Here is a 58407-nt window from a genome sequence, read left to right as displayed (position 1 = left end):
ATAAATGAGACCGCGGCGGCGGCGGCGGCGTTCGGGGAGCCCCGCGGGCCTCGAAGGGTTAACCCCCAACTTTTCCCAACTTTTTTTCCGCGCCGGCCTCGGATTGGCGGAAAGTTCGAGGAGGGGGCGTGGCCGGCGGGGCGCTTCTCCTTTCCCCCCTCGGCGGGTCCCCCCGGCCGGCCCGCTTTGGCCAGCGGCTGGGTGGACCGAGCCAGTCCCCCGACGGGGCTCCGGGGGCGCGGGGGGGAGGACAGCCAGCGGCGCGATGGGGCCGGCCGGGGCGCTCCTCGGGGGGCTGCTCCTGCTCTGGGGGGCCCTCCCCTGGAGGCAGGTGCGTGGCCTCCGCCACAGCGTCTACTGGAACGCCAGCAACGCCAGGTAAAGAAGTGGGGAGGGGGCGCCTAGATCCGGGGGAGGGGAGAAAAGAAAAGAGAGATCCGGGCAGATCTCCTCGGGATCCCTCGCCTCGGCCCCAGATCCCGCGCGCCTCGCCTCCCTCCGGAAAGCCAGCCGTCCCTTTCCACCTCCAGGCCCCTGCGCTCCTGGGGGGCCTCCCCCCCTCCTTTCTCCCTCCCCCCTCCTTTCTCCCTCCCCCCACTGGATCCCCCCCATGGATCTTGGCGCGCGGATTGTTGGACGGCCTCGCCTGGCCTCTTTGTTTAAGTGGCGAGAAGAGGCTGGACCCGAGGGGGCGGCCCCTCTGGATACCTTTTGCCCCCCCCCATAGGACCCCCGCCCCCAAATCTGACGCTTTGTGCCCTTCATGCACCCCTGGGGCTGCTTCGAAGGACGGCCCCGGCGAAGATCTGGTTAAGGCAGCCGGGGAGGGAAAGGGGGGGTGCCTCTTCCCCTCTCTTCCTCCCTCCTTCTTCCCAGCCCGGCTCCATGTTGCGCGCTCTCGGCATCTCCTTTGTTTGGAGGCCTTCCCAGGTTGCCCGCCCCCCTCTTTCCACCATGCAAACCCACCCTTTGTACCTTTCTGGCCCGGGAGGGGGGAGTTTGGAGAGAGAGGTCCTCTGAGCCCCCACCCCCCAAGTCAGCTACTAAGGGAAGGCCTTCTTCACCTTGGCTACCTGACACAACCCCGGCCCTGTTTCGATTCCGCAAGATTTCGCCGCCCGCTCTTTTTGGTTTGCACCCCAGTGGTGGCAGCTTTGGTTTGCACTCCAGTGGTGGCAGCTTTGGTTTGCACTCCAGTGGTGGCAGCTTTGGTTTTCACCGCAGTGGTGGCAGCTTTGGTTTGCACCCCAGTGGTGGCAGCTTTGGTTTGCACCCCAGTGGTGGCAGCTTAGGTTGGCATCGATTCTTACCTCCCCACCCCCCCCATGCCCACACAAGCCCAGTTTCCTTGGCCTTCCTGTCCACAAACACTCCAAAGAGCCATGCCCTGTCTTGTGCCCGCATCCCTGGCAGGCTTGGGTTGCGTGCCGCCGCTTGTTTTCCACACCTCCCTTTGTGCCTGCAGATGTGGGTCACGGTCATACCCCATGGAAGTCTGAGGAACTGCCAGGTACCCTTTTCTCAAGTAGGATTCTGCGCTGGAAGGGCAGCTTTTAAGGGAGATCTTGGGTCAAGGTTTCCCAGTTGTGCCAGGCTGCCTTGGCGTTTCCTTGGCATGGGTCTCGATTAGGCGGGGGAGTACACTCTACCAAGACACAATTGGGGTATGTGAACACCCACAAAGTTGGCCAAATTAAACCAAAAGAGTTTCCATCTAGACAGTAGGAAGAACTTTCACACAGTTAGAGCGGTTACTCAGTGGAGCAGGCTTCCTAGGGAGGCGGTGAGCTCTCCTTCCCTGGAGGTTTCTAAAAAGAGGTTAGATGGCCATCTGTCAGCAATGCTGGTTCTATGACCTTAGGCAGATGATGAGAGGGAGGGCATCTTGGCCATCTTCTGGGCATGGAGTAGGGGTCACTGGGGGTGTGTGTGGGGGAGGAAGTTGTGAATTTCCTGCACTGTGCAGGGGGTTGGACTAGATGACCCTGGTGGTCCCTTCCGGCTTTATGATTCTATGATCCTAACTCCTGAGCCATCTCCTGGGCAGTACCACCACAAGAGATGTGTCTGTCTGTCTGTCTGTCTGTCTGTCTCTCTCTCTCTCTCTCTCTCTCTCTCTCTCTCTCTCTCTCTCTCTCTCTCTCCCTCTCCCTCTCCCTCTCCCTCTCCCTCTCCCTCTCTCTCTCCCTCTCCCTCTCCCTCTCCCTCTCCCTCTCCCTCTCCCTCTCCCTCTCTCCCTCTCCCTCTCTCCCCCCCCCCTCCCCCCCCCACACAGATTTAAAACCCAGTGAGAAACATTGCAATCCTGTGCATGGTTTCTCAAGTCTATGCCTGTTGAAATGAGGCATTAGCTGGAGTAACTGCGCTGAAAATCTCATTTTCCCCATATATGCAGACATTTGTGAGGGTTTTTAAAAAGAAAACAAAACATACACATTCGTCACACGAAGGAGGTGAGCGTCCGGTAGGGGAGGGTCTGTGGCTCAGTGGTAGAGCATCTGCTTGGCATGCAGAAGGTCCCAGGTTCAATCCCCGGCATCTCCAGTTAAAGGGACTAGTCAAGTAAGTGATGTGAAAGACCTCATCCTGAGACTCCGGAGAGCCGCTGCTGGTCTGAGTAGACAATACTGACTTTGATGGACCAAGGGTCTGGTTCAGTATGAGGCAGCTTCATGTGTTCATGTGTGTTCATGTGTACAGCGTTTGGAGAGAGGAGGAACCATTACGCGAGGGGACATCTTCCTAAATAAACATTGAATTTTGCTCCTCAATTGTCCGTTTTTGGAAAACGAGAGCTGTGTGGCACCTTAAATACGGGCAGATAAATGGAAACAAAAGCTCGTTGGAGGCATAAAATGGATCCTCAGGGCGGCAGGGGAAGAGATCTGGGTAGAAGGAAAGGGGTTTGTGAGCGCGCACAAAGCAGATGTGACGCTTCTATGCCAGAAAAGAGTAACATAGTATACAATAGACCATTGCTCCAGCTGTTGTTGGTGATAACAACTTAATTCAGCAATTTAATTTCACACATGTAGTGGCCGAGGGTTTTAAGGTTAGGATCGAAAGTTGATTTCCTATATAGATTATATCGGTTTCCCGGAGCGCTACATTTTTTTGGCTGCAAGTTGGGGAAAAGCGATAATCTTACCGGCCGAACTGAATTCTTTCTGGGGATAGATCATGTTTCGAAGGGATGAATTTGCGTTTCCCAGAGCCCAGCAAAGAAGCTTAGCCGCTGCTACTGGTTTGGCTGTAAACGTGGTTGGGCTCATGCGAGTTTCGGAGGAAATCCTTTGGGAGCGCTGTGCTTAATTCCTCTCCGAAGGGTCGCTGGGGCCTACATCCGTCTGGAGAACTTGCTGTGCGAGGTTATAAGAATGCTTAGCGTTTGGGTAGTGCTTTCAGCGTTCAAAGCACACAAATAATCTTGTTATCCGCACAACAGTCCTTTAAGGTAAAGCCCTTCACAGCCTACGGCCTTCACACTTTTCGAACTGCATCTCCCAGTTGAATTATGCTCAGCAATTGTCCTTCTTTGAAAAACGAGAGCCGTGTAGGTTTCACCGACTTATGGTTAGGCGTAAGAACATAAGAAGAACCCTGCTGGATCAGACCAGTGGCCCATCTAGCCCAGGGTCCCGCACAGCAGCCAGCCAGTTGCCCTGGAGGGCCAACGAACCGGGCATAAAGGTTGAGGCCTTCCCCTGATGCTGCCTCCCAGCACTGACCTACAGAGGTTGACTGCCTCTGGCAATGGAGGTTCCCTTCAGTCACCATGGCTAGTAGCCGCTGATAGACCTGTCCTCCATGAATCCTGTCTTTGAAAGCCATCCACGTTTGTGATATCGACGAGGGGAGCTTTGACTCTCAGAAGCTCATACCCCCCCTGAAATCTTGTTACTCTCTAAGGCGCTACTGGGTTCGAATCTAGCTCTTGTACGCTTGTGGTTGACACTGCATCCTCTGGCAGTGAATCCCACAAATTAATAACTCTTTGCATCAAGTCCGCCTCCTACTTAATGTGTTCTCCTTTTGGATTGTCTGGACAGCCGCAGTGAGATTCTGGGTCTTGTTTTGGGCCCGATCCTTTGAGTGGCCTGCTTGGGGATGAGGAGGACACGATCCAGGGCTCCATTTAGGAAGGCACATAAGCCCATAGAATCATAGAGTTGGAAGGGATCACCAGGGTCATCTAGCCCAACCCCCTGCACAATGCCATGTGAGAGCCAGCGTGATGTAGTGGTTAGGAGTGGCGGACTCTAATCTGGAGGCCTGGGTTGGTTTCCCCACTCCTCCACACAAAGCCTGCTGGGTGACCCTGGGCTAGTCACAGTTCTCTCTGAACTCTCTCAGCCCCACCTGCCTCACAAGGTGCCTGTTGTGGGGAGAGGAAGGGAAAGAGATCGTAAGCCGGTTGGATTCTCCATAAAAAGGTAGACAAGCCCAGCATATAAAAACCATCTCTTCTTCCCGAGGGCAATGGGTGGAGGGTGAATCATTTCGCGGGGTTTGCCTGTGAGTTGGCTGATCCCGCATGCTCAAGCGCTCTTTTGTGTTTTGGTCTCGCGCTCTTTTAAATTGGTTAAATTGCGTGCCTTTAATCGGTTTTAATGTTGTTAGCCGGATTAATATTTACGGTCTCGCAGTTCAGCTGCTGCGTTGTTTCCGGCCTTGACTCCAAGGAGATAAGGCACGTTTTTCAATCCGAGAATAAGGTCGGCCGGCCTTATTCTTGAGTTTAGGGCAGCAGCGAGGCACGAACCGGAGAATTTGATCCCATAGCCATTGGGTGACCCACCCCCCCAGCCGACCTGCGAGAGCATTCCTCTACTCTCTGGCGCATAACTAATCAGGAGTCCAGTGGCATTTGAAAGACTAACACGGTTTATTCCGGCGGCAGCGTTTGTGAGTCAGGGCCTCGGATTCCTACACGCCAAAGCATCTGATGCATCCCGTTCTGACGCACCAAAACTTATGATGGAATAGATGTTGTTAGTCTTTGAAATGCCACTGGACTCCTGTCGCGTTCTGTAAGAGGATAACGTGGCGACCCCTCCAGAATTGTTATCGCTGATGTGCAAGGTGCTTGCACATAAATAAATTTTATTTATTTGTAACAATTTACAAATGCTCTCTGCGCTTGCACAGGGGCGCTTCTGTTCTCATTTCAGAGGCTCCTGAGTTCGGCGTTGGTATTGGAAACCGGAGCTAGGTATAGCGCCAGGCTAGGATCTGAGAGAAGAGATGGAACCTACCCAGAAATGTTGAAGTTGTGGGGGGGAAGCCTGTTTTCCTCGGGGCACGTGTCTATCCCCACCTACCTCGCAGGGTGTCCGTTGTGGGGAGGGGAAGGGAAGGTGATTGTTGGCCGGTTTGATTCTTCCATAAGTGGTAGAGAAAGTCGGCATATAAAAACCAATCTCCTCCTCTTCTTGTTGTTCTTCTTCTTGTTCTTCTTGTTCTTCTTCTTCTGCTACTACTACCGGGGAGACCCAAGTTCAAATCGCTGCTCGGTCATGACACTCTCTAGGGCACTGGTTCCCAACCAGGGGTCCATGGACCCCCAGGGGTCCGCGAGAACTAAATTAAGGTCCGCGAAACAAAGTTATAAACCCATAATAAATTAATATTTTCAATTAAAAGTTCTCTATTATAAAAATATATATTCAAATATAATTCTAAGTTTAATGTTTAACTAACAGTTATGATTAAAGTTTATTTTCAAATTCCCTGAATTTTTATTTTGAACCTTGGGGTCCCTGTACCGAACAAAAAAGTCCTAGTGGTCCCTGGTCAAAAAAAGGTTGGGAACCACTGCTCTAGGGGGATCTTGGGATAGGCCTGTCCCACCTCGCAGGATTGTTGTGAGGGGAGAAAATCAGGAGGAGAAGCACATAACTCACTCTGAGCTCACTGGAAGGAGAGTGTTGATCCGGTACGTTTCCGGCCCTCAATTGGCCCGGTTACAACTTCCGTCATTTTGTTCAAAGATGGTGGCTGTAACTGGGCAAATTCAGGGCCAAAAATGTCCCGGATTAACAGAGTGGCTTAAAAACATACTAGGCTGCAGGGGAGGGGCTGTGGCTCAGGGGTAGAGCCTCTGTTTGGCATGCAGAAGGTCCCCGGTTCAATCCCCGGCATCTCCATTTAAAGGGTTCAGGCAAGTAGGTAGGGTTGCCAGGTCTCTCTTTGCCACCGGCGGGAGGTTTTTGGGGCGGAGCCTGATTAGGTCAGGGTTTGGGGAGGGGAGGGACTTCAACGCCATAGAGTCCAATGGCCAAAGCGGCCATTTTCACCAGGGGAACTGATCTCTATCGGCTGGAGATCAGTTGTAATCGCGGGAGATTTCCACCTATTACTTGGAAGTTGGCAACCCTACAAGCAGGTGATGGGAAAGACCTCTGCTTGAGACCTTGGAGAGCCGCTGCCAGTCTGAGTAGACAATGCTGACTTTGATGGACCAAGGATCTGATTCAGTATAAGGCAGCTTCGTGTGTCCATAGGCCGTTTACTGAGTTGTTTTATTCGCTCAGGGGTATTTCTTGTCAGAGCCCTGTTAGAGTCCGCCGCTCCGTTCGGAGGAGGCCCCCTGCACAAATTACAATCCCGCGCGGGTACCCGCCAGCCGGTTGGCACGACCCTCTCCGCTCACTTGCGGCACGGCCTCGAGAGACGTGCCCAGGGGCGTGCGCTCTGTGCGTGTCGGAGGGGGGAGAGAATCTGGAATTCAGATTAATCTGCCGTCTTTGTTTCTGTAATCTTAGCCTCCTTTCCTCCCCGGCCGGGCCCACCCGGGCAGAAGGGGGGCGGCGAGTCGGGGCGAGTCGGCGAGGGGAGGATGAAGGGAAACGGGGAACATTCCAGCCTGGGTTTTTTTTTTGCTGCGCTCAGCGTGGGAGCCGTTGGGTCTGCTGGCGCTCGGGGCTCGGGGCCCAGCCAAAGCGGCGTACAGGGAGTGCCATGGAGGGAGCTGGCGCGAGGCCCGCGGAGCGCAATAAATCCCAGGGAAGGATGGCAGCGTACGTAGGAAGGCCTGGCTCGAGTGGGCGAGGGAGGTTCTCCCTGTGCCAGGCCGCTCTGCCTGCAGAAACCGGATCGCCCGCAGAAACCGGATCGGCTCCCTTTCCTCGGGCGCCCTTGGGGCCTCGCTTTCGCTGGGCAGCTTCAGGCGGCGGGTTGCTGTGGTTCGAGGCCTCGCCCCCAATAAAAACGATCCCTGCATGTAGAGAGCTAGCGTTTCAAGGGAAAGCGTCCCCGCCTCGCCTTCTCCCTGACATGCTACAGGGAAGCCGACCTCCAGGTGGGACCTGGAGATCTCCTGGAATGACAGCTGATCTGCAGACTATAGGTAGGGTTGCCAACCTCCAGGTAGTTGGCTAATCTCCTATTAAGGAAAAATATCCCAACACGCAGCCATATTTTTCCTTAATAGGAGATTAGCCAGCCTCTATATACAACAACCTCCAGGTAGTAGCGGGAGATCTCCTGGTATTACAACGTATCTCCAGCTGATAGAGATCAGTTCGCCTGGAGAAAATGGCCGTTTTGGCCATTGGACTCTATGGCATTGAAGTCCCTCCCCAAACCCCGCCCTCCTCAGGCTCCACCCCAAAATCTCCTGCCAGTGGTGACGAGGGACCTGGCAACCCTAACTATAGGGATCGGTTCCCCTGGGGGGAAAAAGACTGCTTTGGAGGTCATTAGATAATGCTGAAGTCCCTCCCCTCCCCAAATTCCACTCTCTCTAGATATTAACATGTCCAGATATTAACCCGGAGTTGGCAACCATATGTTTGGAGGGCATTTAAATGTATGGAAGAGTAATCAGCTGTGGGAGGGGCCGTGGCTCAGTGGTAGAGCATCTGCTTGGCATGCAGAAGGTCCCAGGTTCAATTCCCGGCATCTCCAGTTAAAGGGATTTGGCAAGTAGGTGATGTGAAAGACCCCTGCCTGAGACCCTGGAGAGCCACTGCCGGTTTGAATAGACAATATTGACTTTGATGGACCAAGGGTCTGATTCAGTATAAGGCAAGATTCATGTGTTCATGTACTCTGCCTCAGCCGAGATACACATTTCCCACCTGTGTGAGAATTTGGCTTAACAGAAGCCATTGACTGATCAAACTGTCAGTTTCATTGGGGCAGCTGTTAACCCGGGTAGCTAAATGGAGCCTCCATGTTCCGAGGCAGTATACCTTTGGATACCAGCTTCTGGAGACTACTCATAAGGGAGGGCTGTTTCCTTCAGGAACATTTGGTTTCAGATTTCTATAGCCCAAACCCTACTGCACTGTTTATGGAATGTCCCATGCTGTTGCTTGTATTTTACTTAAAGTGTTACCCGTGTTGCGTCTCGGTGAGACAAGGAGGACTATAAATAACATGAATAAATTTTTTAAAAATAAAATCTGGTTGCAAACAGGATGCAGGATCCTTGGGATGGATCCAGCAGGACCCCCCTTATGCTGTTATGAATCCAGAAATCTTTACAGATGCTAGAACAAGGAAAGAAAACCGATTTCCCACACACACCCCACATTAATTCAGTAAGCTCACTTGCCCAAATTCCACTCTTCGTTTTTACTTTGCCTTTGTGTGGAAGCAATCCTACTTAAGGAGTTTTACTTTGCCTTTGTGGGGATGCTTACTTAGGAGTAAGCCCCTTTGCATACAGCGGCGCTTATTTCTGCGTGGGATTAGAACTACGAGGCTGCAGTCCGCAACCTATTTAGTCTTACCTGCTTTCGAAGTGCTTTGGGGGTTTAACTTTAAAAACGTAAATAATTATGCAGTTTGGTTGCTCTGGAATTCGCACGGAGCGAATGAAGGACTCCAAATCCTAAATGCATAAGCCTCCATGACTGAGAATATTATTAAAATTATGTACGTAAGGAACATATCTTGTTTTGGAATTAGCACTCTGCCAGCATCTTGTTAAATATATAGAATATAAAATGGTAATTCGGAAAGCAAATTTATATTGGGAAAACTTGCTCTGAGACACTATTCCGTTCCTCCTGCCCCCAACCTCCAATTCAGTTCGAGAAAGCCCAATTTATTTTTATATCGCTGGTATATATTATACACTTAATTCCATTTATTAAAATGTTCACATCCTGTCTTTCCTTGTGGGTCAAGGCTGCTCACAAATCACAATTAAAACCCGCAGAATTTAAAACCAGCACCATGTAAAACATACACAATAAAACCCCAAAGAAAGGATGTGGGCAGAATGGAGTGGGTGCAGAGGAGAGCGACGAGGATGGTCAGGGGCCTGGAGACCGAGCCCTACCTGGAAAGGCGGAGGGACCTGGGAATGTTTAGTCTGGAGAAGAGGAGGTTGAGGGGGGACAGGATTGCTCTCTTGAAGCATTTGAAGGGCTGTCACTTGGGAGCTGTTCCTGTTGGCAGCAGAGGATAGGACTCACAATAACGGGTTTAAATTACGGGCGGAAAGGTACGGGCTGGCTATTAGGAAAACATTTTTTACAGTAAGAGTTGTTCAGCAGTGGAATCGGCTACCTGGGGAGGTGGTGAGCTCCCCCTCACTGGCAGTCTTCAAGCAGAGGCTGGACAAGCACTTGTCAGGGATGCTCGAGGCTGATCTAGACGGGAGTTGGACTAGATGGCTTGTATGGCCTCTTCCAATTCTGTGATTCTACGAATCTATAACCCCCTCCCATTGAGGCATGCTGTCTATACTCCCTTAAAAATCTTCCTTTTGGGGTTATTTGCTTAGCCCCTTCTGTTCAAACTGAGCTTTGGCTTTATCCCTGTGCTAAAAAAGACGAGCTGGGGCTATGTTAAGGTCCCTTGGGCTCATTCCATAATGGAGGATGCTACCTAAGAAAATATCACGCTGGGTAGCCGTGTTAGTCTGTCTGCAGCAGTAGAAAAGAGCAAGAGACCAGTGGCACCTTAAAGACTCAGGCAATTTCTGGCAGGGTATGAACTTTCGTGAGTCACAGCTCATATGAACACATGAAGCTGCCTTATGGTGAATCAGACCCTTGGTCCATCAAAGTCAGTATTGTCTACTCAGACCGGCAGCGGCTCTCCAGGGTCTTAGGTAGAGGCCTTTCCCATCACCTACTTGCCTAGTCCCTTTAACAGGAGATGCCAGGGACTGAACTTGGGACCTTCTGCATGCCAAGCAGATGCTCTACCACTGAGACACAGCCCCTCCCCACTTCTTCAGAAGTGACTCACGAAAGCCCATAACCTGCCAGTCTTTAAGGTGCTACTAGACTCTTGCTTTTTTCTACTACCTAAGAAAAGCTCACTCTGGCCCACTCTTTCTGCTCTGGAGGACTGAAAGTAGTTCCAATCGATTCCTGACCTGTTCCTGCTGTTTTGTTTTTAAGGCACACAGGACACCATGCACAGATGTGCGCATGTACGCTAGGTCGATCCCAGAGTCCCATCAAAATATAAGGTTGGATCGGGCATAACTTTGTCCTGCCTCCCCTCTCCCTGCAGTAGGGTTGCCAACCTCCAGGTAGCACCTGGAGATCTCTCACCATTACAGTTGATCTCCAAATCATAGAATGATAGAGTTGGAAGGGCCACCAGGGTCATCTAGTCCAACCCCCTGCACAACGCAGGAAATTCACAGCTACCTCCCCTCGCACACCCCCAGTGACCCCTACTCCATGCCCAGAAGATGGCAACAAAAACCCCTCCAGGATCCCTGGCCAATCTGTCCTGCAGGATAATTGCTTCCTGACCCTAAAGTGGCGATTGGCATTACCCTGGGCATGTAAGAAAGGGCTATGAGAGCCAAGCACTGACACCACCCTTCCTGCCCTCCCTCTCATGATATGCCTAAGATGGCCAAGATCAGTTCACCTGGCAAAAATGGCTGCTTTGGAGGGTGAACTCTATGGCATTATACACTCCTGGGGTCCCTCCCCTCCCCAAAACCCTTCCTCCCCAGGCTACACCCCTTAAATCTCCAAGTATTTCTCAACCCAGACCTGGCAACCCTGCCCTGTGGCTCACTGATCCCACAAGACACTGCTCCTAAGGGACCCTGAAGAGTGGCATGCAGGGTTGTCAACTCTGGGTTGGGACGTTCCTGGAGATTTGGGGCTGGAGTGAGGGGAGGGAGCTCATCGGGGTATAATGCTGTCGAGTCTACTTTCCAAAGCTGCCATTTGCCCTGGGGGAACTGATCTCTGTAGTCTGGAATCATCATAGAATCATAGAGTTGAAAGGGACCACCAGGGTCATCTAGTCCAACCCTCTGCCCAATGCAGGAATTTCACAACTTCCTCCCCCCCACACCCCCAGTGACCCCTGCTCCATGCCCAGAAGATGGCCAAGGTGACCTCCCTCTCATGATCTGCCTAAGGTCACAGAATCAGCATTGCTGACAGATGGCCATCTAGCCTCTTCTTAAAAACCTCCAGGGGAGCTCACCACCTCCCGAGGAAGCCCGTTCCACTGAGGAACCGCTCAGACTGTTAGAAAATTCTTCCTGATGTCTAGACAGAAACTCTTTTGATCTAATTTCAACCCGTTGGTTCTGGTCCGACCTTCTGGGGCAACAGAAAACAACTTCGCACCCTCCTCTATATGACAGCCCTTCAAGTACTTGAAGATGGTTATCATGTCCCCTCTGTCTTCAGGCTATAAGATTGGTTATAATTCCCAGGGTCCGTCTGGAACCCTAGCAACATGGGAAAAGGAAGTCGGTGGAACTTGCCGATGTAGTCTGGAACCAACCCATAGTTTGGTGCTTCGCGAACACATTTGATGTTTCCCCCTTGGCCACAGCGTGCTGGTAGCTTCTGCTTTCGCACAAACGTTTAAAGTTGGCGGTCTGAGCTCCGTGCATTTCGTCTCCCAAGCCTGGTTTGCAGATAGGGTTGCCAGGTCCCTCTTCCCCACCAGCAGGAGGCTTTGGGGGCAGAGCCTGAGGAGGGCGGCATTAGGGAAGGGGAGGGACTTCAATGCCATAGAGTCCAATAGCCACAGCAGCCATTTTCTCCAGGGGAACTGATCTCTATCGGCTGGAGATCAGCTGTGGTAGCAGGAGATCTCCAGCTAGTACCTGGAGGTTGGCAACCCTATTTGCAAACTGTGCTTTGCAATCCTGGTTTTGCAGGGGAAGCGCGAGCCACGGTTTGCTGGTTGGGGTGTGATGGCATAAACTGGGGTTTGCATGAAATCGGGAGCAACCAATCCCAGTACCGGGGAGGAGGGGGAAGGCGCAAGAGATTTGCACGGCTTGCTTGACGCGACGCCAAACCGAAGTACTCTTCTCGAGTACGCCACTGTTGTCGGGGCCGCACGCCAACACGAACCTTTATTCTGGGTGTCTGTCTTGCTGTGTGACCGTGAAACCCCCGGTCACCGGGCCGCTAGAATTTAGGCAGCTGGGCCAGAGGCAGAGGGCAGAGCTGCTTTTGCGAAAGAGGTTCTCGCAACCATTGAAACAGAGCCTTTATTTTTATCTGTCTGCTTTTGGACTTTGTACCCTCTTGCGAAATCTGCAATCTTGGCTCCTCGCTTAATCTCCGTGTTAACTGCTTCACTGTTTAGTCATTGCGGTGTTTTTCCTTAAGTCGTTGAAAACATTTCACTTTCCCAGGTCTCTTTTACTATCAGTGCTCTTTTTTAAAAAACTTTTTATTGCTTTTTATAATAAAACATACAAAATAATAATAATAATAATAATAATAATAAAATCATAATTCATACAACAACAACAAAACATAAAATACATAAAAAACATATACAGAGCACTAGTATGCTACTATCAGTGCTCTTATTCCCAGCCCAAACCCAGCCCTAGAAACTGGGCTTGGTGGCAGGGCCTCGTTGCAGAATGCAGGCTCAAGAATGTTCTCTGAGCATGTGCAGAAAGCAGCCACCACGAGCCCCCAGTTAGCTGGGACTTTGGGGTAAGAGGTTATAGGTAGAGCTCATTTCTAGGCAGTCCTGACTGCCTGCAGTGATAATGCCGCTGCCTTTCTCCTTTCTTTCAAACCCTTTCTCTAAATGTGCCTTTTCTGGGAAGCTCTTGGCCTAATCCTTCCTTAGCTTCATCTTATAGCCATGATAGCTAAATGGAAGAAGAGTTGGTTTTTATATGCCGACTTTCTCTACCACTTAAGGAAGAATCAAAGCGGCTTACAATCACCTTCCCTTCCCCTCCCTACAACAGACACCCCTTTCCCAGCCAATTAAGATTAAAAAATACTGATTTCCTCATGGGGTATTTAGTTAGTTCCTCTTTTTCTTCCTTTTTATTTTGATCGCAGCGTGACACTGTTCAGGGCCAAATTGGCCATATGAACAATCTCATTAAAGTAAGTACAGCAGACACCCAGTGAGATAGGTGGGGCTGAGAGATCTCTAAGAGAGCTGCGACTAGCCCAAGGTCACCCAGCTGGCTTCATGTGGAGGAGTGGGGAATCAAACCCGGTTCTCCAGATTAGAGTCCACTGCTCCAAACCACCTGTCTTAACTACTACGCCACGCTTAGTCTCTCTGGAACCTCTGTGTTCAAAGGCAGTGTACCTTTGAACGTCCCTTCCTCTGGGAGAACAGCAAGGGAGAGCTGTTTTCTTCACATCCTTTCCGTCGGGATTCCCGGAACATCAAGAAACAAGTTGTTAGACCAGATTTGATCTTTTGGTCTGATCCAGCTGGCTTCTTAAACGAAGCAAAGCTTGGATCAAAATATTTGTTTAAAAGATTAATACCCTGCATTTCAGCAACGGGCTTGAAGATGGCCTGAGTTCAAAAAAAGAAGAAGAAAACCATGTGAGATGCAAAAATCAATTGGATTAACTCAACAATAAAAGCGGCATCGGCATTATTAGTGAGCTTTAAAACCATGAATGGTTTCATAATTGTGTCCTTCTGGAAGCTTGAGAGACTAAGATAGCTTTTTCCCTTGGTGCCTGAAAGGCTAGAAAGCGGGCACCAGGATAGTCTTGCCAGGTACACGTGCCAAAATTGGGGTGCCACCACACAGAAGACCCTGCTCCCCAGAGCAGTCTACCTGACCTCTGAAAGGGCAGGGCCTTCTTGGGTGATTCTCGGTACAGGGGGTTGTTTTTGTGCGAACAGGTGGTCCTTCGAAGACCCTAGGCCACTGAGGATTTGTTAGGTCAAGGCCAAATTATTTTTGAGGGGGTGAAAAATGGGTTTTTCACTCTAGGGAAACTTTGCTAAATACAGCCACCCGTGTTTTGAGTTGGGTTGAAGTTTTTGAACGTTGTTCATATGTAGGGTTGCCACCCTCCAGGTTGTGGCAGGAGATCTCCTGCTATTTCAACTGATCTTCAGCCGAAAAGAGATCTGTTCCCCTGGAGAAAATGGCTGCTTTGGCCATTTGGACTCCACATGAACACATGAAGCTGCCTTATACTGAAGCAGAGAACATAAGAAAGGCCATAGCTGGATCAGACCAAGGACCAAGGTCTATCAAGTCCAGCAGTCTTTTCACACAGTGGCCAACCAGGTACTTTTAGGAAGCCCACAAACAAGATGACTGCAGCAGCATCCTCCTGCCTGTGCTCCACAGCACCTAATTGTGTGAAGAAATACTTCCTTTTATCCATTTTGAATCTTGTCACCCTCCAGCTTTGGCAGATGACCCCCTTGTTCTAGTGTTATGAGAGAGGGAGAAAAGCTTCCCCCTGTCCACTCTCTCCATACCATACACAATTTTACAAACCTGTATCATGTCTCCCCTTAACCGCCTTCTTTCCAGGCTACAGAGCCCTAAGTGTTTAATTGAAGATCCTTTAATTGAAGATGGCAGGGGTGGCACCCGGGCCCTCCTGCATGCCAAGCAGGGGCTCCGTCGCCCCTTCCCAACTCTCCTCCTGCCTCTTTTTGGCGCTGTAACCATCGGACCACAAACACGGTCGACGGAGAGGACCATAAATTTAATTCTAATGACTAGCAGTTGGCGTAAGCCTCTGGTCTACTCCCCCAGAGGAGGGATCTGTTTTTTCTTTAAGAACATAAGAGAACATTAGAAAGGCCCTGCTGGATCAGACCCAGGCCCATCAAGTCCAGCAGTCTGTTCACACAGTGGCCAACCAGGGGCCTCTAGGAAGCCCACAAACAGGACGACTGCAGCAGCACCATCCTGCCTGTGTCCCACCGCACCCCATATAATAGGCATGCTCCTCTGATACTAGAGAGAATAGGTATGCAGCATGACTAATATCCATTCTAACTAACAGCCATCAATACCCCTCTCCTCCATGAATATGTCCACTCCCCTCTTAAAGCCCTCCAAGCTGGTAATAACATAAAAAAGGCCATGCTGGATCAGACAAAGGTCCATCAAGTCCAGCAGTCTGTTCACACAGTGGCCAACCTGGTGCCTCTAGGAAGCCCACAAGCAAGGCGACTGCAGCAGCATTATCCTGCCTGTGTCCCATAGCACTAATATATTTGGCATGCTCCTCTGATCCTGGAGAGAATAGGGATGCATCATGACTAATATCCCTTTTGACTAGTAGCCATGGATACCCCTCTCCTTAATGAACATGTCAACTCCCCTCTTCAAGCCTTCCAAGCTGGCAGCCATCACCACATCCTGGGGCAGGGAGTTCCACAATTTAACTATGCGTTGTGTGAAAAAATACTTCCTTTCTTTCCGCTTCTAAGCCTTCTTCCTTCTAGCACTTGCGGAACAATTCCTTTCCCTTTTCGTCTGCAGCCTGCCCAGCTGCTGAGTGGCAACCCCAGCCCAGCCCTGAACTCACTGATAGGTCGACACTTACAAAGAATATGTTAAATAAATAAATGAACTAAAGGCCGTAATCTTTTTTTGTTTCATTTGGCATCCCTCCAAAAAGGGTTATTGGCCCTCCTCTCTGGCTCTGGCGCTGTTAACATTTATGTGTTTTTATTGAATTGTTTTATAATTTTTAATGGCGTTTTTGGTTGTTCGAACGTTTTCATGCATACCAGTTTGGTAGGGTTGCCAGGTCCCTCTTTGCCACCTGTGGGAGGGTTTTGGGGTGGAGCATGAGGAAGGCGGAGTTTGGGGAGGGGAGGGACTTCAATGCCGTAGAGTCCAATTGCCAAAGCGGCCATTTCCTCCAGCTGAACTGATCTCTATCGGCTGGAGATGAGCTGTAATAGCAGGAGATCTCCAGCTAGAACCTGGGGGTTGGCAACCCTATGTTTTGGGGACCCTGGGTGGGAATGTTTTAAATAAATAAATAATCCTGTGCCTGGTGACACAGAGTAAGCCCGCTTGAAATCACAGGGACTTGCCTCTGAGGCATCGTATTATGTTTTCATTGTGGATATCCCTGGGTTGGGTGGAGAGACGCGTTCTGAAGTTCCTGCTCTTCCCAACACAGACTCACGCAACACGGACGCTCTAGGCAATCTCCGCCGAAACTATGGTTTCCAATAAAGTTCCGGCAGAGATTGCTAGAACGTCCGTGTTATATGAGTCGTGCACGTGTTGCGTGCCCCCAGCCACACCCTCAAAAAGCTCCATAGAGTTTCCGTAGAGTTTCGAAGAAGATTGCTGGAGCGTCCGCGTTGCTTCCTGGTAAACCCGAAAGTGACGTCGTCGCGTGGGTCACGTGGCTCCCCCTCTACCTGCTCCTCTTTTGCCTGCCAACCTGCTGACGGATGGCGGGCAGCTCAATGTTTTGGCGGGCTTTTGCCTGCCCCCACCGGGCAGATGGCGAGCCTACCTGTTGGGGTCTGTACATGTACCGATGCCTTATGCATCAAATAGGGCGAATTGGGCCCCCCTTTGGGGTTCAGCTTAGGAAGATGCCACACGGCTCCCTCTCTCTGCACATCATAATCTGAATTTGCCTTGTGCGTACTTGGAGACGTGTGGAACTTCAGAAGGTTTCTCTCTACCAGTGTGATGCAGTGGTTAAAAATGGTGGTTTGGAGCAGTGGACTGTGATCCGGAGGACCGGGTTTGATTCCCCACTCCTCATGAGCGGCGGAGGCTAAGCTGGTGAACTGGATTGGTTTCCCCACTCCTCCACGTGAAGCCAGCTGGGTGGCCTTGGGCTAGTCACAGTTCTCTTAGAGCTCTCTCAGCCCCACCTACCTCCCAGGGTGTCTGTTGTGGGGAGGGGAAGGGAAGGCGATCGTAAGCTGGTTTGATTCTTCTTTAAGTGGTAGAAAAAGTAGGTGTATAAAAACCAACTCTTCTTCTTCTACCTGGCCTCTCCACCTCCCTGGAGAAATGCAACGTGTCATTAGGCCCCCAGTAAACGTGCGTCGAATCGGGCAGGGCAGCGCACTGATGTTCAGATGGCCCAAAGAAGCCGTGCTCCTGGCCCCCTGGCCTTGTTTCAAATGTCTGAGAGTGCTCTTATTTTACCTGGCTGGCTAATCTTTTCTAAACAAAGGTGTGTTGACTTTCAAATCTCACTTTGGTCTATCAATATTTGACCGTGTAAAGTTTGTCCTCTCCAGACCCGGCTTGCTTAGTTGTCTAGCTCATCTGAAGGGGACGCGGAAAATGCAGATAATGCCTCCTGAACCTTTTTGGCTCGATTCGTTTTCTAATTCAGCTGCAAGGGGCACTGAATTTGATCGGCGTCGCAGTGTTGGGGAAAAGGGGGGCATAACCTATTTCTAGGGACCACGTTCATGATCGAAATTGGCCTCTCCAGTTGCTTTTAAGAATGTAAGAAGAGCCTGGCTGGATCAGACCGGTGGTCCATCTAGTCCAGCATCCCGTCTCACACAGTGGCCAACCAGCTCCTCTGGAGGTCCAACATCAGGGCACAGAGGCCGAGGCCTTCATTGGATCATCAGAAGAGCCCTGCTGGATCAAACCAGGGGTCCACCTAGTCCAGCATCCCATCTCACACAGTGGCCAACCAATTCCTCTGGAGGTCCAAGAACAGGGCACAGAGGCCAAGGCCTTCCCCTGATGTTGCCTTTTGGCACTGGGCTTCAAAGGTTGACTGCCTCTGAACGTGGAGTTTCTTTTAATCAGCACGACTAGTAGCCACTGATAGACCCATCTTCCATGAATGTGCATCTTTTCCATCTTCCATGAATGTGCATCTTTTCCTCTATGGATGAGAAAACACAACTTGAGGGATTTTTAAAAGGTGGGCGGCATTGGGGAAGAATGGTGCAGCACCTTTCCCCCGTTTCTCTGAACCAAGTTAGATCCCTCCCCGCTTATGTTAAAGCAGAAAGAAATAATTGGGAGACACTCGCCTGAGTCTCCCACGTCACAACCAATTTGGCCCTTAATTCCTTCCTCTGCCTCAGGACAGGAAGCAATATCTAATCGGATCGATCTTCGTGACACTCTAAAATAGGTCACGGACTGCGTTCCCAGTTGGGGAGGTGTAAGCGGCAGGACTTACCTGGAAGACTTTCATCCTCTCTGCCTTGGCAATCGGCCTTTCCGCTCAATCCGGTTTTTGCACAACCAGCGTATGGCGTCTGTGGATAGATCAACGTGCCTCCTCTCTCCTAGCATCAAATTGTAAAGTTTTATATTGGCAGGGGAATACAGTTCTCCCTCCCACACGGCTGATGGCAGGGACTCTGATCAGATCCCTTGGGGGTATCCCTGTCTACTTTTAATTTTGTTTTCACTTTCCCCCTTCCTAATTTCTATCCTTGAGAAGAGCCTGAGAAGGTGCAGAAAAGAGCAACCAGAATGATCAGGGGACTGGAGCACCTGCCCCTATGAGGAATGGTTAAAATGCTTAGGGCTGTTTAGCTTGGAAAGAAGGCGGTTAAGGGGATACACGAAAGAGGTATGGAGAAGAGGGGGCAAGGAGAAGCTTTTCTCCATCTCTCATAATATTAGGGGTCATCTGCTGAAGCTGGAGGGTGAGAGATTCAAAACAGATGAAGTATTTCTTCACACAAGGCATAGTTAAATTGTGGAACTCCCTGCCCCAGGATGTGGTGATGGCTGCCAACTTGGAAGGCTTGAAGAGGGGAGTGGACATGTTCATTAAGGAGAGGGGTATCCATGGCTACTAGTCAAAAGGGATATTAGTCATGATGCGTTCCTATTCTCTCCAGGATCAGAGGAGCATGCCAAATATATTAGTGCTATGGGACACAGGCAGGATAAATGCTGCTGCAGTCGCCTTGCTTGTGGGCTTCCTAGAGGCACCAGGTTGGCCACTGTGTGAACAGACTGCTGGACTTGATGGACCTTTGTCTGATCCAGCATGGCCTTTTTTATGTTATTACCCCTTGCAAATAATTCCACCAAAGTTATTAGCCTAGGAAAAAAATTCACTTGCTTACTTGTGCATATTGACATAAGTTGGTGTGGTTTAGTTGTTAGGGGGTCAGAAAAGGATTTGGGAGACCCAGGTTCAAATATCCACTTTGCCATGGCAGCTGTTTGAGTGGCCTTGAGCCAGTCATTCACAGCCTAACCTACCTCATAGGGTTGTTGTGAGGATAAAATGGGGGGGGGAGAATTATGGTATAATAATAAACTTTGGGTTCCCAGTGGGGAAAAGAACAGGATGTAAATCATCAACAACTGGGTTATTGAGGAAAGCACCGTTTGCATCCAAAAAAGGTCTGGCATGTTGTAGTGGTTAAGAGAAGCGGCCTCTAATCTGGAGAACCAGGTTCGATTCTCCGCTCCTTGGCATGAAGCATACTGGGTAACCTTGGGCCAGTCACAGTTCTCTAAGAACTTTCAGCCCAGGCAATGGGAAACCGCCTCTGAAACCACACAGTTAAATTGTGGAACTCCCTGCCCCATGATGTGGTGATGGCTGCCAACTTGGAAGGCTTGAAGAGGGGAGTGGACTTGTTCATGGAGGAGAGTACTATCCATGGCTACTAGTCCAAATGGATACTAGCCATGATGCATACCTATTCTTTCCAGGATCAGAGGAGCATTCCTATTATCTTGGGTGCTGTGGAGCACAGGCAGGATGGTGCTGCTGCAATGGTCTTGTTTGTGGGCTTCCTAGAGGCACCTGGTTGGCCAGTGTGGGACTTGATGGACCTTGGTCTGATCCAGCATGGCCTTTCTTATGTTCTTACGTTAAGTTTTCTTGCCTTGACAATCTTACAAGGTCGCCGTCAGTCAGCTGTGACTGGCGAGCACACACACACACACACAGCCAGTAATGATTATTCACCATAGGTGAATAGGAAAATCTGCTTTTATTAATGGGGATGGCAAAGCAAAAAAAAAACCCTATCAATACTCTACTACCCAATTACTCAAGAAGACAACGCCCTTCCTGGGTTTCGACCAGTCAGTTCAAGAACTGTGGGATGATTGACAAGCCCGCACTTCTTTTTCTTCTACTGCAACGTAATCGTGTTAGACCTTCTTGTTGTTTTCCAGTTCAGATTTATCTCTTTCAGTTTCGTTTAACTGTTCCAGTTGGAGGCCATCGTACCAAAGTGCTCCTTTATGGCCGGATGTTAAAATCCAACCTGTTACGAAGCCCAAAATGGCAGTCATAAATAAAAAAAATAATAAAAGCATCCCTGTAGAAGAAAAGAAAAAAAGGGGGGGTTGGAAACCCCAACCGCAATGTCAAATGTAATAACGTTCCCAAACAGATCAATCCAAATGACAATCAATAGCGGATTTACGGCAGGCTCCGGCCTGCGCAAGAGCAAAGGTTGCTACGTTGAGTCACCCTTCGTTGGAATTTGCTAACAGAAGTTCAATTTTTTGAAGGTCAGACCAATGAACGTAACCTTTGAAGGAAAAAAAGGGAAGATGGAATTCGTCGCTCAGATAGGGGCCACCGAAAGAGATAACCCCGAATATCCTCTGTTTTCATTATTTAGGGTTTTGACGTTCCTAGGTGACTTAGGATGGCGCATGCATCCTTTCTAGGGTTGCCAGGTCCCTCTTCACCACCGGCGGGAGGTTTTTGGGGCAGAGCCTGAGGAGGGGAGGGTTTGGGGAGGGGAGGGACTTCAATGCCATACAGTCCAATTGCCAAAGCGGCCATTTTCTCCAGGTGAACTGATCTCTATCTGCTGGAGATCAGTTGTAATAGCGGGAGATCTCCAGCTAGTTCCTGGAGGTTGGCAACCCTAACTGGAGCAGAGGGAGCTTGAGAAGATCTCAGGAGGCATTACATTACGTTTGAGTCAGCCAGGGACACCCATTTGGAAATAATTGCATGTGTCATAGGATGATGCTTGGCTTGGAACCTGCCATAGAGTCCAATTGCCAAAGTTGCTATTTTCTCCAGGGGAACTGATCTCTATCAGCTGGAAATCAGTTGTAATAGCAGATCTCCAGCTGGTGCCTGGAGGTTGGCAACCCTAATCCCTTCCTTCAACTTCACCGTGGTTCAATGTCTAGTTCTCCAGGTAGGATGTGGTACAGCTCCCTCCTGGAATCTCTCTAGGGTTGCCAGCCTCCAGGTGGGCCCTGGGGATCCCCAGGAATAATAGCTCATCTCCAGACTACAGAGATTGGCTCCCCGGGAGAAAATGGATGCTTTGGAGGGTGGACTTTTCTCCTTTTCTCATCATACTAGAACGCGAGGTCATCTGCTAAAGCTGGAGGGTGAGAGATTCAAAACAGATAAACAGAAGTATTTCTTCACACAACACACAGTTGAATTGTGGAACTCCCTGCCCCAGGATGTGGTGATGGCTGCCAACTTGGAAGGCTTGAAATGGGGAGTGGACATGTTCATGGAGGATACGGCTGTTCATGGATACTAGTCAAAATGCAAACCTATTCTCTCCAGGATCAGAGGAGTATGCCTAATATATGAGGTGCAGTGGAACACAGGCAGGACAATGCTGCTGCCGTCGTCTTGCTTGTGGGCTTCCTAGAGGCCCCTGGTTGGCCACTGTGTGAACAGACTGCTGGACTCAATGAGCCTCAGTCTGATCCAGCATGGCTTTCCTTAAGTTCTTATGAGTGGACATGTTCATGGAGGAGACGGCTATCCATGGGTCCTAGGCAAAATGGATACTCATCACCATGCATACCTATCCTCTCCAGGATCAGAGGAGAGTGCCTATTACATTAGGTGCTGTGGAGCACAGGCAGGATGGTGCTGCTGCAGTCGTCTTGTTTGTGGGGTTCCTAGAGGCCCCTGGTTGGCCACTATGCGAACAGACTGCTGGACTTGATGGGCCTTGGTCTGATCCAGCAGGGCCTTTCTTATGTTCTTATGGAGGACAGGGCTATCCATGGCTACTAGTCAAAATGGATACTAGTCATGATGCATGCCTATTCTCTCCAGGATCAGAGGAGCATGCCTGTGATATTAAATGCAGTGGAACACAGGCAGGAGAATGCTTCTGCAGCCGCCTTGTTTGTGGGCTTCCTGGAGGCCCCTGGTTGGCCACCATGTGAACAGACTGCTGGACTTGATGGGCCTGGGTCTGATCCAGCAGGGCCGTTCTTATGACTGTATGGCATTGTACCCTACTGAGGTCCCTGTCCTCCCCAGGCTCCATCCCTAAATCTTCAGCAGTTTCCCAACCAGGATCTGGCCACCTTACCCCCATTCCCCGCAGGTGGCCGGGGGGACCTGGCAACCCTAAACCTCTCCCTCGCTTTGTGGACGCCAGTTCCAGACGGTGAGCGGATGTCGTGTTGCTCCGCGGCAGCCGAAGCAGCCAAGAGTCTTGCGGCACCTTCAGGGTGAACAGATTTGTTGTGGCAGAAGCCGCCATGGGCCAGGGCCCTCTTCGTCAGATGCACGAAGTGTTATCCCCAGCTGGCAGAGAGAGACCATTTAATGATCTGTTTATTGTGCGTCTCTTTTGCTGCCCGGCTCTCAGCCGACAGCTCGCTCCCCACAGCAACCTGCGCCAAATCTGATATGATGAACAAGGTGCTGTGAAAAGGAATTCCTGAAGGGAGGGCCGGGTTCAGGCATGATGGAGGTGTGCCTGGCTGCCTCTTCTTCATCCTCCAGACCTCCATGGTAGCAGTGGGGAGCTGGGCAGGTGTAAAGTTATAGGGACGGTTGAGTCAAAAAACTAAACGGAAGCAGTCAGTCTGGGTGACCACAAAGTGGTAAAAGGTAGGGGAGGGGCTGTGGCTCAGTTTGTAGAGCCTCGGCTTGGCATCAGAAGGTCCCAGGTTCAACCCCAGGCATCTCCAGTGAAAGGAGCCAGGTAAGCAGGTGATGTGAAAGACCTCTGCCTGAGACCCTGGAGAGCCGCTGCCGGTCTGAGTAGACAATACTGACTTTGATGGACCAAGGGTCTGGTTCAGTAGAAGGCAGCTTCATGCGTTCATGTGTTCAAAGGTGGTCCCCTGTGCAAGCACCGGGCGCCATTTTTTAATGTTCCTACTATCAAAAAACACCCACGCACAACAGCCCTGGCAAGTTTTTGAAAAGACCCTTGCGCATTAAAGAGACTTTTCTAGCCAGCTCTTTCCGCGCCGTGCTGTTGCTGTACTTGGAAGGAATCTTTCGCACAGAGGGGCGTTCAAGAATGTGATTTCTGCCCTGCTGTCCAACTGTGGTTTGAAATGATACTATCTGTTCTACCGCCTTGACAATCTGCCATTTCATTCTGCTTTGAACAGGGATGGGGGCGGGGAGGTGTCCGGTCTTGGAACGCTCCCCCAAAATTGTTGTTAAAAAGTAGCACATTGGGGGAAATCATGTGTGCCGAACCTGATCCCGGTTCAGCTAGTTTTCTGCTTGCAGGGAGGCTTTCCCATAGATGGAGAGCATTCGGTGATGTGAACCGGCCTTATCTCCAGTCCGATACAAATCCCTCAGGCTTCAGTTGTCATAGAGTCATAGAGTTGGAAGGTACCACCAGGGTCATCTAGTCCAACCCCCTGCACAATGCAGGAAATTCACTACTACCTCCCCCAAACCCCCAGTGACCCCTACTCCATGCCCAGAAGATGGCCAAGGTGCCCTCCCTCTCATCATCTGTCTGAGGTCATAGAATCAGCATTGCTGACAGATGGCCATCTAGCCTCTGCTTAAAAACCTCCAGGGAAGGAGAGCTCACCACCTCCCGAGGAAGCCTTTTGATTTAATTTCAACCCGTTGGTTCTGGTCCAACCTTCTGATTGGAAGCCTGAACAGAAAACGAATATCTTACTAACCAATAGCCTCTAAAAGGTGTTACAAGCTTCAACTGGTAAATCTAGAGACCTTGCGACCAAGGGAAAAGTATTTGGAGTAGACATCTTTCTCTAGAACATTGTCGAAACCACTGGGCTAGATGGCCTTTGCGTCAGATCAAGTTCCTGTTGAGTGAAGGGCGCGCAGCCAATTACCTGTTAACGCAGGTCTTGCTTCATTTATCCCCCATCTTTCTCCCCAAAAGGGACACCATTCTCTATTTTATTGTCACAACAACCCTGTGAGGCAGTTTAGGCTGAGCTTGTATGACTGGCTGAAGGTCATCCAGCAGTGGGGATTTGAACCTGTTTCTCCCAGATGCTAATCCATCACTAACCCCTACACCACACTGAGGTGTGTAGCTTCAGTTGAAACCCACTCATCAATAACCAATAACCATGCCTGACCTGACAGTTTATATAGGGGTGAGGTAGTATCACATGGCCTGCTTTGTAGTATCGCATGACCCTCATAGTTGAACTGTGGAACTCCCTGCTCCAGGATGTGGTGATGGCTGCCAACTGGGAAGGCTTTAAGAGTGGACATGTTCATGGAGGAGAGGGCTATCCGTTGCTACTAGTAATTCTAGTCATGATGCATGCCTATTCTGTCCAGTATCCGAGGAGCATGCCTATTATATGAGGTGCAGTGGAACACAGGCAGGACACTGCTGCTTCAGTCTTCTTGTTTGTGGGCTTCCTAGAAACACTTGGTTGGCCACTGTGAACATAAGAACATAAGCCATGCTGGATCAGACCAAAGCCCATCAAGTCCACATACAGGGGCCAACCGGGGCCTCTAGGAAGCCCACAGACAAGACGACTTCAGCAGCATTTATCCTGCCTGTGTTCCAAAGCACCTAATATAATAGGCATGCTCCTCTGGTCCTAGAGAGAATAGGGATGCATCACGACTAGTAGCCATTTTGACTAGTAGCCATGGATAGCTCTATCCTCCATGAACATGTCCACTCCCCTCTTAAAGCCTTCCAAGTTGTCAGCCATCACCACGTCCTGTGCGAATAGGCTGCCGGACTTGATGGGCCTCGGTTTGATCCAGCATGGCTTTTCTGACATTCTGATGTCCTCTCGGAGTTAAGCAACCTCCTTAGTGGTCATCCATCGGTTTGTATGGAGCACGGCTGCTTAGCCTCTTTCGGACCCAGGCTCCAGATCCCGCCGTGGGTTCGAATCTCGGCACTGTGGTTCCCTTGGAACTTCAAGGCGGAATTTGAGGCTCGTCGGGGAAGGAAGGTTCGAGGTCTGCGGAGCTTCCCAGGCACGGGTGCTCCCGGGCCCCCGCTCTCCAGCCGTGGTGCGCTCGCTGTGCTTCGTGCACAGATTTTGGGATGCCCCCTTGCTGGTGGCTGCATTCCCCGCCGATGCATCACACCCAGTTGGGGGGCCGGGCGGTACCTTCAGGCGCGAGGGCTTTTGTCTTTGGGCTGGGCTGGCGGCCCATAACCCCAGGGGCTCCCCTTGGCCCTTTTAGCTTCCAGCCACTTGAATTAATCGGAGCTGACGTCTGCTTGTTTAGCGGCGCTGAACAGCTGGACCTCGGCCGTGGGTGGGAAGCACCCCCCTCGCCATGTCCCCCCTTTCTCATTCAGGGGGTTCTGGAGAGAGACCTTTCCTCGTGGCGCAAAGCTCGGACTTCGGATAGTGCTGAAGAAGGAGCCGTGAGAGCCAACGCCTGCATTTAATGAGGATTGATGTTGTTTATTAACGTCTTATTTCTGGAATGTACTGGCCGTTTTTTTTTTTTTAGCGAAAAAGAACCTCAAAGCGATTTGGGATTATAAAAACATATCGGCGAGGCAAAGGAGAATATTAGAGCTTTAAATAGGATAAACCAGTAATTTCCAAGCTCTGGGCTGGGCACATTAGTGTGCTGTGAGAAAATTGGTAGTGCACCGTGAGAAAGGAGGTAATGAAATAATTAAAGGCTCTTGAGCCCGAAGGACCCACCCACATAGAGCTGCCTGTTGCATCTCTGTGTGAGTCACTGCTCTGACTGTTCCGCTTAACAGTCAGCCTTCCCTTTGGGAGGGGCTGTGGCTCAGTGGTAGAGAATCTGCTTGGCATGCAGAAGGTCCCAGGTTCAGTCCCTGGCATCTCCAGTTAAAGGGACGAGGTGATGTGAAGGGCCTCTACCTGAGACCCTGGAGAGCCACTGCCCGTCTGAGTAGACCATACTGACTTTGATAGACCAAGGGTCTGATTCAGTATAAGGCAGCTTCATGTGTCATGTGTTTAACCGCTCCCATTACTGGAATGCAGCCACCCCATAACCTTTCAGAGGAGGTGGCCTGTTAAATCTCTGTGTGAGTCTCTGCTCTGACCTTGCCTCCTTCTAATTAAGACTGTTTTTGGGTGGAAGAAGCAGCATACCGTAAATTGCAACTTGGGAAAAAGCAAGGAAGATATCAACCAACCTCTTCAAGGAGTAGGGTTGTCAGCTCTGGGTTGGGAAATACCTGGAGATTTTTGGGGTGGAGCCTGAGGAAGGCAGGGCTTGAGGAGGAGAGGGACTTCAGTGGAGGTATAATGCCATAGAGCCCACCTTCTAAAGTGGCCATTTCTCTGAGTGGATCTTGGTCGCTTGGTTGTAGTAGCAGGAGATCTCCGGCCACTACTTGGAGGCTGGCAACCCTACCAAGGAGCTATACTCTTCCCTACAACCCTGCCCTGTGACAGCTAGAAATCTTGTCTGGCAGCTTCTGAGATTTTCTTGTGTCTACATCCTTGTATTTGCAACCATGAGGAGCAGAAACTTGTTTTTAAAGAGTGAGAGAGTGCTGAGAAAACTTAATTTCTGCCCTTAAATGCCGCCACATTTAATCCAAATTATGCGTGTTGCTTCCCCGTCTTCTGTGGAAATGAAATAGGGGATGGGCTGTGGCTCAGTGGTAGAGCATCTGCTTGGCACACAGAAGGTCCCAGGTTCAATCCCTGGCATCTCCAGTTAAAGAGACTAGGCGAGTAGGTGATGTGAAAGACCTCCGCCTGAGACCCTGGAGAGCTGCTGCCGGTCTGAGTAGACAGTACTGACTCTGATGGACCAAGGGTCTGATTCAGTATAAGGCAGCTTCCTGTGTTCATGTGAAATTCGATATTGACCCATCTGGTTATTTCATCATGGCAGATTCGTCGACGAGGACTATGCCGTTCAAGTCTCCATCAACGATTACCTGGATATTTACTGCCCACACTATGAGCAACCCTTGGCTGTTGGGGCCCCCGAGACCTTCACTCTTCTCATGGTCAACGGCGAGGGTTACCACGGCTGCTACGAGACCCCCGGAGCTTTCAAGCGTTGGGAATGCAACCGCCCCTATGCCCCCTACGGACCCGTCCGGTTCTCAGAGAAGATCCAGCGGTTCACTCCCTTCTCGCTGGGTTTCGAGTTCCAGCCTGGACGTGACTACTACTATATTTGTGAGTCGAGCTTCCACCGAGAGAGGGATAGTTAGCAGGCGGACGGTTTTATCCTAAATCGAGTCCCGCCCTTCTAAACCCATTGACTTCAACGGACTGAGAGAGGCACAACTCTGTTTAGGATTTCTCTGTAGCTGTCTGCCTTTGGATGTCAATGTAATTGACATAAATATGCCGAGTGGCTGAAACTAAGTGGGGGTATCTTTTCTCGAAGATATCAGTAGTATTCATACTAAATAGATTTTGAGTCCAGTAGCACCTTAGAGACCAACGAGATTTTCAGGGTACGAGCTTTCAAGAACGAAAGCTTCCTTCACCAGACTCTCGAAAGTTCATACCCCGAAAATCTTGTCGGTTTCTAAGGTGCCGCTGGACTTGAATCCGGCTGTTCCACTGCAGACCAACATGGCTACCCTCTGAAACTATAATCACACTAAATAATATCTTAAAGAAAAGGGACCTCTATTGGGGTTCAGCTAATATATATTATTCTTTGTACAGCTACTTTATTAATTGAAATAATTTAAATGAGAATAATAATAATACATTTTTATTTATATCCCGCCCTCCCCTGGCAATGCAAGAATCAGGGCGTCTAACAACATAGTTGAAATGTGTGTGTGTGTGTGTGTGTGTGTTAAGTGCCGTCAAGTCGCTTCCGACTAATGGCGACCCTATGAATCAATGTCCTCCAAAGTGTCCTAGCCTTAACAGCCTTGCTCAGGTCTTGCAAATTGAGGGCTGTGGCTTCCTTTATAGTGTCGATCCATCTCTTGTTGGGTCTTCCTGTTTTCCTGCTGCCTTCAGCTTTTCCTAGCATGACTGTCTTTTCCAGTGACTCTTGTCTTCTCATAATGTGACCAAAGTTTGACAGCCTCAGTTTAGGCATTGTAGCTTTTAGGGTCAGTTCAGGCTTGATTTATTCTAAAACCCACTGATTTGTTTTTTTGGCGGTCCAGGGTATCCGTAACACTCTCCTCCAACACCACATTTCAAAGGAATCTACTTTCTTCCTATCAGCTTTCTTCATTGTTCAGCCTTCACTCCCAGACATAGTAATAGGGAATACGATGGCATGAATTAACCTGATCTTGGTTGCCAGTGACACATCCTTAGATATCATTAGCTAATGATAATACCAAACTTTGTGAGAGTTTTTCTTAAAGACGATGATGATGGTGATACTACTACTACTACTACTGCCACCACCACCACCACCACCACTACTGCTACTGCTACTACTAATACTACTACTAATAATAATAGCTTCAAGAAAGGTAATCCTATTGCAGGCTAATTAATAATTTATTTCGATTAATTTATGGTGATTTATGGTGATTTTATGTAGTGCATTTATGTATGTATGGGCAGCCACGAAGGAGCTAGAAAAGATTCTTAAGTGTAAGGATGTGTCACTGGCGACCAAGATCAAGTTAATTCATGCCATCGTATTCCCTATTACTGTGGACTGTTGTGAAAGCTGGACAATGAAGAAAGCACATTCCTTTGAAATGTGGTGTTGTAGGAGAGGGTTAGGATGTGTCACTGGCAACCAAGATCAGGTTAATTCATGCCATCGTATTCCCTATTACTATGTCTGGGTGTGAAGGCTGGACAATGAAGAAAGCTGATAGGAAGAAAGTAGATTCCTTTGAAATGTGGTGTTGGAGGAGAGTGTTACGGATACCCTGGACCGCCAAAAAAACAAATCAGTGGGTTTTAGCATAAATCAAGCCTGAACTGATCCTAAAAGCTACAATGCCTAAACTGAGGCTGTCATACTTTGGTCACATTATGAGAAGACAAGAGTCACTGGAAAAGACAGTCATGCTAGGAAAAGCTGAAGGCAGCAGGAAAACAGGAAGACCCAACAAGAGATGGATCGACTCTATAAAGGAAGCCACGGCCCTCAATTTGCAAGACCTGAGCAAGGCTGTTAAGGATAGGACACTTTGGAGGACATTGATTCATTGGGTCACCATGAGTCAGAAGCAGCTTCACGGCGCTTAACACACACACACACACACACACACACACACACACACACACACAATGATATCTAAAAGAAAAAAAACTTCCTTTTGACAGTTGACAAATAAGCATATTGATTTCAAGTAGCACGATTCCAGGAAATAGTAATAGTAATTTAATCATTTTTGTTTGCCGTCAAGTCGGAGCTGACGTACAGCGGCACCCCCCCTCCATGGAGTTTTCAAGGCAGGAGATGAGCAGATATGGTTTGCCATCGCCTGCCTCTGTGTAGCAACCCTGGACTTCCTTGGCGGTCTCCCATCCGAGTACTAACCAGGGCTGACCCTGCTTAGCTTCCAAAATTTGATAAGGTCAGGCTAGCCTGGGTTGTCCAGGTCGGGGCAATGTAATGCTAGCAATAATATCATTAATAAATTAATTAATTTCACTTCATTTCTACCCTGCCCTCCCCAACCGGAGGCCAGTCTCAGGGCGTCTCACAAACCCAGAATTGGTAAAATGATTTAAAAAATTATTAAAACCACAGTTAAAACAGCCCGGTACAATCTAAAAAACGAGGACAAAAATGTCCAGTGGTGCCAAAAACCCAAACATCTGGCTGTAACCGGGAGAGCAGGTGGATAGGCCCCAACGGTGGTATCGGCAAGAGGGCAGAAATAGCAGCGGGATGGTAAGAGGTCAGGGAGGCCAGTGTTTATAGGTGAAACTGTAGCTGACCTCAACCGTAAGCCTGGCGGGTCTTACAGGCCCTGCGGAATGCTTTGAGATCCCGCAGGGCCCTGATCCTATGAGGAAAGGTTGAAGGAGCTGGGTATGTTTAGTCTGAAGAGGAGAAGATGGAGAGGTGATATGATAACCATCTTCCAGTACTTGAAGGGCTGTCATAGAGAGGAGGGTGCCGAGTTGTTTTCTGTTGCCCCAGAAGGTCAGACCAGAACCAAGGGGTTGAAATTAAATAAGAGTTTCCGTCTAGACATCAGGAAGAACTTTCTAACAGAGCGGTTCCTCAGTGGAACAGGCTTCCTCGGGAGGTGGTAAGCTCTCCTTCCTTAGGCAGATGATGAGAGGGAGGGCATGGAGTAGGGCATGGAGTAGGGGGTCACTGGGGGTGTGGGGGGGAGGTTGTTGTGAAATTCCTGCATTGTGCATGGGATTGGACTAGATGACCCTGGTGGTCCCTTCCAACTCTATGATTCTATGATCTCACTAGGGAGACGATTCCACCAGATGGGGGTCAGGGCAGAGAAGGCCCTGGTCCTGGTTGAGGCCAGCCAGATACTCTTAATGGTAAAGAGATGATGGTGTGCAGTGGTTAGAACCTAATCCTCCCCCTTCCCCCCACACCAGCCGGTGACTTATACCCAGGGTGCTTCCTTATCTGCAAGTAGGGTTATCCCTAGCAAAACTTTGACGCCTTCACGAGAGGCAGAAATTCAGGAGGTGTGTCTTCCCTCAGCTTGAGGAAAGCTTCACCCTGGAACATCTGTTCCCCTGGCTGCTAATGCATGCTTTTAGTCTTCTGAATTCAAGATCCCAACCAGAGATCTTCTGGAGCACGTCTAATTTGGCCTCAAATTCTAGACTTCTGTTTTGCAATTTTATCCATCTGCCTTTCTAGGCACTTCATTGTGTGTGTGTGTGGGGGGGATTGTTTCTATTTAGAGAGACATTGTCCTGTAGTGGTTAGAGCGACGGACTCTGATTTGGAACTTAGGTTCGGATTCCCGCTCAGCCATGGAACCTCACTGGGTAATCTTGGGCCAGTCGTGTGCTCTCGGCCTCATAGTTCACCTCGAGTAGGTGAAAGGCAGGGTATAAATGAAGTTAGTAAATAAATAGATTGAGCATTCGTTCTCCATCTCACAGTCGGCTTTCTTTTCCTCCCAGCCATCCCCACTGCAGAAAGCCCGGGACGTTGCTTGAAACTACGAGTCTCCGTCTGCTGCAAAGTAACCAGTAAGTCTGTTTTCAGGACGTCTTTGCACCCCCCGAGTTGCCAACCTCCAGGTAGCACCTGGAGATCTCTTGCTATTACAATTGACCTCCAGACGACCAAAGTATCTCCCCTGGAGAAAGTAGCTGCTTTGGAGGGTGGAGTCAATAGCATTTTATCCTGCTGGGGTCCCTCCCCAAACCCCTCCCTCCCCAGGCTCCACTCCCAGAATCTCCAGGTATTTCCCAAGCCAGAGCTAGCAACTCTACCCTCCTTCTCCTGAGCCCCAATCCTCAGATTTCCCTGTTTGCAAGATTGGGTAGGGTCTGCTGCATCAGGAAAAGCCTCATCCTTTGTGCCCTGATGTTGGACCTCCAGAGGAACTGGTTGGCCGCTGTGTGAGACAGGATGCTGGACTAGATGGACCACTGGTCTGATCCAGCAGGGCTCTTCTGATGGTCTTCTGAAGCAATTTTCTTCTGGTGGTGTGGGGGTGGGATTTACACACATCCCACGCCTTCAAAGACTCTTGGATGTTCTGCTTTAAAGCAAGCCTTGCCCCAGTCTATTTCTCACCCCTGAGCTGCTGTGCCACAGGTGGTATTTTCCCAACACCTGTTGCATTCTTATTGGCTGGCGCCAGGTCTACAGACTGTACCCTATTGGCTCGCTCACTGCCTAAAAAGAACTCCCTTCTGCATGTAGAAAGCTAGTGCCTCAGGGAAAGAGGTTCTAACTCTGCTTCTGTCTGCCATTCTGGCTTTCCACTAGCTGTAAATTTCTTTTTAACATAAGGGTATATTCAAAAGTATTCTTCCCACCCGCCCACCCCCACTTTAGAATCTGAAGGAGTGCAGTCTGTTTGATCGTTAACTTGATTGATGTATTTTAAAGATTTATTCCTTGCCTTTTGATCCATCAGTCTTCAAGGCAGTTATAAAGAATAGGCTTGAGGAAGGGGGATTTGGTCAGGGGAGAAGGAAAACTAGAGAGGGACAGAGGGAAGTATACTGGGCCAAGAGATGTAAAACTGAAAACAGGAGCTATGCCATGGGGGCAGATTCATAAGAACATAGGAAAGGCCCTGTTGGATCAGACCAAGGTCCCTTAGGTCCAGCAGCCTGTTCACACAGTGGCCAACCAGGGGCCTCTTGGAAGCCCACAACACAACTGCAGCAGCATTATCCTGCCTGTGTTCCACAGCACCTAATATAACAGGCATGCTCCTCTGATCCTGCAGAGAATAGGCATGCATCATGACTCGTATCCATTTTGACTAGTAGACATGGATAGCCCCAACCTCCATGAACATGTCCACTCATAAGAACATAAGAAAAGCCCTGCTGGATCAGACCAAGGCCCATCAAGTCCAGCAGTCTGTTCACACAGTGGCCAACCAGGGGCCTCTAGGAAGCCCACAAACAAGACGATTGCAGCATTGTCCTGCCTGTGTTCCACAGAACCCAATATAATAGGCATGCTCCTCTGATCCTGCAGAGAATAGGCATGCATCATGACTAGTATACATTTTGACTGGTAGCCATGAATAGCCCTCTCCTCCGTGAACATGTCCACTCCCCTCTTCAAGCCTTTCAGGGTGGCAGCCATCACCACATCCTAGAAGTATCTCCGGAATGAACCCGGCCACGAAAAACTGATACTGGATCTCAACCTGCTGGTTTAGAGTAGGCACCACAGATAAGCCTGTTTGTGAGGCCTGCCCCCCTGGCTATAGAATCATAGAGCTGGAAGGGACCACCAAGGTCATCTAGTCCATCCCCTGCACAATGCAGGAAATTCACAACTGCCTCCCCACCACACACCCCAGTGACCCTTATTCCATGCCTTTTTAAAAAAAAAGATGGTGTACACGGAGGCAGCTGGCTTGTACCTCGATAGACCGGGTCTATGTTTTGGGAGGCAGGGTCACCTCGCAGGCAGGGCAGGTCTGGGTAATCCTATCGGCGTCTTTTGGACTGAGCTGCTTATTTTGTTTCTAGCTGTGGAACCAGTGACAGAAGGTCCCAAGTCTCAACCACGCGGGAGAGGCAGCTCGGAGGGTAAATATTGGGGGGGAGGGGGCCATGGGTCAGGCAGTACTGACTTGGATGGACCACGAGTCTGGTTCAGTATAGGGAAATTTCTCGTGTTCATCCCTGGAGCGTGAGGAGACGGCTGTTTTTTGTGCTTAAGACGTGATGGGGAGATAACCCCACTGATAAATATTGATTCTTTTTGTTTGCTTATTATGATTTAACCGACCCAAGCCCAGTAAATGTGCAGAGGAACTTAACAGAGGAAGATAAGACAAAAAGAAAAGACAAATCCCTACCCTCAAGGAGCTTACATGTTTTAGATTGAAAAATGAGAGGGGAAACAACAGGGAGTGCTGTGACCCCCTCTGACCAGCCCAAGGACTCGCACTCAGAGTCTTCAGGAGCAGAACCCCAGGGGCTGAGGCTGGTGGCCTCTTCCTCTTCTTCCCTTCAACCTGTGATTGGTGCAAGGATCTCAGTTGGTGGGGAAGATTTTTCTCTGGTCTGAGGCCTTGGACGGCCACTGCCAGCCAGAGTAGACACTAGAACCAGCGTGGTGTAGTGGTTAAGAGTGGCGGTTTGGAGCGGTGGACTCTGATCTGGAGAACCGGGTTTGATTCCCCCACTCCTCCACATGAGCGGCGGAGGCTAATCTGGTGAACTGGATTTGTTTCCCCACTCCTCCACACGAAGCCAGCTGGGTGACCTTGAGCTAGTCACAGCTCTCTTAGAGCTCTCTCAGCCCCACCTACCTCACAAGGTGTCTGTTGTGGGGAGGGGAAGGGCAGGTGATTGTAAGCCGATTTGATTCTTCCTTAAGTGGCAGAGAAAGTTGTCATTTAAAACCAACTCCTCCTCCTCTTCTTCTTCTTCCCTTCGGCCTGTGATCGGCGCCTGAACATTCACAATCGGCAGGCAACGCTTTTCAGGGCACAGAGAGAGATGGTGTCGCCTGCTAGCACCACAGGGTTGGTTAAAAAAACGCAGCCGCAGCAGTCTGAATAAAGAAGTTAGCAGCATTCGTAAACAGCTTCACAAAAAGAACAGCTTTTGAGGGGGCGAGGAGACCGAGGTGGCGTGGCATAGGAGCTCTGGGCAAGAGTGCCAGGCATTTAAGGGGCAGCGGGAGCGAAGGGGGAAAGCAGCTTGGACTTTGGCACGGTGGGGCCGGAGAAGGGAAACGGAGGGGGGGAGTTGGAGCGGAGCCACGGAGGGCTTTAAAATCTTGTTTGAGTTGGACGTGGGCGAGAGCAGGAGCCTAGAGGCTGAAGTAGAGTAGCGCGGGTGCGGGGCTGAATGTATTCCTTGACTTTTTTTTTTTAGAAAGGCCTGTTTCATATTTATTTAACCCGCTCATAAATACTGCTTTTCTTCAAGTGCGAGGGGAGCAGTTCGCAGAATGTAACTTAAACCCTGCCAAAAGCACCAGCGGGAAAGTTCAGTTAAGGGAGACCAGAGCGGGCGGTTGGGGGCACAGTATGCATTTTGTTGTCACGTATCCAGTTGGGAAGCGGCTCCCGAAAAATGCAAACTCCCGGGATTCTGGAGTGAATCCGGTTTAGGTCAGGTTTGGAGCGGTGGACTCTGATCTGGTGAACCGGGTTTGATTCCCCACTCCTCCACATGAGCGGCAGACTCTAATCTGGTGAACCGGGTTTGTTTCCCCACTCCTCCACATGAGTGGCAGACTCTAATCTGGTGAACTGGATTTGTTTCCCCACTCCTTCCCATGAGCAGTGGACACTAATCTGGTGAACCGGTTTTGATTCCTACTTCTCCAAATGAGGGGCGGACTTTAATCTGGTGAATTGGATTTTTTGCCCCACTCCTGGATTTGTTGCCCCACTCTAATCTGGAGAACTGGGTTGGAATCCCCACTCCTCCACATGAAGCCAGCTGGTTGATCTTGGGCTAGTCACCATTCTCTCCAAACTCTTTCAACCCCACCTGCCTCACAACCCCACCTGCCTCTTTCAACCCCACCTGCCTCTGTTGTGGGGAGGGGAAGGGAAGGTGATTGTAAGCTGGTTTGATTCTTCCTTAAGTGGCAGAGAAAGTCGGCATATAAAAACCAACTCTTCTTCAAATTTGGGGCATGTACCCTGCTTTTTGCGTCATCCCTGCCAACTGTCCCCTTCTAGTACCAACTGCCCCTCCTTTTCCTCTCTGCAGATGCCGTTGTAGCGCCTGGACGCAGCTCGGCTCCCTCCTGGCCCAGCCATCTCTGCCTCGGGCTCACCCTCATCCCCCTCCTGGGGCTCTGACCCCCGGGAGGGCCAGCTGGGCTCCTTCGCTGAGAGTCCAGGCCAGGCTGGGGGTATGAGATGGCTGTGCGTCCCCTCCACCCCGTCCCTCCCCCAGTCGCGAGGATGCTGGATTTCTCACTTGGCACTTTAGAAGCCAGAAGAGGCCTTCCCCGAGCTGTTCCGGAACCACTCTGCAGAGCTGATCTGTGTTCCTGACTGCCGAGGGACTGGAGCGACCCCGGGACTGGGGGAATCACCAGCCTCCATCAGCGTTTGGGACTTCGGGCAAAGAGGAAGACTTTGGCTGGCAGGTAAGTTGTGTGTGTTGCAAATGGAAGAAGGAAGGAAAGCCTTTAGGAAAAGCATATGTGGGGGAATCAAGTGGGGGAGAAGTCCTGTACTGGGGAGGGTGGAACGCTTGCTTGTATTGCATTGTATGCGGTGGTGGAACGGGCTGTTAAGTCGCAGGTGACTTATGGCAACCCCTCATGGGGTTTTCAAGAAAAGAGAGGAGCAGAGGTGATTCTATGATTTTGTCTCTATGTTTCTATCACCTACTGCCAGATCTTTTAAATGGAGATGCCGGGGATTGCACCTGGGACCTTCTGCATGCCAAGCAGATGCTCTACCACTGAGCCACAGCCCCTCCCCAAAACAGTTTCCGCCTAGACATTAGGGAGAACTTCCTGACAGCTACTGAGTAGTTCCTCAGAGGAATAGGCTTCCTTGGGAGGTGGTCAGTGCTCCTTCCCTGGTGGTTTTTAAATGGTTAGATGGCCATCTGTCAGCAATGCTGATTCTATGACCTTAGGCAGATGATGAGAGTGAGGGCATCTTGGCCATCTTCTGGGCAAGGAGTAGGGGTCAGTGGGGGTGTGGGGGGGGAGGTAGTTGTGAATTTCCTGCATTGTGCGGGGGGTTGGACTAGATGACCCTGGTTGTCCCTTCCAACTCTATGATTCTATGAACAGGCACCTTGTGAGGTTGGTGGGGCTGAGAGAGTTCAGAGAGAACTGTGACTGGCCCATGGTCATCCAGCAGGCTTGATGTGGAGGAGTGTTGAATCGAATCTGGTTCTCCACCGTTCTTAACCACTACACTGCACTGGCGGAAGCAAAGAAAGGGCTAGATCGATTGGTATTGCTAAAGAGAACATTGCTGGGGACCAGGGACCCAAAAACCAGATATCTCTGAAAATAGAGCCTCTACCTAAAGTTCTGCAATCTTGGCAAAGGCTATGGGCCTTGAATTTAAAAAGTGATAAAAGTATGTTTACAGAGGAGGAGAGATCAAGTGACTCTCGTTCAGCTGGGTAGCTAAACAGCACCCCCATGGACGGAAGCAGTATACCTGCCAGCGGCAAACGCAGGGCAAAAACCACAAAGCGATTTCCTGCCTCGCTTGTGTGTATTCCAGAATGCATTTACTTAAAATCAGACAGATCTTGGGTCTGACCCTGCTGGGCTCTGTTTGTTACTCAGTGGGGAAAGGAACTCTGAACATGCTCAGAGGTGCTTTCTGGTTTAATTGCCTGCTCTGGTTTTAGAGGTGAATGACAAGCCCTGTGTTAAGTAGTGAGCTCCAATGCTGAGTGGGGATTTGAACCTGAGTCTGCCTGGTTCCATCCAGGGGCGTTAGGCCAGTTGTCTTCTGTTGGTCAGTCCTACCTGCAGGGCTGTTATGAGGATAAAATGTAGGTAGGAGAGTCACATATGCTGCCCTGAAACTCTATGGGAGAAGGCTATGAAATGAATCTAAAAAATTTGTTTGGTGTTGGAACCCTGGCTCTGAGTATGCCCGGATTTTCCCCCAACCCCAGTCTTCCAAGGACCTAGGAACATCATAATGAAATTTATAATGAAATTTCACTGGTGTTTTTTTTAAACATGATGTACTTTATTGCTACATCTTCCAGTGTTTAAATTGTTTTCTTTCCCCCTTTTGCTTTTGGCTGTGATTTAATGACTCTTAATGCTCTTTTTAATGACCCGGCGTGCCACTTTTATGCCCGTCGATAAATAAATAAACGGGAAATGGCCTCCAACGCTTAATCGAGACTCTCCCTGTCTCTTCTTTTAGGATCCTCTCTCTGTCCAGATTCCGACGGACGCCGGGAGCCAAGATACTTATTTTCCACCCACCCACCCCGCTGTCGGCGATGGTGTCAGGATGTGGAGCCGGTTCCCGACGAATTCGCATTTGGGTTACGGGGGAGAGCGCGGTCCCCTCTGTGGCGTGGCAGGCGATCGGAGGACTGTTTGACCAAAGACGAGGACGATAGCTCCCCCTTTCGTTGCCCTGACGTTAATTCTCTGCTGCTGGCGGGGGTGGGGGGCATTTTCGTTCTGGTTACCCTTGCATTATATCCCTCTGGGGCTCGGCCTCCTCCCCCCCAAAAAAGAACTCTGGACCGTGCCAGCCCCTCCACCTCTTTCTGTTCTCGGCGAGAACGACATCTCCCCCCCACCCCCACCCCTGGCCCCGTTCACGACGCCGGCGCTTTGTCTTCCGTGAAGACGCCGTTTGGCTTTGCCGGCTCATCCCGGTTCCGACTTCTTTGTTGCGTCTCTTTTTTCGTCGTCGTTAATTGTCAGTGACTGAGCCAAACGATAAAACCATTTCAGAAATTCCGCCCCCTGCTTTCTCTCCCCCCCCCCACGCCTCCTCCCGGGTTTTTGAAAAGCAGGGCTGGGAACGGAAGCAAAAGAGCGGGGGGAGGAATTTGAGTGGGGTGGGGGGAAGGATCTATATTGCTGATGGGCGCCTTGGCAGCTGCGGAAAATTTTTATAGCAGCTGCAGGTTGGGTGGGGGGAGCTCGGAGCTGCAGCTGCAAATGCATATGGCCGAATTCTGCATTTTCGGCGTGGGGGGGGGGGGGTCCAAGATCTGCTGTTCTCGTGCCTTAATAACTGGGCACACCTGCGCAAGCAGACTGGCCGGCCTGTACTGACCGCCTCTAACTCCTACTCGTTGCTCCTGCAGCAGCTGCCGTTCAAGCCCCCCAGTGCCGATGACGGCTCCTCCTCTTCCTTACCATTATTACTGGGAGGGGCCGTGGCTCACTGACAGAGCCTCTGCTCGGCATGCAGAAGGTCCCAGGTTCAATCCCTGGCATCTCCAGTTAAAGGGACTAGGCGGGTAGGTGATGTGAAAGACCTCTGCCTGAGACCCTGGAGAAGCATGGGGAGGGGCTGTGGCTCAGTAGAAGAGCATCTGCTTGGCATGCAGAAGGTCCCAAGTTCAATCCCCAGCATCTCCAGTTTAAGGGACTAGGCAAGCAGGTGATGTGAAAGACCTCTGCCTGAGACCCTGGAGAGCTCTGCCGGTCTGAGTCGACAATTCTGACTTTGATGGACCAAGGGTCTGATTCAGTGTAAGGTAGCTTCATGTGTTCCTCTCTTAAGGGAGGGGCTGTGGCTCAGTGGTAGGGCATTAGCTTGGCATGGAGAACGTCCCAGGTTTAATCCCCAGCATCTCCAGCTAAAAGAATCTGGTCATAGGTGATGTGAAAGACCTCTGCATAAGATCTTGGAGAACAGCTGCTTGTCTGAGTAGACCATACTAATTTTGGGGAGGGGCCGTGGCTCAGACCCTGGTGGTTCCTTCCAACTTTAGGATTCTATGATTTTATAAGTGCTTGAGGATCCTGACATCAGATGCCAGGCGAGGATGAGCAGGGAGGAAAGGAGGGGGCTAGACGCTGGCTGCTCACAGCTACAGTTTCTCTCGCGCCCCCTGTCTCACCCCCACCCCTCCTCGGCAGAGCGACCTTCCAGCCGGGGAGGGTTAATTGCAACGTTTGATATTGAGATGTCAGGAAATGTCACAATGGAAGTTTTAATTACGGATCGCCCACTGGCAATTAGCGCAGACGCCGCCGTGGCAAACCAGGCCTGGTGGGAACACCGGTGCGGCGGCCTTTCCCCCACGCTGCCTTGCCTGGAGAGCGATCCTCTGGGGGGGCACTAGGAAGTTGAAGCAATAACACTGGACTGGTGGCAGAGTTGGGGGTCCCTCGATTTGCGCAGAGCAGAAGATGGACCACACATGGGAGGGTACGTGTGGAAAAATTAGCATTTGGTGTAGAAATAGGACACGTTGAGGCTCTGCAGGCTTTTATCTCCCCCCCCCCTTACTGTTGCCAAGATCTCCTGGAAGGTATGCAGGCAGTGCCTGCTGAAATCTCAAGACCCAGCAGGGGTTGCTAGATAAGCCGTGTTTCTAGTCCTCATGGCTGCATAGTGATTTCCTGCAAGGTGTGCGCAATCTCCGAAGCCTAAGGGGGAGTCGCCGGATTAAGATTTCCAGCGGCCGAGGATTATCCTCTGCGACTATCAAGCCCAGAATAAATTATGCAGAATCAGCAAACGGTTAACTCAGGTTTGCAGAGACGTACAGTTCTGCAGATTTTCCGTTTGGTGTTTTTTTTTTGGTCACACAGCCTTAGGATTGCTGAGCCCAGTGCTTTCACTCGATTTCTTTATCTTGTAGCACAGGAGTGCGCATGGATTTCAAGGCAGCACGGCACACAGCACAGCCCGTGCATGTCCCTCCGCCGTCTGCAACACAGGTGAATCCTACCGCTTCCTCAAGAAGCACTCGAAATAGAACATTGTCCAACGGCATTCTTCGTCAGGAAGCTCTCCCGAATATTTAACCGGCACCGATCGTCAATGGCTGTCTCCGCCGATTCTGGCCTGGAAACGGCTGCACCCACGCACTAGATTCGCACGCGCCGCGGTAGTGAGCCGCCAGCCGCAGTCTGCCGCGCTCGCCGCAGACAACCGCGACCCTCCCCCTCCGCCACCACACATGCACCTTCGGCGGATTTATCCCCCCAGAACTGTCGGCGCAGCCTGGTATAACTCTGGCTGACGTTAACGGCCCCTGCGCCATCGCTGCGCCTAAACGAGGCAATTAGAACCCCGGCCACAAATCAAACCTGGAGAATTAGTGCCGGCTGTAAAACGTGGCGGTCGCCTTTGGTATGAGCCGGCAGAACCCTCGCAAATCAGCTGGGGCTTTGCCGGAACCTGCCCGGCGCCTCCCTTCTGAAGTGCATATGCACGAGCGTGTGTGGAGGGGGTGAGGGAAGGGGAGCGCGGATCTGTTTTTTTACGACCCATCCCTGATTAGAGCACCAGTTCTCCATAAGCGAACTTCTCGGAAGGCGCATCAGCGGGAATGAATGGGGGAGCAGGAGCTGTCTTCCCCTCTAGTGGGCAGCACCGCCTGCCTTAAGCCGTGTGCCTCCCATTCAGTTCAATGGGACTTGCAAGGGGGGGAAACTCTTAGGGCTGTTTAGCCTGGAAAGAAGGCGGTTAAGGGGAGACATGATAGAGGTCTATAAAATTATGCATGGTGTGGAGAGAGTGGACAGGGAGGGGCTTTTCTCCCTCTCTTATAATGCTATAACGCGGGGTGATCTGCCGAATCTGGAGGGTGAGAGATTCAAGACTGATAAAAGGAAGGATTTCTTCACACAACGCAGAGTTAAATGGTGGGACTCCCTGCCCCAGGAGGTGGGGATGGCTGCCAACTTGGAAGGCTTGAAGAGGGGAGTGGACATGTTCATGGAGGAGAGGGCTATCCTTGGCTACTAGTCAAAATGGATACTAGTCATGATGCATCTCTATTCTCTCCAGGATTAGAGGAGCAGGCCCATTATATTAGGTGCTGTGGAACCCAGGCAGGATAAACGCTGCTGCAATCCTCTTGTTTGTGGGCTTCCTGGAGGCCCCTGGTTGGCCACTGTGTGAACAAACTGCTGGACTTGATGGACCTTGGTCTGATCCACCATGGTTTTTCTTATGTTCTTATGAATTTCACTTTTTTTCCAAAGAGCTGTGCTCTGGCACATCTCCCATGCACTGCAGCATGTGCCTGAATGCATCCTGCTAGATCCTATGTTGTGTTAATGGGCGTGTGTGTTTTGGTGGAGGGGGGCTTTTTTAAACAGTTGCCCCCGTGGCTGGCTCTTTTCCGATCCCAGCTCTCTCTTTGCTCCTGGTATTGTAATGGAGCCCGCCTGGGCCCAGCGATGCTTTTCCCCCCACCGATCAGTTGCGCCTGCAGCCGAGCGTGGCTGTCTAAGCGTCTAATCCCTGCTCCGGGGGCATGGGGGGGGGGAGAGAGAGGGTTATGGCAGTGTAGCGAAAGCAGCCAGGCCTGCCACGGCTTGTTGATTTCACGGCCCTTTATGTACAAAAAGCAGCTTGATTTCCTCTGATCCAGCTCCAAGCGGCAACGAGACGCTGCGGCCTTGCCGGGCCAGCGGCAACTAGCTGTCGTCCCCCCCCCCCCTCGCCTTCCCTCCTTCCCTTAGGGAAGTTGCAACAGGAGGCGGAATGCATGCCTCCGTGCCAGCAGATGTTTCCTGCGCAACAGGTAATCAAAGGGGGGATCCAAGAGCATCCCAGCTCCTTTGCATGGTTTTCCTTCCTTCCTTCCTTCCTTCCTTCCTTCCTTCCTTCCTTCCTTCCTTCCTTCCTTCCTTCCTTCCTTCCTGTCTTTGTTTCTGTCTTTCTTCCTGTCTTCCTTCCTTCCTTTCCTCCTTCCTGTCTTCCTTCCTTCCTTCCTTCCTTCCTTCCTGTCTTCCTTCCTTCCTTCCTGTCTTCCTTCCTTCCTTCCTGTCTTCCTGTTTTCCTTCCTTCCTGTTTTCCTTCCTTCCTGTCTTTCTTCCTTCCTTTCCTCCTTCCTGTCTTCCTTCCTGTCTTCCTTCCTTTCCTCCTTCCTGTCTTCCTTCCTTCCTTTCCTCCTGTCTTCCTTCCTGTCTTCCTTCCTGTCTTCCTTCCTGTCTTCCTTCCTTCCTTCCTTCCTGTCTTCCTTCCTTCCTTCCTTCCTGTCTTCCTTCCTTCCTTCCTTCCTGTCTTCCTTCCTTCCTTCCTGTCTTCCTTCCTTCCTTCCTGTCTTCCTTCCTGTCTTCCTTCCTTCCTGTCTTTCTTCCTTCCTTTCCTCCTTCCTGTCTTCCTTCCTGTCTTCCTTCCTTCTTTCCTTTCCTCCTTCCTGTCTTCCTTCCTTCCTTCCTCTCTCTCTCTCTCTTTCTCTCTTTCTTTCTTTCTCTTCTCTTCTCTCCTCTCCTCTCCTCTCCTCTCCTCTCCTCTCCTCTCCTCTCCTCTCCTCTCCTCTCCTCTCCTCTCCTCTCTTTATATCCCCCCTTTCTCCCCATTGAGGAGCCACAGCAGCATACATTGTTCTCCTCTCCTCCATTTTATCCTCACGACAGCCCTGTGAGGTAGGTTAGGCTGAGAGTGTGCAAGTGGCCCCAGGTGACTGGCCCCAGCAAGCTTCCGTGGCATAGCAGGGATTCAAACCGGGGTCTCCCAAATCCTAGTCCGTCGCTCTAACCACTACAGCAAGCTGGCTCCGGTTGTACCAGGGAGCGCATTGGGTGGGGGGTTCCCACAGTTCAGCAGGGTGTTCAGGGATCCCCAGGCGTACAATCACCTTCTGTTCCCCTTCCCCACAACAGACACCCTATGAGGTAGGTGGGGCTGAGAGAACTCTAAAAGAGCTGTGACTAGCCCAAGGTCACCCAGCTGGCTTCATGTATAGGATTGGGGAAACCAACCTGGTTCTCCAGATTAGCATCCACCGCTTATGTGGAGGAGTGGGGAATCGAACCCGGTGCTCCAGATTAGAGTCCACTGCTCCAAACCACCATTCTTAACCACTACACCACGCTGGCCAGGTGACCACAGGCCAGTCACTCTCAGCCTGACCTACCTCACAGGGTCGTCATGGTAAAAAAGAAGGCGTGCAGAACAATGGATGTCAGCTTCTTTGGGTCGCCATTGGGGAGAAAAGTGGGGTATAAAGAAGTAACATCATGTCCTCACAACAGCCCTGTGAGGTAGGGTAGATGGAGAGAGAACACCGGGCCCAGGATCACCCAATCAACTTCATCGCAGAGCAGCATGCAAATCCAAATCTGACCCTCTAACCACTGTACCACACTGCCTCTCTTTTGCATGGCTTAGTTGGCGTGATCCAAGCAAGAGCCGGTGTCTTCAGGTGGGGCACATTTGGTGGGACCCTCTCAGAGGTTGGCCGCACGACCTGTGGATCTTTGCCTGGCAAGAAGAAGAAAAGTTGGTTTTTATATGCCGACTTTCTCGACCACTTAAGGAAGAATCAAAACGGCTTACAATCACCTTCCCTTCCCCTCCCCACAATACACCCTGTGAGGTAGGTGGGGCTGAGAGAGTGTGACTAGCCCAAGGTCACCCAGCTGGCCTCGTGTGTGGGAGCAGGGAAACAAATCCAGTTCACCAGATTAGCCTCCACCGCTCATGTGGAGGAGTGGGGAATCATGCCCGGTTCTCCAGATCAGAGTCCACCGTTCCAAACCACCGCTCTTGACCACTACACCACGAAGGAGAAACCGTAGCTCCGCGTTGGCGCCGCGGGCCTCTTGCTGGTCTGCGGGGGCCTCGCGGTCACCCGCACCACCCTCTGGAGCCAGCTGTGGCCCATGGTCCTTTTGCATCCTCGCGCGTGGCACGTGAGAACCATCAGCGGTGAGTTTGCCACGCGCAACCCGGAGTGGGCATCTCTGTCCCATTCCCCAGACCGTAGACTTCTCTGTGCGTTTGCAGAGATCGAGAGAGAACACACTCGGCTGTCTCCGGCTCTTTTGTCTCCCTGGGCTGCTGCTACCGCAGCCTTTCTCTGCAGCGAACGTGTCACGGCCGAGGGGGGGTTTATGGTTTTGCCTGCAGGAAGGCTGGCGCAGGCCTAGCAGCGGGGCCTTTTCCTTCCACCCTCTCCTCGCCTCCCCTTTCCCCCCAAGAACCCCTAAACAAGACAGCTGCCTGCCCTTATTTTGCCGAGTGAAATTGGCCATCTGAACTGGAAGAGAACCGCCACCGCCGCATAAAACCCTTTCTGCAAAATGCCCTGGGGTTTAAAAATCAGGAAAAAGCAATCCACGGGTTCGTTGGTTTTTTAACTGGAGAAATATATCCCATAGATGGCCCTTTCTTGTTTTTAAGGATTCGGCTGTGTCGGGCTAGAAGCTGCACCCTCGCGCCAAGAATTCTGGTCTTCTGATCTCAAATGTGGGATTGCAGTTCGTAATGGAGAGGACAAGGGCTCTCTGCGCATGCTCAAAGGCATGAAAAAAATTGCCCTGCTCAGTCAAAACTTGGCCAAGGGGTAACCTGCTTTTTCACTCTGATCTCACCAGATCTGGGAAGCTAAGCAGACCTGGTTAGTATTTGGATGGGAGACCACCAAGGAAGTCCAGGGTTACTACGGAGAGGCAGGCAATGGCAAACCACCTCTGTTCTTCTCTTGCCTTGAAAACCCTACAAGGTCTTTGTGACTTGACGGCACTTTCTACCCAACCTTCTGCTTTGGGGTGGAGCTTAGCTGGTGAACGTAGGGGGGCTTATCCTCCAGTGGACCCTGAACCCACCTGAGCCTGGATTCCACCAAACTGAATCCTTTAGACTAAGCTAGGAACTTTAAATAAAATAGCAATCCCACATACTGGTACATCACCAACCTTTGCCTATTACATCTCTGCCCAACTAAAGTGGTGTAGTGGTTAGGAGCGGCGGACTCTAATCCGGAGAATCGGGTTCAATTCCCCACTCCTCCACATGAGCAGCAGAGGCTAATCTGGCGAACCGGGTTGGTTTCCCTGCTCCTCCACATGAAGTCAGCTGGGTGACCTTGGGCTAGTCACAGCTCTCTCAGCCCCACCTACCTCATAGGGTGTCTGTTGTGGGGAAGGGGATTGTAAGCTGGTTTGATTCTTCCTTAAGTGGTAGAGAAAGTTGGCATATGAAAACCAACTCTTCTCAAAATTGGGACTGGAAGTCACTAACCACAGGGAGTCTGTCAACAGTAGGGTTGCCAGGTCCGGGTTTGGAAATCCCTGACGATTTGGGGGTGGAGCCTGGGGAGGGTGGGGTTTGGGGACGGGAGAGCGATTAGCAGGGATGTGATGCCATAGAGTCCACCCTCCAAAGCTGCCATTTTTTTCCCAGGGAGACTGACCTCTGTTGTCTGTAAATCTGGGAGGTCTCCAGGCCCCACCCGGAGGTTGGCAACCCTGGTCAACGGTGACCTGCCCGTGGTTTTGGAGGAGTGCTAGTTAAAGGCCCAGAAGGGGCTGGTGAGAAGTTTAGCCAGACTCCTGTTCGCTGGGAGTCTCCATGCTTTTTGGAATGACACGCATACAAACACACATACCTAGGGCTCAGAGGAAATAGTGTAGCGCGCAAGAGAGAGAGATCAGAAAAAACACTTAGGGGCTTTTTGAAATGGGAGACAGGCTTGGGGGGGGCTAATTGAATTTGGGTTTCTCTGTGCGTTTTCGCCATGGGGATGTCAGCCCTTGGCCCACAGAACCAGAAATCACCACAAAGTCGTATAGAGTCCAAACAGATGGTTTTTACTGATCAAATAGGCATACAGTGCAAACGAATAAAATGACAGCTATGAAAGGCTCACTAGCTGGGAGATATTATAAGGCAGTAAAGGCGGGAGATTACACGCAGGAATACAGTTTCCCAGGAGCTGAGTTCCCAGGCTTAGGCATGCGACCTTGGGGGGCAGACAATACAGCACAGAGACAGAGGCAATAACGAAACCGAGATAGCAGCCTGACATTCTCCCCTCAAGGCCCCCTCCCAGTTCGCAAGGGGGCTGGTCTGGTCGGGTAAGCAATGTGAAAGGCGTCGACGAGGTCGGGGGCGGAGACATCCCGTGCGCGCACCCATTCGTCATAGGCAGGGGGGAAATGTTTCCAACGAACTAGATATTGGAGAGTGCCATGGTGAATACGGGAGTCAAGGATCTTGGAGACTTCGAAGTGTTCTTCCCCCCCCACCATGATGGGTTGCGCAGGCGGTGGGTCCGGATGCCACCGTGGAGAAGCAATATGGGGTTTGAGGAGGCTTATGTGGAACACAGGATGCACACGCCTCAAGGATTTGGGGAGAGCCAGTTCCACTGTGACAGGGTTTATGACTCGAGTAATGGGGAAAGGGCCAATGAATTTGGCGCTGAGTTTATGGCACGGTTGGGTGGAACGGAGGTTTTTGGTGGAAAGGTAAACCAAAGCACCCACTTGCAGATCACCCCCGGGGGAGCGATGTTTATCAGCTTGCGCTTTGTATTTACGTTTGGCCCGGTCGAGGTTGCTAACGAGCCAGGGCCAAGTGGTACGGAGGGCGTGTGCCCAGGAGGCAATGTCGGGGTTCCCCTCCCCCTCTACATCATCTGTAGGAACGATGGGACTGAAATCTTGTCCATACACAGCAAAAAACGGGCTAAAACCTGTGGATTGATGCATGGCATTATTGTAGGCATATTCTGCTAAAGGTAACAGTTCCACCCAGTTATCCTGGTGGTAGTTAACATAACAACGCAAATAACATTCGAGTACAGCATTGACACGTTCAGTTTGACCATCAGTTTGAGGATGGTATGCACTAGACAATCCCTGTTCCACCCCCACCAACTTGAGGAAAGCTTTCCAAAACTTAGAAACGAAACCACTTCCGCGGTCACAAATTATTTTACGCGGAAACGAATGTAAACGAAATATATGCGTCACGAAGAGGCGGGCCAGTTTCTGAGCAGAGGGGATCCCTGCACATGGAATCAAATGTATTTGCTTAGAAAACAAATCAGTAACAACCCACAACACAGTTTTACCCCCACTGAGAGGGAGATCAGTCATGAAGTCCATAGCAATCACTTCCCAAGGTCTGCTGGGCGTTTCAAGAGGTTGTAGCAGTCCCGGGGGTTTGCCCTGCGAACGTTTCGCAGCGGCACAAACGGGACAACTGCGGATGAAGGAGTCAATGTCGGAACGCATTCCCCCCCACCAGAACTGTCTGCGCAATAAGTGAAGGGTCTTCAGAAACCCAAAGTGCCCAGCTGTTTTGGCTCCATGAGCTAAATGTAAAACGTCCTTCCGGAGAGCTTTGGGTACATACAATTTTGAGTCTTTGTACCAGGACCCCCCTTGTTCCAAAACACCAGGAGGTAGGGTATGAGCGGAACGTTCTAAAAGGCACTGGTCCCGAAGGACAGTTAAAAAGGATTCGGAGATGGGGAGTTTGGAGGGAGCCCCCCCGTCGGTCCTGGAGATCTGAGAAATAGTTATAGGGTTAGTGCTTACGTGTGGCGGCGCGCAGACTGCAGGCGGCTGAGCGGTCGGAGGGGTAGGAGGGGCGGGAACTCCGGTCTGTTGCGGTGGCGGCTGGGCAGCCGGTTGGGCTGGCGGAGCTTGCAAGTTAGGGAAGGTGTGTTGATGCTGGGATCGGGTTTGCACAGCCAGCATAGGTAGGGCCCCACGTTGCATAGGGGTGAACAGAGAGTTGGTGGGTCTTTCGAGTTTTACCGGATATTGTGGTAAACGGGAGAGAGCATCCGCGAGAACGTTCTGCTTCCCAGGGACGTGCTTCAGGGTGAAACAGAACTGAGCAAAGAACTCCGCCCACCGTTGTTGTTTCGCCGATAGCTTATGGGACCCCGTGAGGGCAGCTAGATTTTTGTGATCGGTCCAAACTTCAAAGGGTACTTTAGACCCTTCTAAGAATTGCCGCCATAAAGTCAGTGCATGATGAACTGCAGAGGCCTCTTTCTCCCAGATGGGCCAGTTCAATTGAGCGTGCGCAAATTTTTTTGAAAAGTAAGCGCAAGGGTGAAGAAGACCGTCCGGTCCTTGCTGGAGGAGAGCCCCTCCCATGGCTACATCGGAAGCATCGACTTGCACAATGAACATTTGATTTGGGTCTGGGTGCCGTAGCACCGGCTCCGAAGTGAAGAGGCGTTTGAGGGCCAGAAAGGCGGCTTGGCATCGCTCAGTCCATAGGATTTTCGCGGAGGGCAAGGCAGCCGAGCTTACTTTTCCTTTCGTTTTCAGCAGGTCCGTAATGGGTAGAGCCACTTGGGCGAAGTTAGGGATGAATCCCCGATAGAAGTTTGCAAACCCCAGAAATTGCTGTACTTGCTTACGGTTGGTGGGGGGAGTCCAATCGAGGACGGCTTGGACTTTGGCGGGGTCCATGCGAAGACCTTGGTGGGAGATGATGTATCCCAAAAACGTGAGTTTGCTTTGGTGAAATTCACACTTAGCTAGTTTAGCGAACAGTTGATGGTTACGCAGGCGTTGTAGAACTTCTCTGACCAGAGTCACATGCTCGTCCATAGTTTTCGAATAAATGAGAATGTCATCTAAGTAGACCACCACCCCACGATATAGAAGGTCATGTAGGATTTCATTGATGAGTTGCATGAAGACCCCCGGGGCCCCTTTTAATCCGAACGGCATTACAAGGAATTCATACATTCCGAAACAGCTAGAGAAGGCAGTGAGGTGTTCATCTCCTTCGCGGATACGGACTCGGTAGTAGGCTTCTACCAAGTCTAATTTAGAGAACACACGGCCTTCCTGTAATTGTCCCAAAATATCCGATATTAATGGGATAGGATAGGCGTTGGTCTGGGTAACCGCATTGAGCTTTCTGAAGTCAATGCACAGGCGAAGGTCGCCCTCTTTTTTCCGGACGAAAAACGCGGGGGCCGAGTTTGGGGCATTCGAAGGGCGAATGAACCCTCTGGCGAGGTTTTTGTCCAAAAAGTCCCGGAGGACAGTGCGCTCGGAAGCGCTCATAGGATAAATCTTACTTTTGGTTAATGTGCAGTCCTTCACTACTTCAATCGCACAGTCTGAGGCCCGGTGGGGGGGTAAGGCATCACATTCCTTAAGGTCGAAGACATCTTCAAAGTCCCGGTATACAGCGGGTAGTGCCGGCGGTACTGGGGCAGTAGAGGTTAATGCTGGAACGGGCGGAAATGGCAGAGCAAAGTTTTGCCGATGCTGGTCGCAGGTGGGACTAGCGAAAGAAATAGTGTTTGTTTCCCAATCAATACTGGGACTATGTCCTTTAATCCAGTTAATTCCCAAGACCACTGCAAATCGGATAGGGGCTATAGTGAAGTCTATTTGTTCCCAGTGGGAACCAATTCCCATTGCCACCCCTATGGTGCGATGATCAACTGGACCCCCCTGGAATTGGCTCCCGTCCATTTGAGCAAATTGGACGGGGGCGGGTAAAGCCTCTGAGTCGGCTCTGAGGGCAGCAAACGTGGCTTCGCTTATGAGAGTGCGACAGCAACCGGAGTCAATTAGTGCTTTGACGGGGATTTGTGGACCTCCGTTAAGTTGTTGTAAAACTGCATCTACGTAGACGGTGGAGTCCACTTCTTTGATTTTGGTAGGAGCATTCGGTTTGATAGGGAGATCCTGAGAGGTCTGTGGAGATGCTCCATTCACCACAGACCGGAGCCGTTTTTTGACAAGTCGAGGGGAGATTCCAGGTTTAAGGCTGGAGAAACCCAAGGGTTTTCCTCATCCGAAGAGGGAAAGCTGTCCCCCAATGGGGCACTTGTAATCCGAGACCCGGCGGGGTCGTTGGAAGCAGGCAGGGAGGCTGGGTCCCCGGCATGGAGTGCAGAGGGTGTGGGCCTTCCCGGAGCTGCGCTGCGGGTGGCCGCGGTGCCTCTGCGTGGTGGACGACCTCGGGCGCGGGTTGTCGTGCTGGGACGAAATAATTCCTGGCGGCGTGGGCAAACGGCTGCAAAGTGGCCCATTTCTCCGCATGTAAGACAGGCACCCCTCTGAAATCGGGCTTCACGTTCCTGGAGCGGACGTGGGGGATTTCGTGGGACGAGCAGTGGTGCCTTGGGTTGAGGCTTTTGGGTGCCCTTCTCCTTGTGCTTTTGACGGACGAGAGAAATAAAGCGACGGCGGCTTTCCACTTCCTCGGCTAATAGGATCCAGCCTTCGAGGGTATCGGGATCGCCCCGCATGTAAGACCAGTTCAGAATGTCAGGATGCAAGGCTTCCCTGAAATGATGGATTAGGGTGGTCTCGGGCCAACCTACAATTTTACTTGCCAGTCGCTGAAATTCATCGGCAAATTCCCGAACTGTAGCAGAGCCTTGTTTTAATTGTAAGAGTTCCGTTTTGGCTCTTTCTCCCAGGAAGGGGTCCTCAAACCTCCTTCTCAGGGCAGTCATGAAGTTGTTGAGGGAACGAATCGCATGAGAGCGGGTGTCAAACTGGAGGACCATCCAGTCAGCCGCTTTGCCTGTCAGGAGGGAAGCTACGTACCGCACCCGGCTATCTTCCGTGGGGAAAAGTTGACCTTGTTCTCGCATATAACTGTCCACTTGATGCAAGAAACAAGGCAAAGTCTCAAGAGATCCGTCATACGTAGTCCTCAATTTGAGTTGCTTCCAAGGGCCGGGCGCGGGCTGACCCGGTTGCACGGGTGGTCCGGGCGGAGGAGCAACAGGAGCTCTAGGAGGCAAGGGTGGAGCAGGCACATTAGCAGGTGGTTGCACGGGTGGTCCGGGCGGAGGAGCAACAGGAGCTCCAGGAGGTAAGGGTGGAGCAGGCACATTAGCGGGTGGTTGTACGGGTACCCCCTGACCCGGTATCGGAACGGGCTGTCTCTGAGCTATCAGGGTTTGTTGTAATTGCCTGTTCTCGTGAAGCATAAGTTCCATTACTTCTTGGAGTTGATCAACACGGTCGGAGAGCTCCCGATTCTGGGCTCGTAAAAGATGAACCTCCTCACTTGGGCCCCCAGTAAGATGAGGCTTACTGGTTCGGAAGCTCGTGGCCCATTGAGAGCTATCCCCATATAAATCCTCGTCTTCAGACTCATCTGAGTCTCGACGTCGGTCAGCCAAACGGCGTGCGCGTTGGGTCGCACGCGACGGGACAAACGCCGGGGAAAAAGTTAGACCTGATAGTCCCAGTACATAGTCCTTGGGGCGCGTGTCCACGTTCGCCTGATTCCTTGCTGCAGCCGCCCTGGCTGCTTCCGCCGCCTCTCTCTCTCTTGCGACCCTAGCCGCTTCGGCGGCTTGCTGATCCGCAAGAACTTTGGCGTTCTCAAGTCTTAGGGCAGCCTCTGCCGTAATGCGCGGCAAAAGTTCTGTCTCGAGGAGCAAGAGTATGGGGTCAGGTTCCCCGCCCAGCAGAGGTTGTACTCGAACCGCCAGTGCGGATGCCTCGGCTCCAAACGTCGGGGTCAAAACTTGAGCCAAGGTGGCTACCGGGGTGTCTTTTGTACATTCCACAAGGAGAAGAGCGGTGCTAATAGCGACTCGCTTGGCTTCAGCCTGGCAGCTGGCCGCATCCGGGATCAGGGAAAAACCCTCCGGCGGGGCTCCCGCCATGGTAGAAAGAGTTTGTCGAGAAATAAGATTATCCAAAAGTCCAGTTAATATTTGTAAATCCTCAGTCGCCAATCGGGCATCGTCCAGTAATTGATCCAAGTCCTGAAGATCTAAACGAGCATCAGTATCCTCCGATGTTAACATCCAGAGGCGTCCTGTAAGAGATTGCCACTGCGCGTGTACCAGTCCCCTCAAGCGGCAAACCTCTCGGTTCGTCCGGAAAAGTTCAGCGATTAAGTCCTGTAACAGAGTAGGGTCCTCTGAGAAGGGCTCCAGGGTAGTAGATCACCTGGAGAGCTGCACAGCTCCCATCCAAGTGGCAGGCGAACCCCCCTGGGCTCCAGCCTGGCTAGGAGAACGGTGAAGATGTGGGATAGCTGTCATAATGTCAGCCCTTGGCCCACAGAACCAGAAATCACCACAAAGTCGTATAGAGTCCAAACAGATGGTTTTTACTGATCAAATAGGCATACAGTGCAAACGAATAAAATGACAGCTATGAAAGGCTCACTAGCTGGGAGATATTATAAGGCAGTAAAGGCGGGAGATTACACGCAGGAATACAGTTTCCCAGGAGCTGAGTTCCCAGGCTTAGGCATGCGACCTTGGGGGGCAGACAATACAGCACAGAGACAGAGGCAATAACGAAACCGAGATAGCAGCCTGACAGGGGTAGAGATAGGATTTCTAGATCAAATCAAGCCTGAACTGACCCTAGAAGCTAAAATGACTAAACCGAGGCTGTCGTACTTTGGTCACATTCTGAGAAGAGTCACTGAGAAAGACAATAATGCTAGGAAAAGAGGAAGACGCAAAAAGAGATGGATTGACTCTATAAAGGAAGCCAGGGCCCTCAGTTTGCAAGACCTGAGCAAGGCTGTTAAGGATAGGACGTTTTGGAGGACTTTGATTCATAGGGTCGCCATGAGTCGGAAGCGACTTGACGGCACTTAACACACAGAGATAGGGTTGCCAACTCTAGATTAAGAAACTCTTGTTGGTTTGGGGGTGGAACCTGGAGAGGGCCAGATTTGAGCAGAGGAGGGAGCTCACTGGGGTATAAATGCCATAGAGTCCACCCTCTGAAGCTGCCATTTTCTCCAGGGGAACTGATCTCTGTAGTCTGAAGGCAAGTTCTAATTCCAGGAGATTTCCAGGCCGCACCTGGAGGATGGCAACCCTAGGTAGACAGCGTGCCACCTCACAGGGGCAGCCTGTTGTTCTTTAAGCTCAATGTAATTTTTTTCCAATAAAGCACAAGTTGTAAAGGCACCATAAACCACCAAGGGAGCTGTCCTCTGAAGGCAAGTAAAATCCATGTCCTAGAAACTATATGCCTACTCTGTGGTGCATGGGATGCCCTGACCTGGATGGCCCAGGCTAGCCTGATCTCGTCAGATCTCAGAAGCTAAGCAGGGTTAGCCCTGGTTAGTATTTGGATGGGAGACCACCAAGGAATGCCAGGGTTGCTGTGCAGAAGAAGGCACTGGCAAACCACCTCTGTTAGTCTCTTGCCATGAAAACCCCCCAAAAAGGGGTCACCGTAAGTCGGCTGCGACTTGACGGCACTTTACACACACAGTGCATGGACTGGCCAGCCCCTCTGAGTTGTAGCAAATCCATCATTAATTATTTCATTTGTAGTCTGCATCCGATGAAGCTGATGAGCAGTATAGAATCATAGAGTTGGAAGGGACCACCAGGGTCATCTAGTCCAACCCCCTGCACAATGCAGGAAATTCACAACTACCTCCCCCACCACACACCTCCAGTGACCCCTACTCCATGCCCAGAAGATGGCACAGTGGATTCAGGATGGGCAAAAGGAAACACTACTCAACAAGAGATCAAATTGTGGAATTCGCCGCCAGAAGATGCAGGGATGGCCACAAGCATAGACGGCTTGAAAAGGAGATTGGACAGATTCATAGAGGAGAGGTCTATCAGTGGCTACCAGCTATGGTGACAAAAGGGAACCTCCATGTTCAGAGGCAGTCAACTTCTGAATACCAGGGCCAGAGGCAATGTCATGGGAATGCCTTGGCCTCTATGCCCTGTTGCTGGGCCTCCAAACTAGTTGGTCGCTTTGGGAGGCAAGATGCAGGACTAGCTGGACCCCTGATCAGATCCAGCTGAGCTCTTCTTATGTTCTTATGAAGGCCTCCGCTTCTCTGCCCTGTTGCTGGCCCTCCAGAGGAACTGGTTGGCCGCCGTGTGAGACGAGATGCTGGACTAGACGGACCACTGGTCTGATCCAGCCAGGGCTCTTCTTGCGTACGATGAGAATTACTCAATGCACGGCACAGTTGCCAACGTTTCTCATGCCTTTCTCACTGAGACGAGACCGATTGCACAGCGCGAAACAATGCGGTAAGAGCAGTCTAGGACAAGCAGCCAACAATGCCATAAAACTGGATTACAAATCCAGAGAATGAGGCATTTAAAAAGTACACTGCATAACAAAACTGGATTACAAAATTTGAGAAACTGGGTGACGGTGTGAGATGTAAAAAGAACAAAACGGCAAACACGACCCTAGAATTTCACCGACGTTAACTATGTCCCTGTTCCTTTTGCAAAAAGGCCCTTCCAAACTGTTCCGATTTTTACACCTGTGGACTGACGGGAGTGTGGGAATCTTCCTAATTTTGTCAAGCAGGAACACAATCCATATAATGCCTTTCATGAGGACCAACCCAATGATACATAGCAAGTGTGCCAGCTTTCAAATTCCACACAGTGGGCGCTGCCACATATGGGACCTGTTGATCTCACCCATTTGCAGGGTGGCACCTTCAGAAGGCTTCACCAACTGGGCAGAGCCGTGCGTCCCTGGGTCTCTTCCTCGTCCATTTTACCTTCTCAAGAGCCCTGCGAAGTAGGCTTGGCTGAACAAGAACACCTGGCCCAAGGTCACCCAGGGAGCTAAGTGGGGATGTGAACCTTGATCATCCCTGCTAGACCATGTACCCACCATAACTGTGGCAGGCTGAAATCCAACGGGTGCAGCCTTTCCTGACCTGGAGGTGCAAGTGTGTGTTGTGTTAAGTGCTGTCAAGTCGCTTCTGACTCATGGTGACCCTATGAATCCATGTCCTCCAAAACATCCTATCCTTAACATCCTTGTTCAGGTCTTGCAAATTGAGGGCTGTGGCTTCCTTTATAGAATCATGTTGGGTCTTCCTCTTTTCCTGCTGCCCTCAACTTCTCCTAGCATGATTGTCTTTTCCAGTGAGTTTTCCTTTCTCATAATGTGACCAAAGTACGATAGCCTCAGTTTAGTCATTTTGGCTTCTAGGGTCAGATCAGATCAGATTTATTAGTATGGCATATGCCAGTAAAACATTTGTATCATCTATACGTGAGATAAAAGATTACATAGGTTTAAAAAAGGCAATACCTGGTTAAAATTCTTGACTAATATTTAAGAAACTAAAATTCACTCAATATTAAAAGAAAGATTTAAAAAAATCTAGTTGCCATGACCCAGCTTTAAGAAGCAGACTTTATATGTCACTGCTAATCAGATTTATTTATACGGCGAAGACATTAAAATATTCATATCAATTACAAAATAGAATGTAGGGTCAGTTCAGGCTTGGTTTGATCTATAACCCACTGATTTGTTTTTTTGGCAGTCCACAGTATCCGTAACCCTCTCCTCCAACACCACTTTTCAAAGGAATCGACTTTCTTCCTATCAGCTTTCTTCATTGTCCAGCCTTCACACCCAGACATAGTAATAGGGAATACGATGGCATGAATTAACTTGATCTTGGTGGCCAGTGACACATCCTTACACTCCAGAATCTTTACTAGCTCCTTCACGGCTGCCCTCCCCAGTCTCAGTCTCCTTCTGATTTCTTGGCTGCAGTCTCTCTTTTGGTTGATGATGGAGCCAAGGAATGGAAAGTCTTGAACAATTTCAATTTCCTCACTCTCAACCTTAAAGTTGAGTAATTCTCCTGTAGTCAGTAGTGCAACCTTCCAGCGACTCGCACGTAGAGACAAAGAGAACTATTATAACATAACCAGCGTAAAGAAATTGAAGAGAACAACAAAAAAGGAAGAACAGGAGATCGGTTCCACAAGATCCAAGACATCAAAGGGAAATTTAAATAGGGTTGCCAGGGCCCTCTTTGCCACCGGCAGGAGGTTTTTTGGGGTGGAGCCTGAGAAGGGCAGGGTTTGGGAAGGGGAGGGACTTCAATGCCATAGAGTCCAATGGTCAAAGCGACCATTTTCTCCAGCTGAACTGATTTCTGTCGGCTGGAGATCAGCTGTAATAGCAAGAGACCTCCAGCTAGTAACTGGAAGTTGGAGGGTTGCCAGGTCCCTTTTCGCCACCGGCGGGAGGTTTTTGATGGTGGAGCCTGAGAAGGGCGGGGTTTGGGGAAGGGAGGGACTTCAATGCCATAGAGTCCAATTGCCAAAACAGCAATTTTCTCCAGGGGAACTCATCTCTATTGGCTGGAGATCAGTTGTAATAGCGGGGGATCTCCAACCACCCTAATGGAGCCTGAGGAGGGCGGGGTTTGGGGAAGGGAGGGACTTCAATGCCATAGAGTCCAATGGCCAAAGCGGCCATTTTCTCCAGGTCAACTGATCTTTATCAGCTGCAGATCAGTTGAAATAGCAGGAGATATCCAGCTACTACCTGGCGGTTGGCAACCCTAAATTTACAGCATGGTTAGGCACACTGAATGATCAACATGGAGGTGCATAGAGCGGCTCTTTCTCCTGCTGAGAGTCCTCTAGTGGTCCGGCTGCCTGCATCTTTCCCGACCCAGCTTTCCCGGTCGCATTTCTGCCTGGCCAGACAAAGCACCAGAGCCTTGAGTGGAAAAGGGAGCCGGTCTCCTTCCTTTTCAGCCTCTCCCTCATCGGCTGCGGATGAGAAATGGCCTCAATAAAACCTAATTGACGCCGGCTCCTGGCAAATCGAATTCCTCGGCCCCCGGATCGGGAAGAGGCCTGCGCACCCCGCAGCCGCCCAAATTGAATCTATCAAAGGTAAATTACGCGCCGTGAGCCTCCTCCCCACTGTCTCGCCTTTTTCTCTCTGCCTCGGGCCTTCCTCCTAATGCCACCCCGGGGAGAAGACTGGGCCAGAATCGGTAAATGAGACAGCTGACCGGAGAGGGGGGTCAGGGGATGGGCAGAGAAAAGGATGCCCAGGGCCGGATCAGATCCCAGGCCCACATCCAGTTTCCGAAAATGGCCAGCAGCCACACGCTTCCACGGCAGAGCAGGGATCGGAAGGCAGCAGCCCTCCCCAATGGCATTCAGGGGTAGACTGCCTTGGCGTGTGGAGGCTCTAGCCAGCTATCTCTGGCAATATCCAGAGAGAGGAGTAGGAGGAAGAGAGTTGGTTTTTATATGCCGACTTTCTCTACCACTTAAGAAAGAATCAAACCGGCTTACAATCACCTTCCCCTCCCCACAACAGCCACCCTGTGAGGTAGGTGGGGCTGGGAGAGTGTGACTAGCCCAAGGTCACCCAGCTGGCTGCATGTGTAGGAGTGGGGAAACAAATCCAGTTCTCCAGATTAGCCTCCGCCACTCATGTGGAGGAGTGGGGAATCAAACCCGGTTCTCCAGGTCGGAGTCCACCGCTCCAAACCACAGCTCTTAACCACTACACCATGCCGGAGAGACCTTCCCTTCTCCATAAGTCATCTTTTATTTCGAAAGACCTCTACAAATAGTGTTGCCACCTTCCATAGAGAGCAGTTCCCCTGAAGAAAATAGCAACTTGGGAGGGCAGATTCTCCGGTATCACATCCCTGCTGAGCTCTTTCTCCCCTTCCGTGCTCCACCCTTCCCAGGGTCCACCCCCAAATTCCAGGAATTTCCCAAGCCAGAGCTGGCAACCCTATCTACAAAATGTCCCATTTTTCAGACCCGCTATTCTGCCTCTGAGGCTGGCTCCGGCCCTCCAGGAGCAATTCCTAATCCTGGGAGGAACCCAGAGAAACTTCTGACTTTAAGCTTAGTTTAAAATCAGTTTTTGCTTTTCCAGTTTAAGAATTTGCCCTGCTGGATCGGACCAATGGTCCATCCAAAACAGCATCCCGCTTCCATCTAGGATTGCCAGTTCTGGGTTGGGAAATTCCTGGAGATTTGGGGGTGGACCCTGGAGATGGTGTGGTTGAGGAGAAGGAACTAACTCATCGTGGTAGAGTGCCATAGAGCAGAGGTCCGCAACCTTTTTCAGCCTGTGGGCACCTTTGGTCGGGTTGCCAATCTCCAGGTACTAGCTGGAGATCTCTTGCTATTACAACTGATCTCCAGCCGATACAGTTCAGGTCCCCTGGGGAAAATGGCCGCTTTGGCCATTGGACTCTATGGCATTGAAGTCCCTCCCCAAACCCCGCCCTCCTCAGGCTCCGCCCCAAAAACCTCCCACCAGTGGCGAAGAGGGACCCGGCAACCCTAATCTTGGAATTCTGACACAGGGTGGTGGACATAACTACAAATGGGGGCTTCGGGAG

General features: G+C 50.8%; 1 protein-coding gene across 1 annotated transcript; it reads left to right on the top strand.

The window, feature by feature from the left end:
- Nucleotides 1–258: 258 nt before the first annotated feature.
- Nucleotides 259–35715, top strand: EFNA4 (ephrin A4). Its single transcript, XM_056853500.1, has 5 exons — nt 259–378; nt 27198–27490; nt 31370–31438; nt 33416–33475; nt 35624–35715. The coding sequence occupies exons 1-5, from the start codon at nt 266–268 to the stop codon at nt 35713–35715; spliced, it is 627 nt and encodes a 208-aa protein (XP_056709478.1). The 5' UTR covers nt 259–265.
- The last annotated feature ends 22692 nt before the right edge of the window (nt 35716–58407 follow it).

This window comes from Euleptes europaea, chromosome 7, assembly GCF_029931775.1.
Source record: "Euleptes europaea isolate rEulEur1 chromosome 7, rEulEur1.hap1, whole genome shotgun sequence".
NCBI classification, from domain to species: domain Eukaryota; kingdom Metazoa; phylum Chordata; class Lepidosauria; order Squamata; family Sphaerodactylidae; genus Euleptes; species Euleptes europaea.
The sequence above is the reverse complement of the archived record's forward strand: the minus strand, read 5'-3'. Positions and strand labels throughout refer to the sequence as shown.

Bases quoted from the DNA above. Each gene is read 5' to 3' on its own strand.
- EFNA4 (XM_056853500.1), top strand. From the start codon at position 266: ATGGGGCCGGCCGGGGCGCTCCTCGGGGGGCTGCTCCTGCTCTGGGGG. The intron at 27,491-31,369 runs GTGAGTCGAGCT...TTTTCCTCCCAG, and splicing joins ACGTGACTACTACTATATTT to CCATCCCCACTGCAGAAAGC. The intron at 31,439-33,415 runs GTAAGTCTGTTT...TTTTGTTTCTAG, and splicing joins CGTCTGCTGCAAAGTAACCA to CTGTGGAACCAGTGACAGAA.